The 72,089-nt window shown below is 28.4% G+C and overlaps 8 protein-coding genes and 2 non-coding genes across 10 annotated transcripts in view; 4 read left to right on the top strand and 6 right to left on the bottom strand.

Moving 5' to 3' along the window:
- The window catches only part of LOC124931867, a 7,175-nt gene extending 4,094 nt beyond the window's left edge, over positions 1-3,081 (bottom strand). Inside the window, exons 1-6 of the mRNA XM_047472443.1 lie at positions 2,833-3,081; positions 1,792-1,919; positions 1,633-1,704; positions 1,435-1,548; positions 832-900; positions 564-620 (exon numbers count right to left, since the gene is read on the bottom strand). Of these exons, the coding sequence (XP_047328399.1) occupies positions 564-620; positions 832-900; positions 1,435-1,548; positions 1,633-1,704; positions 1,792-1,919; positions 2,833-3,034 (642 nt within the window). The 5' untranslated portion in view covers positions 3,035-3,081. The remainder of the gene's footprint in view (positions 1-563; positions 621-831; positions 901-1,434; positions 1,549-1,632; positions 1,705-1,791; positions 1,920-2,832) is intronic.
- A 1,746-nt stretch (positions 3,082-4,827) lies between these two features.
- LOC124932281 (acetylglutamate kinase, chloroplastic) lies at positions 4,828-7,259 on the bottom strand. Its single transcript, XM_047472895.1, has 2 exons — positions 7,102-7,259; positions 4,828-6,107 (listed from the first exon to the last, which is right to left on the bottom strand). The coding sequence occupies exon 2, from the start codon at positions 6,027-6,029 to the stop codon at positions 4,992-4,994; it is 1,038 nt and encodes a 345-aa protein (XP_047328851.1). The 5' UTR covers positions 6,030-6,107; positions 7,102-7,259; the 3' UTR covers positions 4,828-4,991.
- Positions 7,260-12,815: 5,556 nt separating this feature from the next.
- LOC124930551 (cucurbitadienol 11-hydroxylase-like) lies at positions 12,816-16,157 on the bottom strand. The gene is made up of 9 exons (XM_047470884.1): positions 15,958-16,157; positions 15,301-15,637; positions 15,061-15,210; positions 14,742-14,990; positions 14,570-14,659; positions 13,956-14,034; positions 13,278-13,384; positions 13,040-13,167; positions 12,816-12,953 (listed from the first exon to the last, which is right to left on the bottom strand). Exons 1-9 carry the CDS (start codon positions 16,155-16,157, stop codon positions 12,863-12,865), a joined length of 1,431 nt encoding a protein of 476 aa, XP_047326840.1. The 3' UTR covers positions 12,816-12,862.
- Positions 16,158-23,713: 7,556 nt separating this feature from the next.
- On the top strand, positions 23,714-24,346 carry LOC124930549 (Werner Syndrome-like exonuclease). The gene has a single exon (XM_047470883.1). It carries the CDS (start codon positions 23,714-23,716, stop codon positions 24,344-24,346), a length of 633 nt encoding a protein of 210 aa, XP_047326839.1.
- Positions 24,347-25,626: 1,280 nt separating this feature from the next.
- On the bottom strand, positions 25,627-26,277 carry LOC124930548 (Werner Syndrome-like exonuclease). The gene has a single exon (XM_047470882.1). It carries the CDS (start codon positions 26,275-26,277, stop codon positions 25,627-25,629), a length of 651 nt encoding a protein of 216 aa, XP_047326838.1.
- A 7,318-nt stretch (positions 26,278-33,595) lies between these two features.
- On the bottom strand, positions 33,596-34,246 carry LOC124930547 (Werner Syndrome-like exonuclease). The gene has a single exon (XM_047470881.1). The coding sequence runs from the start codon at positions 34,244-34,246 to the stop codon at positions 33,596-33,598; it is 651 nt and encodes a 216-aa protein (XP_047326837.1).
- A 10,732-nt stretch (positions 34,247-44,978) lies between these two features.
- TRNAL-CAA lies at positions 44,979-45,062 on the top strand. The gene has a single exon. It is a non-coding gene; the product is annotated as a tRNA-Leu (tRNA).
- Positions 45,063-47,718: 2,656 nt separating this feature from the next.
- On the top strand, positions 47,719-47,802 carry TRNAL-CAA. Its single transcript has one exon. It is a non-coding gene; the product is annotated as a tRNA-Leu (tRNA).
- Positions 47,803-53,920: 6,118 nt separating this feature from the next.
- Positions 53,921-65,460, top strand: LOC124929576 (L-arabinokinase). Its single transcript, XM_047469978.1, has 29 exons — positions 53,921-54,265; positions 54,529-54,636; positions 54,706-54,774; positions 54,936-55,019; positions 55,410-55,486; positions 55,622-55,688; positions 56,387-56,444; positions 56,539-56,606; positions 56,692-56,754; positions 57,611-57,664; positions 57,777-57,879; positions 57,967-58,076; positions 58,176-58,295; positions 58,429-58,485; positions 58,638-58,816; positions 58,916-59,084; positions 59,179-59,262; positions 60,711-60,836; positions 60,984-61,114; positions 61,192-61,273; positions 61,896-61,983; positions 63,124-63,167; positions 63,242-63,337; positions 63,421-63,497; positions 63,982-64,182; positions 64,264-64,429; positions 64,508-64,579; positions 64,872-65,075; positions 65,169-65,460. Exons 1-29 carry the CDS (start codon positions 54,158-54,160, stop codon positions 65,295-65,297), a joined length of 2,994 nt encoding a protein of 997 aa, XP_047325934.1. The 5' UTR covers positions 53,921-54,157; the 3' UTR covers positions 65,298-65,460.
- Positions 65,461-65,715: 255 nt separating this feature from the next.
- LOC124930546 (probable LRR receptor-like serine/threonine-protein kinase At4g31250) lies at positions 65,716-70,150 on the bottom strand. The gene is made up of 3 exons (XM_047470880.1): positions 69,505-70,150; positions 66,867-67,481; positions 65,716-66,413 (listed from the first exon to the last, which is right to left on the bottom strand). The coding sequence occupies exons 1-3, from the start codon at positions 70,148-70,150 to the stop codon at positions 65,716-65,718; spliced, it is 1,959 nt and encodes a 652-aa protein (XP_047326836.1).
- Between the last annotated feature and the right edge of the window lie 1,939 nt (positions 70,151-72,089).

Raw genomic sequence — 72,089 nt, 5'->3', positions numbered from 1 at the left:
ATTTAAAATGTTAAAGAATAAAGTAAGACTAACTTATTATTTTAGTAGTTTTTGAGAAAAAGTGATTTATGATGAGATATTGATTTGTCAAGGCCTGGTGTAAAAAATAAAAAGCTAGTAATTTCAATGGCAATGAAATAACCCACACTCACATACTTCCAAATAAGTGACAGTTGAGTGGAGAAAGGCAGATTTGGTGCCTGGCTACAACCCACATCAACAAGATACGCCAAAAAATGATTGTGTATTCAGTTACTTAGGTCAGGGGAGTTTCTATGATTGTTTAAAAAAATCAAATACTGGAAAATTAGAACAGGGAGGTAATACTTAATGTGAAGCTATGTTAGAAGTGAGTAATATTAATTCACGTCTTCCATTTACATTAAATTCAGCTATGTTTGAAGTGGGTAATATTAAATTTCATATCCATTAGGTAATTAATTCAATTTAATGGAAGATGTGCATTAATTCTTCTTCTTTGACAAGGATCAAGTATTACAACTCATAAACTACAAAGGGAAACATAAAACAATAATGATAATTTGTCAAAATAAAAGGACTACCTCAATAAGCTCTTTGGTCCTTGTTGTAGCTTCAGATTTTGTTTTCATCAATTCTTCCTGATATAAGTATGATTTGAAAAGACATACATGGTCAACATGATGATTTTTCTCAAAGAAAAACAACATAATGGTCAACACAAAGGCTCATTTGGAACACTTGTGATCTTTTGTTTATGTATCCGGACGAGAAAAAAACAATTTTTGAATCAGTCTCTAAATAAATATAGTTTTCAAACATAACTTTTGGGATACAAAGTCTCCACAGTACCTCAGCAAGTTTAAGTGCTCTTTCAGTTTTCTTAAGTTGCACTTTGTGTTTTCCAACAGTTTCTTGAAGCTGCAAATGATGCCGAAACAACAAATAAAAATCATAAATCACATTGAGAAGCAAGTAATAAAGTGAGAAACTAATGCAGGATACAAATTTCATAATCTGTGAGAAGATTTTTATTTATACTTTCTAACTGAAATTCTGCAAAATAAATCTTTAAGCATCTTACATCACTCATTGAAGGATAATAGAGTCATAACATACTCAAAGATGTGTGCAAAATAAAAGTAAATATTAGTAAATCATCTTGACTGGAGCAATGAACCTTTTTAAAGTTGTTATAGTGTGAAAAATAACCAAATAACTCATTATCCATCTCCACGAATCAAATGATAAACCTAAATACCAAATTATCCTTACTTTGTTTTTAATAACAGTTTAAATATTAAAAACGAAGGATATTTTAGTAAATTAACCCAAATAATCCACTTTTTCATCAAACAAGATTTTCTCCAAAACATATCGGAGTATTTTTTTTAAATCCTACATCAAACAAGCTCCAATGGAGCATCTAAAATCTGGAAAAGGATAAGAGCTTACACTCTCCAGTTTTGAGTTTAATTCAATAATGTTGGCCTTATATTCCTCGTTTTGAGAACTAAACACTTCTGTTTCCTTGTCTTTTGCTTCTATTTTCTTCTTGAGACTCTCAACCTGTAAAGTAGGTAAGATTTTAGAATATATACAAGATCTAAAAAACACTTCTCTAATAGAAATTGAATTTCAGCCTAAACTGACCTGTTTCTCTAGTTCATCAACATGGTTATAGGCCTTTCCCAATTTAGCATCAGCATCTAACTTCCCTTTCTCCTGGAAAAGTTCATCTTTCAGTTATCAAACATAGGAAGGAAAGAAAAAAATTCAAATCTGAAAAAGAAACAATTGTGTGCCTCAGACCTTGAGGGATGCAATCTTGCTCTGTAACTGATCAATTTTATCCAAATTTTCATGGATGGTCTTCTCCTTCTCCCCTATCACTTCGTCTTTGCTTCTCAATTCACTAGTTCTTTCATCTGCGAGAGATTCTACAAAAAAAAAAAGTAGGAGAAAAGGTGAATAATTCAAGATTTTTTGCAAAACCAACAAGGACAAAGATCATATTTTTTAAGAAGATTGTGACAAACATAACAAATGTAGATTTTGTGGAAGCATGATTAGGATAGTAAAACGTGATAATGGAAAATGATCAAAGCTCAATGCATAATGAGTGAGACTTTTCCATTGTATGGCCAAACAGATGTATCATTTAGTTCCTTCATGCATAATAGATTTTCATTCATCCATGGATATGCTTAAATCAAATTGAAAGAAAAGTAGTCTTCTCTTTAACAACATTTCTTTCTACTAAATCCATGAATCTCTTTTGGCATTAAAATGAAATATTTGAAATTCATATTGAACAATTTTATTATCACATCTTAATCTGGATCATGATCTGAAAATATCTATATTTATTATGTTTAACAAAAATCACATTGATCTAGAAAATAGTCCAGATCATGGTCCAAAAATTCATCTTTATAACAAATGAAGCCAAAGATCACACCATACTATAGATCATAATCTATAAAACCAAAAAAAAAAAAACTTACAATTTTTCAATGATATTGTGATTGTGAAAGATCGACATTTCCAAATCGACTCATTATCTTAACAATGATATTGTAAGTATCGAACTCTTCAGATGTAGACCATACAATAAATACTCGTTAACACAAATGTGAGTTACTTCAATGTCAACTTTTATCATCAAAATAGTCAATCGAAAAACATTGCTATTGATTCTAAATCAAACGCTCAAGCGAAATCAAGAAGTTCATGTATTGTCAATACTCAATATAACAATGAACAGTAATTCAAATTAGGTTAAACATAACAATGATGATCTTGAGAATAAAGTGAGTAAAGAATAAAGAAATGTGTATGAATTGAGCTAACCAAGTATGCCAATCTTAGAGTGAAGCTTCTCCAATTCGATCCTGAGAGACGCATCTTGAGGATCCGATCTCAATTCCTCCACTTGGATCGGTTGCTCATCATTCACGGTTACATCCGCCACTGCAAATCCAGCGGTGAAAATTAGGGCAAGAACTATAGATAGCGTGATGGTGAACCTCCAGGCCGCCATCGCCATCGCCATCTCTCTCTCTCTCTACCGAAAGCTACTTCTAAGACTAGAGAGAGAAAACAAAATACAAACTTGCATTGTCTAAAATATTTATGATCAAGATTTCCCATATTTTCAAGGGTAAAAGAGTAATTAACCTATTTATATTTTTTTTAATACCTATATATATATTATAATAATTCTAAATAAGCTATCATATTCATATTATTATTTAATTATAACTAAGAAAGTTATTTAACAAATTATTATTTTAGTTAGAAAGTTTGATATCAATCTTGTAAGATCTGATCTCCAAAGTTTGATATCAATCTCTGTTTATAAATATATAATTAAAATTATGAATTTTATTAAGCAATTTAAAATAAAATCATAATTTTATAATATTTTATTACTTATTATTTTAAAATAAAATATTAAATATATATTATTATCTTATAAAATTATTAATTTTTTATAAGATTTTAAAATAAATTATTGACTCGAAATATTTTAATCTTAATTATTAATAATCATGTGGTAGTTTGATTATATATTTATTTAGATAATATTTTAATATATATTATGATTATAATGTATTATATGTATATTTCAATTTTATTTGAAAAAAAATAAAATAAATATTTTTTATAAATATTTCATTTGAAATTATGAATGATTTTAAATTTTATAATTATTATATATTAAAATTATAATTTTTGTTTCAAAAAATAAATTAAATTTCAAAATATTTTATTATTTTAAAATCATTAAATTAAATATAAAAATATATTTTATAACTTTAAACAAATATTTTGTTGTTCAATGGTTGATCTGATGAAATTTTAACTTGGAAGGGAATCTTACATAGTTCTCTTCTACCTTAATTTATAAAATTAAATTATAATATTAATAAAAATTTAGTGGAGACAATACTTATTGGAAGAAAAAACACTTGTCTAAGAGTTAAATTAAAGTAGGTCAGGATTAAATTTCATTGCTATATTCTTAATTTTAAAAATAATATATATATATATATATATATATATATATATAATTTATCCATCCTATTTTTGACAATCTTTCAACATTTTAAATAAAAATTATAATATTAAAAAAATTATATTAAATGCATATATTTTAAACACATAAATATATAGTGGACTTAAAAAAAAATGAGATGCATATTATATTTCAATTTCAGTAAAATGTTATTACATTATTAACATATAATTTATAATACAAAATTTATGTTCAATTGTTTTAAATATATATATATATATAAATAATATTTTTATTATATAATAATAATTCAGATTTTGTTTGAATAATTCTCATATAAATTATTATATTTTCTTATCAAACAAATTAATTTTATTATATTTAAATACTTTTAAATTTATTTTTATTTAAATCTATCTTTTCATATTCAAAGATAAACAGCTATTTAATGAAGAAAACTTAAGTTATAAATCCCCTCCCCCAATTCTTTTATCAGTAAAAAAAAATTATAAAAACAATGAATATGCGTTTTTATTTCAATCATACAATCACTTAATACAATAATTTAAATTCTTTTACTCTATTCTTCTCAAATTTAAATCAAATAGACATTATAATAATTCAATCAATTATTTTTAAAACCAAGATTTTTGCTTAAAAAAAAAACAAAATAACCTAAACATTAAAAGGAAATCTCTCTACCAAATATACATGAATTCATTCATCACATTCCTCTCAAATCAAATTAAACAAAATTAGACACAATTTAACAACTAAAAACTCAAAGAATTAGATATAAAAAAACAAATAATCCAACAGCAAACAGGTTAAGAAATCTCTCTACAAATTCTACATTTCATTCATCATCTTCCTTTCAAATTATATTAAAGTAAAAACTTCCATTACAACAATCAAATCCCATCAACTAAAACAAAATATTCTCAACAAAAAGATCTTGTGTTTATTCTTGGCATTAACCAAACCATAAAATTTAACCAGTAATCATAGTTCCAGCTCCTTTATCAGTCAAAATCTCCAACAACAACGAATGCGGTTGCCTCCCATCAATTATACTCGCGGTATGAACACCTTGTGCAATCGATCTCAAACAACAATTCACCTTCGGAATCATCCCACCCGCAATCTTACCCTCATCGATCATCTTCTTAATACCCTTTATATCAATCTCCTTAACTAAGGTCATGGGATCATTTCGATCCTCAAGGATCCCCGCCACATCCGTCAACAATATCAACTTTTCCGCCCCCAAAGCAGCCGCCAACTCACCCGCCGCGGTGTCGGCGTTGATGTTGTACGATTGCCCTGACTCGTCGGCCGCCACCGAAGCGATCACGGGAATGTGATTGTTCTCGATGAGCGGCCGGATGACTGACGTATCGACACAGGCGACATCACCGACAAACCCTAGCTCGGAGGATTTCGAAGATGGTCGGGCGGTTAGGAGGCGACCGTCGATGCCTGAGAAACCGATGGCGGTCGCGCCCGCTTTGTTGATTAGGGATACAAGTTGTTTGTTTACTTTACCCACGAGAACCATCGTCACGATTTCCATTGTGGCAGCGTCGGTTACGCGGAGACCGTTTAGGAAATTGGGTTGGATTCCGAGGCGGCCTAGCCATTGGTTGATCTCCGGGCCTCCTCCGTGAACGAATACAATTCGAAGGCCAATGTAGGATAGGAGGACGAGATCTTTGATGACCGAGGCCTGAAGGGCCTCGGATTTCATGGCAGCGCCACCGTACTTGACTACGATAGTCTTGCCCCTAAATTTTTGAATGAAAGGGAGAGCTTCAGCGTAAATCTCAACACGTAAATGTGGAGGAACCGAATCGACTAGGACCGGCGATGGGAGTTCTGAAAGAGAGGCATGAAGTCGGAAGTTGGATCGGTGTGGGATGTATTCGGATGGGGAGAGAGCGAGTGGTGGCAAGAGATTTGGCCGAAACTTAGGGCTTTTTAGGGTTTTGTTTATAGGGTATGAAAAGGAGAGGATTTCCGCGGCCAACATGCTATCAATCGGTAGCCTCTGAAATCAGTTCAGACTTAAAGAAGATAACAAGGCCCAACTGAAAACAATAAGAACTGAAAAAAGAGAAAAATAACCTAGTCAAGTTCCATATTCTACAACGAATTTTCAACCAAATTTGAATCACATCTACTCTTGTATTCAAGCCACACTAGGGATCACACTTGATTTAAACAAAACAAAACCTTACAGTCAAATAAGTTTAATCCAAATAAATCCAACCAATCTTATAAAGGGAAACATCTATTTATAAAATTATTTCAGAAGTAAAGAAGATAACAACAAGGCTGAGAAAAGAGAAAAACCCTAGTCAAGTTTCATATTCAACATCGAGTTTTCAACCAAATTTGAATTTGAATCACAACTATTCTTGTATTCAAGTCACACTAGGGAACACACTTGATTTAAACTTTCGAATGAACAAAACAAAACCTCACGGTCAAGTAAGTTTAATCCAAACAAATCCAACCAATCTTATAAAGGGAAACATCTATTTATGAAATTATTTCAGACTTAAAGGAAGATAACAACAAGGCTGAGAAAAGAGAAAAACCCTAGTCAAGTTTCATATTCTACATCGAGTTTTCAACCAAATTTGAATTTGAATCACATACTAGGGATCACACTTGTTTTGTACAAAACAAAACAAAACCTCACATTCAAGTAAGTTTAATCCAAATCAATCCAACCCATCTCATAAACAAAGCATCTATTTATGAAATCAACAACAAGCACGACACAAGATCATCTCAATTTATCAAATCCCTAAACCTTCACCAGTCATTTTAACACATACTAGTTAATTGCTACTATGATTCTAACTTCCAGGAACATAACAATAACGGACCACAATGTTTCGATTTCAGAAAATTTCAGCAACTTTATAATCATCAAATTAGAATCCATACATTGAAATCTACGAATCAAACAAGAATTGCAGAAGAATTATGAACCAATAATGCCTAACTATGAATCAAGGAGATGAACTAATACATTGATCGTCTTAAAAAAGACAGCATGCGCGAATCTTAAGCTGGAGTTACCTTCGAATGGAGTCTGGAGATCGGTCGGCTGGAGCTCGAACGGAGAAATGGAATCGAATCGAGATTATCGGTTCAGGTTCAGTTCATCGGATCGAAAATCTGGTTTGATTCTCCCCGTAGATCTAGGGCTCGATTTATTTGTTCTTTCTTTTTCAAGACCTTACATTCAACAGGCCCAAAGAATTGGATCTGGCCTGTAAAATAAAAAGAAATAAGGCCATTTTGATTATTGTTATTATACATTTTTTATTTATTTATTATATAAAAGTATTTCTTTTTAGAAGTAATTTAAATTTTATTAATAAAAAAAATATTTCCACACTTATATATTTCATTTTGAGTCTATTTTCACAATAACTAACATTGAATATTGAATTTCAATTTAATTCTTATGTTGAAAAAGAATATAATAAAAATAATTTGAATATATATTATCTATATTATTAAATATTAGTTTGATATAATTTATTATGATAATTTAAGTGTCAAATATTTTGTCTAAAATTTTGATTTTTATTAAGAAAAATAAATTACTCAATTAAAAATATATATATCTTATCAACATTTTAACTTTTTAAATTAAAGAAAAACAAATGTTAATTTTATTTTAAAAAATAACAGTTTAAAATTTTAACTTATTATGATTTTAAAAATAAATCAATTTTACCTTTTAAAATTCAAAAAGTAAATTATCAATTTATTATGTTGTAAATGATTATGTAATGAGATATTTTGTTTGAAAAATATATAGAAAAAATTAATATTAGAATTGTTATTCCAGAACAAAAATGACTAAAATTGAGAATTATAAAATTATATTGTTTTGAATTTTTATTAAAATTCTTAATTTTAGATTTGTATCAAATTTAAGAATTGAAATTTAATCCAAATACAGGGTTGCCAAACACCACTCGATCTGGATGATGTTCCAGATTTGGTGCTCCATTCTGCACCACATTCATAATATATGTTCAACTTTTCATTCTCTTTTTTCATTAATTTTAACTTATTATATAAACTAACTAATTTTTCGTTAAAATTTAATTCGAAATTTTGTGTTATTATGGTTAGTTGAGCTAATGGGTTGCTTTATTTGAGTTATATGTTATTTTTAATAATTAATTTAATATTAAATCAATATAATTATCTTCTAATTATAAGAAGGAAGATCCCAAAAATTAGACACCACAAAATAATATAAAAAATAATTGAGAGAATTAAAACAAATATAACATCTAAAATAATGAAAATCTCATTACAATAAACTTTTTTTATAACACCCCCATTCAATAAAAGAAATAGAAAAGTTTTATCAATTATAAAAATTTAAGGTTATAAATATTATAATCAATTTCTATCATTTACTTCCACACATAATTCATACAAACTGTATATTTTTATTTTTTACAAAATATATATATATATGTATAAATAGATATAGATAATATTCTATCTTCTTATTCCTACTCATCTTGAAGATTTTCTTATAAAATCATATCAAACTTTTATTAAAATTATTTTTTTTCAATAAACTAGGGTTCAGCATTTTCAAATCAGGAGCAGTAAAAAACAAAATGAAACGGAAATTTTAATCTCAGATGATAACCAAGAAGAATGGTGTGACATATATATACATATATAATATATATTATAATTAAGAGATATTCTCAAAAAAAAATTTAAAAAATTGATAATATCTTCTTAGAATGAAATTATTTAAATTTAATAATTTTAAATAAATTAATATTTTTTTAAAATTATTTACATCGGTAATTAGTTTAATTACCGTTGTCAATATTGTGTATCGAGATTATAAATATTTGATTTTATAAAATAATAAAATTATAGTGTTAATAATAAATATATGATAAATAAAATATATTACAATTTGGTAAATATAATTTCCTTTTGAAAAAGATATTAATATATATATATTTTTAAATGAAATATTTTTTTTTATAAAAATATATAATACTATAAGACCACGATACATACAAGAAAAATTAAATGAAAAATAAAATTATTTAAATTTTAAATAAATCAAAAAGTTGAAAGAGCGATATTATTTAGGTATACAAAATTAATGACCTATCAGAAGAAAGAGCGATAACGTTATTATTTAGGTAGGTTTATTGTAACGTTGCTATAAGATTTTTGTGAATTGGTTACTGTGGGCGGCATGAGCGGTTAAAGAACTAATAAATAAAAACTCAAATAAATAAAAACTCAACTAAAAAAAAAAATGTTTACTCCAATTGATAATGACTATGATCGTAAAACCCATAATCCAATGTATATAAACCACTGAAAATTATCTTATAAATTACACATTTCAAAACCTAGATCATCAAGTTTTCTGATATTTTAGAGCTCAATGAAGACTTAGGCTATTTATATATATATAGGGAAAGTGACCATTAATTCTCATATTCATGAGGCATTTAACATTAGTTTAACATAAGTTAAAATTTACCCCTCAAGATTAATTATTCAAAGATATTAATTAATATCAATAGCTGGGTTATTTGCACAACTAGATATTGTTTGGATCTGGCATGTAAAATAAAAAAAAAAAAGGCCGTGTTTGAAGCTGCCTATTTTGATTATTGTTACTATACATATATGTATCTTCTTATTTCCTTTTTTTAGTTATTTATTTTATATAAAATTATTTTTTAGAAATAATTTAAGATTTATTTAATTATTTTATATCCCTGCACCTATATTTTTCATTTAAGGTGTTATAAATTGAAATCGAATTTAAATCTTTAATTATTTATGGTCTTCTAAGTTACTTTATTTTAATATTATTTTAAATAATTAATTTAATATTTAAATTTTTATAATCATAATTAGAAAGAGATAAAAAATATATATATAAAAAAATAGATACCACACAACAATATAGAAAAAAAAAATTATCTTATTGAAAACTCAAATCACTAAAACTGAGAAAAAGTGTTTTTTATTGATCATGATTTAAATGTTTTTTTGAATATTGATCTAGAATATTATAATATAATTTGTTTTGGAATCACATGCCTGATTATTTTCTAAATCATTAAGATTTATATTTAAATATAAAAAATAATTTATTAAGAGAATGTTTATATATATATATAAAAACTCAATATTGTTTTCAACTATATCATTCATTTCTTGTGTGGCTTTTCTGAATGTTTTATTTACAACCTGAGAAAAATATCACCAACAAAATAAATAATTAATTGAATATATTGAATGATTCATTAATTTAGAACAAAATTAAGGCTTATATACAAATAGTTTTGAGAGGGAAGGAATATTTCTATATAATTAAGTTATGTATTCGAAATTTTGATTTTATTTTAGAAGGGTAACATAAATTTTCCCGTCGTTAGAACTCATAGAAATCTTTATGTATGTTTCAAAATATCTATATATTATTTAAACTAACTTTAAAATAAAATTGATATTTTATTTCTTAAATCACTCTTCAAAATATTTTCCAAAATTGACTAATAATTTAGGATGATTAATTAATGAGCCAAAATAACGATAAATGACGGTCCCTCACCTGCATGGTAAAGGTCATGCTTTTGTATTAATTCATTCCATGTTATTCCATTCTCTCCAATGTCTCTTTTCTTCAAAATTTCTTCATTCTCTTTCTGATCAATAATGACCATATAACATATCATAGAGTAACAATTAAAAAAAAAAAAACAGGAAATTGAAAGACTTACCGAGAGTTGGTCAAGAACAAGAAGATTCTCATAATTTCTAAAGTTAAAATGATAGATACTGTCTTAAAAATGACAATCAAAGGAATAGACATAGGATCGGTCTTAGATAAGTAACTTATTTCTTATTATAGAACCATTATTTAATATTTCATAGTATTATTAATTATATATTATATTATTAGTTTTAATTTTTTTCTTTCATATTATATATATATATATATAACTTTTGCATCTCTTTTAATCTTTCATTCGTATTATAATATATTAACTATTTATATCTTATTTTATATTATTATAATTTTAAAAATTATAAAAAATTATTTATTATTTTTTGGAAAAAAAAATTAAATTTACATTAGGCACAGTGTTCTAAATGGCGGTCGAGGCGGCCGCCTAGGCAGCGCCTAGGCGGTAGGCGGTCCAACACCGCTCCGCCTATACATGAGACGGTCAGATTATTTAATTATTTATTATTTTTAATTAATTAATTACTAATATTAATATATGTATATATATATATATATAATAAAAAAACTCTTTATCACTCAATATTTATTTAAATTTTGAAATGACTCTTTACATTCCAATTCATTTATCTTTTTCTTTTCTGTTTCTTATCTCATTCATCTCACCTCCCTGATCATCTACATCTTCTTAGATCATCTAATCATGTATCTCTTCTGTAGTTCGTCTACATACTTATTTTTGTTAAATTTTACTATAGTCTATATTAGAGAATATTAATTTGATTTTTTAGTAAAATGATAATTATAAAAATCTTTATTATATTTATATTCGCACAGCCTAAGCACCCGAGGCAGTAGGCAGTCACTTACCGCTCCGCCACCGCCTACCGCCGTTTAGAACACTGATTGAGCCCTAAATAGACATTAACCCTTCAATTATATCACAAAGATTTTCTCCAAAGTTTCTTCCTGTTTTTTTTAGGGTAGTAACTGATTAAGACATTGCATATGAAGTTAAATAATATTTGACAAAACAAAAAAACAAATAAACGAAATATAAAAACAAGATGCAATTAGCTAGTTATTTGATGTATGAAATTATTACAAGGAAGATTCTATACACAAGGTACCTGGATAATAATGAAGGGAAAATACCGTCGTTATTGATAGATTTTCCGTCATTAAAGAAAAATACCGACAGTTTATTGGCTTTTTTTCTTTGTTTAACTTGATATTATTCTCATTCTAGCCCGGGTGAATTTTGTGAAAATTTTTTAGCTCAGTATATTTCAAATCCTAGCTACGGCCTTAAAAATTAGATCAAGTTTTTGAGAGCATCACTTCTGAGAGGAAAAACGCTTTACTTCCATTGAGTTGTGCTTAGACCAAGTTTTGAGTGTTTGAGGTTCCCATCTAAAAATTAATATCTTGCCGAATTTCTCGTTCCCAAGGTGACTTAAAAAATGTCCCCTTAAGTATTTAAGGGTGATACCATTGAGAGCACCCCATCCTTCGTCATTTTTAATGTCAAATATCTTGTTGAACAAGTCCATATACCAAAAATCGACTAGCTTTCCTTTTTGTTGCCTCCCCACCAAACTAGTTTTGACCACATTACCCTTCTGAGTTAGGAGATAAGGAGACTAGAGTTTGGTGGGAAGAGAGAAGATGAATATAAAGAGGCGCTGTTTTTGTAAAAAAAAAATTGATTTTTTTTTGTTTCCAAACGTGGCATCCTCATGGGAAGTCGCTCCCTATATCATTATTCATAAGGAGTGATTATCATTATTCATAATTTTTATGACATTAACTAGTTCTAGACAAAAACATGAAGATAGAAACAAAACCTTTAACATTTTCATTGCAACAATGAGAAACAATTTGGTTTCTAGTATTTAGAAAATATAAATTTTATAGTACAAAATTATACATGAATATTTTAAATATTACAATCAACTTCCACACATAATTTAAACATGGATATTTTTCTTCCTTACAACATTGAGAATATTATTCATTCATCTTATTCCTCGAACTTATTGTTGAGACTTACAAGTAGCCGATATCAAACTTCCACAATATTAATTCTTTTCTGTAACTTTGACGTAGTAACCTTTTCCGAACCCTAATATTGGTTTTCGAACAATTTCTCCTCCTTTGATCTTTGTGAATCTACAAGATACATAAATTATTTTTATATAAACTCGAAAAACATTAGTTTTATATTATCATTTATCAACTATTAATTATTTACTTACCTGTACTTTGTGACCATCACATGAATGAAAATGGCCATCACCATTTTGCTAAACTCTGATCCTGCACAAGGCCTCATTCCTCCTCCAAAGGGTATAAAATTTTTCATTGTTACCCCGGCAGACAAATCCTAAATAATTTTAAAATATTAAATCAACAACAAAATTAAAATTATTATTGTATAAACTTCTACTTTGGAGAATAAAAAAAAATCATATTTTAATGGTTTTTGGATGTCACCTCCCATCTCCATGGATTGAAGGAGAGTGGATCAACAAATGTCTTTGGATTGAGTTGAACAGCAGAAGGAACCACCATGATCGACCATCCTTTGGGGATTATGTATTCTGCAGTTATGAATCGAAAATTTAATATTTGTTTTTGAAATAATTCATGTATAATGAAAATTTATCGAGATCGTTTAGCCACAACAACACAATTAATTCAACATCAAACTTCAACAACTTGTGTTCCAAAGCTAATCTTATAATAGGAATGATGATTTCTTAGGAATTGTTTGATTTTGACCCAAATGAAGTGTAAAGGCTTTTATTTGTAAAAAAATATATCTTTTGGATTTTGTTTTCTTATTTGTATGTCTTTTTCTCTAAGTAATTGATTTCTTAAAATAATTGACATGTTTTTAATCTACAAATTCATTAGAAATTAAGCTTATTTGAAAGATATTATTTCTCAATCATTAAGATCATCTCATTGAAAAATCAAATCACTAAAAACTAAGTATTTTTTAATTGATTAAGTTTTAAATATTTTTGAATCATGATCTAGATCATAGTTTTTTTGAATTATAAGTATGACTATTTTCTAGATTATTAAGATTTATGCTTAAGCAAATAACTGATTTAAAAAATTGTTTATAAAAAAAAACAGCTCAATATTATTTTCAACTATATATACCATTCATTTGAATGTCTTTTGTGGCTTTTCTGAGGATACCAGGAGCAACACTTGCCATTCTTAGTGTTTCATTTACAACCTGAGAAAAATATCAACAAAATAAATAAATAATTAAATTGAGTATTTTGGATGATTCATTTCATTTATATAAACAAAATTAGGGATCATATACATATAGTTTTGGGATATATATTATAATTAAGTTATGTATTAAAGGTTTTTTTTAATTTTATACCACTTTTGTATCAATTCGGTCGATCCGAAATGTATCGGTTAAACATTCTATTAGGGAGTTTGACCCGAATACGTTTATCTGCTAATATGATGGCCGGTAAAAAAAATTTTAAGTGAGTTCGCCACGAACTTATAACAGGTCGTGATTTTCATTTTATTTAAAGTATTTCTGACCAGAATTGAGCTGAAAATTTGATGTATATTTCATAACAATATATCATTTAAATTAACTTCCAAATAAGACTTTGTATAATTTAAAAAATATATATTATTGACAAAACCCAACTGCAAAATATTTTTCAAAATTTTTTATTAGTCAAATTTTGATGATTAAATAATTAATGGGCCAAAATAATGATAAATAAATGATGGCCCCTCACCTGCATGGTAAAGGTCATGCTTTTGTATTCATTCCATGTTATTCCATTCTCTCCCATGTCTCTCTTCTTCAAAATTTCTTCATTCTCTTTCTGATCATCAATATCCATATAAATAACATATCATACAAAATCAATTTTTTTTTAAAAAAAAACAGGAAATTGAAAAACTTACCAAGAGTTGGTCAAGAACAAGAGGATTCTCAATGATGAACTTAATTGCTAAGGTTAAAGTGACAGATATTGTCTCAAAACTAGCAATCAAAATGCTTGTTATTATAGTAGGAATACTTGATACTTTTATTAACCCTTGTTTCTCCATATCTTCTGTTAACTGATCAAGAAGATCCCCAGTTTGTTTTTCAGGGTTTTCTTTTCTTTCTTTCATAATGTCACTTATCAATTTCACAACCTTCCCATGGGCCTGAATGATCATAAAATTCCAAACATAAATTTATTGAATTTATTTTCAAATTAATTAATCAATTAATTACCTTGATACATCTATGGAAGGTGGTGCCTGGAATTTTCAATGGAATAGACATTAACCCTTCCAATATATCACAAAGACTTTCCCCAAAGTTTTCTCCTGATTTGTGAGGGTCGTAACTGAATAAGACGTTGGCCGTGAAGTTAAACAATATCTGTCAAAACAAATAAACCAATATATATAAAAACAAGGTGTAGTTTGTTATTTGATGTATGAAATTATATCGAGTTTTCGAGAGCATTACCTCCGAGGATGAACGCTTTACTTCCACTGAGTTGTGCTCGGACCAAGTTTTGAGTGTTTGATTGACAATGGGTTCCCATCTAGAAATCAATATCTCCCTTAGTTTCTCATTCCCAAAGTAACTTAGAAAAAGTCCCCTTAAGTATTTATGGATTATACCCATTGAGAGCACCCCATTCTTAGACATTTCATTCATGCCAATTATCTTGTTGAACGAGTCCATATACCAAAGCTCGACTAACTTTCCTTCTTGTTGAAGTATGAAGTGATTGAATTCCGAGTCAGCCGATATTACCATTGGCCTCCCCACCAAATTAGTCTTGAACACATTACCATACCTATAATAAAGGGAAAACGTTTGTTATGTCATTATCCTTCGTCGCGATATATTCAAAAACATTAATGTTTTTGCTTAAAATTATGGCAATTGGGATGGTAGACTTCTCTAATATATAGCCTAAGTTGATATCCAAATTTGTATGAATAAAGGTAAAATGAAAAACTAGAATATCATGTACAAAAAATTTTAAAACACAAAACTTTCATTGATAGTAAAAGTGTGATGAAAACAACCAAAAAAACAAGATATGACAAAAAAAAAATGATAAATTTTGAGTAAAAAAAAGAAAAGGTAAAAAGTTAAAGCAATAATGCATACTTTTGAATCCTCTTCTTAATGAAAGAAGGAGTGTCAAGAGATTTGCTAGGAATAAGGAATTGGATGGTCTCTCCAATGAAGGGTAAACCCATTGAACCAGGAGGCAACCTCCTTCTTCCTGGTTTACTCCAATGGAAAATGGCTATGGTCACAAAACCTAAAACCCATAATCCAATGTAGATAAACCACTGAAAATTCATAGTTATTTCAATCTTATAAATTACACAATTCAAAACCTAGATGATCACCAAGTTTTCTGATATTTAGAGCTCAATTATGAAGAAGAGGCTAGCCATCTCTATATATATATAGGGGAAGTGACCATTAATGCCCATGGCCTATGTGTGAATGGAGACATTTTGCTATAGAATTTTCAATATTAAAAAGAGACAATGAGATAAAATATGGCCCATAAGATTTTTTGAAAAGACTTAATTATTATTAATTCAAATAAGAAGTTAAATATATAAAATTAAATTATCTAATAATGTCAACAAAAATAACTATAGAAATTAAATAATATGATAAATTTACAATAATTAAAATTTGAATTGAAAAAATCTAACAATCTTGTAATTTCTTGACGATGACTCAAAATTTGTGACGAAGATTAATGAATGAGAGGAGGATGAACAAATCAATCAAACAGTGTCGAAAGAATCTTTACCAAATATTTTAAGCGAATGTAAAAATTGTCATTGACCAGGATGTGTAAGCAACGACAATTTTTTTTTTGTCAAGTATGTATATTAAAAAAAAAGTGAGAATCTCACATAAATAGTGGAAGATTATACGTAAGAGCACCTCCAGTTGAAAGATATATTCAGTGACTCTTTATTGAAAAAATAAAAAAATAATTTTAAATAGGTAATTTTATCTCTTTTATTTTTAAGAAAAGAACGGACACAGACTCGAAAAATGATCACAAGACAATCGGAGTGTATGGGCAGCAAACGACTCACCAACACCTCAGAATATTATTCGGATTATAAAAATCCGGGATTAAAAATCTGATCCAACTAAACAATATGTCGAAAAAAATACAGCACCAACTCAAATTTAAGTGATGAAAATAAAAACGAGACAACCACCCCTATTAGAAAAACGATAAGAGTAGCAAAAATAAAATAATTTTTAAATTTATTTTTTTAAAATTAATCATATATACACCATCTCACTATTTAATATTTTAACGTTAAAATCTCCATAAATAACTTAATTTATATATATATATATATATATGCTAAAATATATAGCAGAGTTATTTTTTAAATGGTAGGTTTTGGGAAAAAATAATATTTTTAAAACTCATTTTGAAGTGTAAAAGTAATTTTCTCTCCCACCTTTATTATTATTTTTTTTTATTTTCTTTTTAGTCACCTGTGGCTAAAATTCTTCCTTCACTTGAGAATCCACTTATTATAAAATCTTTTCTTATGTTTTATTTTATAGGTAGCAGTGGTTCAGAGATGCCTTTGGATTAATTAACTTTCATTTTATTTTTTCTTTAATAAAAAACTAACATTAAAGTTAATTGACCATAAAAAAATGGACTACAATCTCGGGTAAACCATAAGGCATCATAGTTCAAGCTCAGAAGGTATTAAATTATTTATAGTCTATTAACATTACTTTTATAAAATGTTTATATTAATATAACTAGCATTTAGCCCGTGCATTTGCACGAGTAATAATATATAAAAACGTGAAAAAAATTATGGATAACATTTTTAATTTTATTTTTAACCGTTTTAAATTTATGGGTGGGTCAACCCACAATCCGACCCAAATATCTATTTATTCAACATCATTATATATTAGTTAGTTAAAAAGTTAAACTTATATTAATATTAAAACGTCCCGCGTTTATCAAATTTGGTGTTAAATTTAAAATATAAAGTTAAAGAGTTGTACTTGTTTTTGTTAGGTTGCAAGTTCGAAACATACTTCTAGCATTTTTAATTTTATTTTTAACCGTTTTAAATTTAAAAACGGGTCAACCCACAATCCGACCCAAGTATCCAAATTAACCACAGCTCTCGACCCGGCAATCCGGACACTTTAAAAATTAAGCATCATTATATATATATAGATTAGTTAGTTAAAAAGTTGAACTTATATTAATATTAAAACGTCCCGCGTTTATCAAATTTGGTGTTGAATTTAAAATATAAAATCTTTGTAGCCTAGTTGGTTAAAGAGTTGTACTTGTTTTGATAGGTTGCAAGTTCGAAACATACCTCTAGCATTTTTAATTTTATTTTTAACCGTTTTAAATTTAAAAACGGGTCAACCCACAATCCGACCCAAGTATCCAAATTAACCACAGCTCTCGACCCGGCAATCCGGACACTTTAAAAATTAAGCATCATTATATATATATAGATTTCTCAATGTGAGACATCATAGTCTCTAACTTTATCATGGGAGGCGCATTTTCAATTCATAGTCTCAATCTCAGTATATATCAAATTGTAAGAGTACAAGTTTTACAAATCAATCGAAATAAAATTACAATAATCTTGTTGTAATGTTTAATGATCGAAGCGGTATAACGATGTATTTTATCAAAAATGTTTTATAGTATAAGGGTTAATTTCAAAATTAGTTCATGGTTGAAGGATTAATTTATATGTTACCTCAAATTTAAGAAGAAAAAAAATGTGAAATCAAAATTCAGTTGAATAGTAAACTTATAAAATGTCAATATTAATGCAACCCAAATTTGAAATTCGGGTGGTTGAGTCCCCATACTTCCATTTAATCATCTTATAAATTGACATTATTAATTATGTAAAGCGACTTTATTTTTTTTTGGTAATTAATATCCCAGTGGAATTTTAGTAAAACACGTTATAATCCGATAAAAAAAATTAAAATATTTTATTTATATACTAATGATTTGTTTGTTTGACTTGTTTTACTTATTATCTATTTAAATACGAGTTCATATTTAAAGTTATTTTCAATAAAATTCAATATAGTTTAATTTTTTATATTAAAATTTTAATTTAGATAAATTTATCATATTTTTTAACATTTATATTCTTATTTAATTATTTTAATTTTATAAAAGATTTCGTATCATTTATAAACTAATTTTTAATATATAATTCTTTATTTTAATTAATAAAAAATTAATACAAGTTAAATCATTTACTGTATTTTCTTGAGACGACTATTTAAAAAAATAATTAATATATATATATATATATATATATATATATATATATATATATATATATATATATATATATATATATATATATATATATATATATATATATATATATATATATATATATATATATATATGATGATGATGAGTTGTAAATGTTGAAAATATTAATTTGAGGCTATGTTTCAAAATTATACACATCTAATATGTTAAAAACTATCACCGTCAAGAATTGAAGACTTATTTTCTTAAAAGTTTTATAAAAATAATTATTATTTAAATATTAACCTTTTCAACATCAATTTTTAATTCATTTTTAATTTATTTAGTTTAAAATTATTATTTAGCTCTCAGGAAAACAAATATATTATCACTCGATGGAAAAAAAAAAATGATATCGAAGTTCACTATGCTAAATATTAAATTTAGTAATAATCGATAATAGTATAGATGATATTACAATATTCAGATTCGGTACAAAAACAAACAAATATTATCTTTTACTTCTTACAAATTTCAAAAGATGAGATTGTCATCTAGAAAAATAAAAAAGATCATAAAAAAAACATAGGCATATGGTAAGGCCAAATAAGCGTTTCACCCAGACCCCTACACACGGACATTCAAAACCAGAATAATCAAAATTCAAAAAAAAAATATCCTAAGTTATTATAAATGTTAAATAAATAATACAAATTTATTATATTTATTTTATACGACATAAAATAAAAGTACTAATTAAAAAATATAAATAATTTTTTTTTCACTTTGTGTACCAATTCTTAAAACCGCTATTTAGCCCCCGATGAAATAAGAAATTGGGTGAAGAAAGATCAAATAACTAGGAATATAGTGAAGATATATCATAATATTACAACTATGCTTGACTTTGATAAAAGATAATATAAATTGATAAATTTAGAAATACTTGGTATGGTTGATTTTTAATGTTATCCAAAAGAAAATTATCTAGACATTTATTACTTATTAGTCCTAGACAATTATTTCAAAAGTCGTTATATATGCTTTTGTGATATTTTTATTTATTACTGTCATTATTGAACTATGTTAGTCAATATATATTACACATATTTTCTTATAATGGAGTTAAAACTGTTATTTTTTATAATCATATATATGTTGATTTATGTACACATAGTCAAACACAGTTGTTAAAATTACTATCAACCACTCAAAGAAGTCAAACATTCTTATTTCACGTTCACTCGTAAAAATGCAATTATATGTAAAAATAAAATAAAAATCATCTCATCTTTCAATTTATTTGATTAATTTGAATATCTCTAACTATTCTTAACCTAAAATCAATTCAAATTTATATATATATAATGATGCTTAATTTTTAAAGTGTCCGGATTGCCGGGTAAAGAACTGTGGTTAATTTAGATACTTGGGTCGGATTGTGGGTTGACCCGCCTTTAAATTTAAAACGGTTAAAAATAAAAATAAAAATGCTATAGGTATGTTTCGAACTTACAACCTAACAAAACAAGTACAACTCTTTAACCAACTAAGCTACCAAGACTTTATATTTTAAATTCAACACCAAATTTGATAAACGCGGGACACCCATAAACTTAAAACGATTAAAAATAAAATTAAAAATGTTATCCGTAATTTTTTTTCACGTTTTTTATATTATTACTCGTGCATCTGCACAGGCTAAATGCTAGTTAAAATATTTTATCTAAATAGTCAAATTTTAATTTAAGTTGGGTTAAGTTGATTTTAGTTGGGATTTTAACTCATCAATTTTTTGCCACAGTTCACTCTTGTAAAAATGTGAATAACTATACTTCATTAAATACCAATCAATTTCAGTTTCAATATCCGGAGTAGTCGAAAAGATGAAGGTCGGTTATTTTAAATGGACGAAGTTGCTTGAATGGAAGAAGTCGTAAATGTTGTTTGAAAATTGTAAAAAAATAATACTACTTTTTTTATTGTTTGCGAGTAAAAATATATGGCTCTAATTAGTTGAGTGGTGGCCGAAAAATAAAGTCAGCCCTAAAAATGTTAAATTATTATTAATCTAAGATGGCACATTTCAAAGTCCAATCTTTCGCCAATGTTAGAATTTTTCTATTAATTATTATAATAAATCCAACAAATTGATTGAATTGAGTGATTTATTTTTTCAACAAGTTGACTTCATTATTTGAAAACAAACATTTCAGAGCATTTGAAATTTGGTATTTATATTGGACGGCAGTACATTTTTGTCAAGAATAATTGGTTGGTATAGATTTGGGGCCATTAACATAGCTGTTTTAAGCACCTAAATTGATTGAAATTAGATTTTGTCTAAATTATTATACCATTTAACAAACTAAATTATTTATATTTAAAATAATACAAGTCAAATAAAAATAAAACAAAATTTATTTTATATGTATAGACGGCATAGAAGTTTTCATATTATAATTTGATCGATGTAGATCTGCAAAATTAATAAAAAAGCAAATGAAGTTTAAAGATTGTTTTGTTGGTATATAAACTGATAAATTATCTTGTACTAATAAAATTAAATATATCTAAATGTTAACGAATAAACTGAAAAAGAATAATGAAGTTTAAACTTGTATTAAATACACTAAGATTCAAATAAGTTAAATAATATCATACATATTTGAGTATTTAAAAAATATGCTTAAGTGAAACTAGATCCACATAAATAAATAGAACGCTTCCATAATTTAATTAGGTTTACATACATTTGGATTTGAATAGGAAATTTTAATTGACATTAAATTATAATTTAAATATTTAATTTATTATAAAATAATTTAATATATATAATTTAATTATTAAGATATTAGTTTTGAGACAACTAATTAAAATAAATAAAGTAAATATACGTTTTAGTCATCTTAACTTTCTAAATTCACAAAATAAAATATCAGTTCCACATTTAACTTCCTAAATTAAAAGAAAATGTTTGAAATGTTTACCAACTAAATTATAATATAAATAAATACTAGTTCAACGCGTTATTAACCGTATTATTAATAATAAAATATTTTTTTTTAGAAAAAAATAATATTATAATTAAAATTTCGAGTTAAAAATAATAAAATTAAGAATTATAAAATCACATTTGTTTGAATTTTTTTAATATGAATTTTAATTCAAATTTCAATTCTAAATCTTAAAAGTTGAACCTAAATCTAAAAATTTGAATTACCCAATAATTCCAATTTCAATTCTAATTTTTTAGATACAAACAAACCCTAAAAGAAATATAATGTTTTTTTAAACTACTCAAATTCATGAAAAGAGGACAAAACTATAATTATGTGTAACAAAAAGTTGATCAATGTCAAGGAATGGATACTTATTAAAATAAAAGAGAAAAACTTTTCTTTCAATTTTGTAATTACAAAATTGGATTAAACATTATTTGAATAATTCAATTTTATGTATTTTTTTATTTTTATTAATTATTATTTAATATATTTAATTCACCCACTCTTCATTTTATAAATAACATAAACTACTAACTCAACAATAAAAAATAAATGTTAAATTTAAAAAAATTCAATAATATTTATTTATTTTATAATTATTTTTTTTATCAATAATAATTATAAGATAATGTAGTGAGTAAATATATTTAATATTTCTAAATTTATTCATACTAAAAATAACATCATTACTTATGTTTTTAATTTAACTCTGTAATTAATTAAGCTTTAAAATGTTTCAAATATTAAATTTGATTGTGGCATAATTGATACCAATTCAGAAGAACAGTCAGTAATAATAATTATTATTTTTTCATTAAAATAATTAAGTCACTATAGCTTTCCTAAAATATCAAAATTTAGTTGTTAAATGTACATGCTTGTTTGCTACATTAAAAAAATAAGTAAAAAAATAATAATTTCTTTGTTTGGTTAATAATTCAATACAATTCGAAATAATATAATTCAAATTCGTTTTTAGTTAAAATCATTCTAATGTATTTAATCCAAAATTAAAGATTACTTTTCCGCATAACAAGAACCTTCACATAATATTATGTTGTAATCATGAAATTTAAAATAATTCATTGGCGATAATATTTTTAATAAATATTTAGTTTGTTTATACAAATATTTCAATCAAATTTTTAATTTAGATAAAATAATATTTTAGAACAAATTTTAAAAATTATTTTCGTCATTTTCTCCTCCTCCTAAGTCTTAAGTCAGTTTGTTTATACAAATATTTCAATCAAATTTTAAGGTAGATAAAATAATATTTTAGAACAAATTTTCAAAATTATTTTTGTCATTTTCTCCTCTTCCTCTTAATCATTGAAACGAACAAATGTTATTAAATTTATTAATTAAAAAAATATCCAAACCCGCTCTCCGATGTTTGTTAAAACAAACAGGGTTATTATTTATTTATTTATTTTATGTTTACAAGAAAGCAGATTAACCATAATTCAAAAATAAAGATAATTTTCCCGCCCTTTCCATCTTCTTCTTCATTACTTAATTCATCTTCTTCATTCATTCTTCATTTCTTACCCTTAATCCAAGAATCCTTCAAATTTCAAATTCTCCAACAATGGCGGTAAACAACAACATCTACAATCACCGAGTTCCCTTCACTACTCACAGCATCTACACCGTCAATTTCTCCGGCAACTCGATCTTAACATTCGTAACTCACACTCCATCACTCGTCACCGATTGGATCACCGAAATCAACATCAGCTGTCATCTCCGCAAAACCACCGTCGGTTTCGATATCGAATGGCGTCCAATGTTAACCAGCGTAGAATATTACCCAGTTGCCACTCTTCAAATCTGTGTAGGTCATCGATGTTTAATTTTCCAAATCCTTCACTCTGCTTCAATCCCCGAATCGCTTGTCGAATTTCTCTATAACCCTAGTTATACATTCGTTGGTGTTGGAATTAAGAGGGATATCGAGAAAATTGAAGATGATTATGGGTTTGGAATTGGTGGTGAGATTGTTGATTTGGCGCAATTGGCTGCGGATCGTTTGGGTGATGAACAACTTAGAAGTGCGGGGTTGAAGACGTTGACGAATAGGGTTTTGGGATGGGAACTTGTGAAGCCGAGGGAGATTACTTTGAGTAGATGGGATAATGAGGTTCTTGATGAATTTCAGGTTCAGTATGCTTGCATTGATGCTTTTCTTTCGTTTGAAATTGGTAGGGTTTTGAATGCTTAAATGTTCTTGATTTGTGTTTTTGAATTTCTGACTTTGATCGATTGTTAATAGTTCTTGAACAGATTTGTAATAATGGTTTGAGTATGAATTTGATTTTGATTTGAATAGAAATGGTTTCTTGGTTTTACTTCTTGATCGTTCTTAATGTTTTGATTATTGTCAACTTTTTTGATATGCGTTTTGATTTTAGTAGCATGCATCAAAGCATAAACCCTAAAAATCAAGCCCTACGAAACAAATAAACTTTCTTCATTAACAACTTAATCAATTTTTAACAATTATACGAGATTATTTTATGAATTGTTATTTACCTACTCATTAGATTTTGTTGGGATATTGGTAATGGAAGTTGGAAAAATTACTTGAAAAATCATCGTTAAAATTTGCAAAGAATTCATTGGGGAAAAGTTTGATGAAAAAATAATTTCTCCAAATCGCTCTAATTTATTTGAAAAGTTGGGTCCATTGCATCATTCTTCAAGAACCGAAGCACAAAATATTATTTTTTTATTAGCATTTGGTTGTATCGTCAATCCTCAAATTGGGTTATTTGAATAATTCTCAAGTAATTCACTTTTTTTTTTCATTCATTTTATTGTAAGAATACACATTATTCAAATAAAAAACTATATTAATCATGTTTATATTAATGTCATAATCTAAAAAGAAAAATTAGATCAGAAGCATTTTTTCACTCTTACAAAACTAAATACAAATACTAAAAGCTTAAATAAATATAGATTTAAACCAACCCTCTTCGATACTCTTTAGACCATCATAATTTAAACGATTATATAAACTGTGTGTTCGTCGTACATCCTTTTTAGCGCTAAATCATATCATTTAAATATGAAAATAAAAGAGTTTAGAACCTATGATCAACCATGAAACAAATTAGAGTCAAAGATGAACAATTTGTTTCCAACAACATATACCAAGCACTTTTTCACTTTTACCATCCTCGAACCAAATATTGATCTAAACGTCATTCTTCGATATTCTTTAGACCATCCTAATTTAAACGACTAAACAAATTTGTGTGTTCTACTTCTTCATCACACATTTTTAGCGTCTATTAAGTGTTTTTTGGCCTATTTATTCGAAATCATATAAATTTAAATTCAACCATGTTTGAAAATACGAAAATAAAGAGTTTAGAAACCATACACTATCATCAAACCAAGAAACAATTTCTACTAATTTCCAATTAGAATCAAAGATCTACAATCCCTTTCCAACAACATATACCGACCAAGAATGATTCCAATGAATCATATGAATCAAAAGTCATAAGCCTTCAAAACCCTACCAATTTCAAAGGAAAGAAAAGCATCAATACAAGCATATTGAACCTGTTTATCAGAAAGATACAAATCATCCCATCTACTCAATGTAATCCTCCTCGGCTTCACAACATCCAAATCTAAAACCATACTCGTCAGCTTCTTCAACCCTGCATATAGAAACTCATCATCATCACAACGATCCGCAGCCAATTCCGCTAGATCTACAATCGACGGTTCAATTCCTAACTGATAATCATTTTCAAGTTTCTTCACATCATTCTCAATCCCAACGCCTACGAATGTATAGTTAGGGTTATTCAAAAACTCGATGAGCGAATCAGGAATGTAAGAAGCGTAAATGAGTTGGAAAATGAGACAACGATGACCGATACAGAGTTGAATGGTTGCGACAGGTGAATAAGGACTATGACGACCGAACATTGGACGCCATTCGACGTCGAGACCGATTATTAGACGGTTGAGACGCCGTCGGTGAAAGAATTCCATTTCGGAGATCCAGTTTTCGACGATTGATGGAGTATGAGTAACGGTAGTTAAGATCGAATCGTCGTAGAAGTTAACAGTGTAGAGATCGTGAGTATGAACAGGTAATCTGTGATCGAAGATGCTGGATTCCATCGCCATTGTAGCGGTTACAATTTTAGGGTTTATATTTGGAGAAGATGAAACAGGAAGTTTCTTTCAATCGGCTACTTCCTTTATTTATAATCATACTTTAAATTAAATTCATATATAGGTCTCGTTTGATTCTGCTTAGCCGCGTATAAGCGGCTGACCAAAAAAATTATAATCAAACATTGAGTTGAAACTCATTTTTCTTTATAGGTCATTACTAGTGTTTTAGATTATAATATAAGCGTTTATATCATTTTTAAATAATTTTTTATTCATTCTCTCTAATCTATTTCATCAATTTCTAATTATTTTATTATTCTCTCTCATCTATTTTTATACATATTTTGAAATGATTTTTATTTATAAAGATTTTTATTTTATACTTAAATATTATTTTTTAAGTAACGATTGGAGTTTACAATGGTGTAACGATTTTACATAAACTCTCTATTTTAATAATTTTAATCTTATCGTAAATAAAAATTCAATAATCGTGTTCATATCATTTATATATAATGTCATTATGACATTTTTAATTTATTATGGGAAAGAAATAAATATATATCAGATTGAATTTTTAATTTTCTTTTAAATCTCTTAAAAAAAAAAGTAAAAACTATTTCTCTTGTTTTTTATGGGTAAGAAACAGAACAATTCATATAAAACAAATTTCAAAAGTTAATATATACTTTTTATAGAATTAATTGTTAATAAATAATACAAATAATATTTACAAAACTAGATAAAAAATGATAATTTAAATATATATGAATAATTTAAAAAAAAATAAACTTCTCAATTAAAGATAGACAACTATCATATGTTAAGGAATTTTAGTTTTTTTATTAAGGAATGAGAAAATGTAGTCATATACTATCACATTTTCTTGATTAGCATGTTATGACTATCACATTTTCTTGATTAAATGTGACCTCTCATACTTGATTAAATGAAACTTGTTTGTATTTGCTTCATTTAAATGTTAGTCTCTCAATTTTATATATTGATGTTTCTAGGAAATTGAAGAAGAGCAAATACTACAAGATTAGCAATATTCATTGCATTTTAGGCTATCTTTTGTCCCAAGCATCATCTTCCTCCAAGTAAGATATTCTTATTTCATGGATATAAGTTTTTGATAGATATGAATTTTTTATATATTTGAATTTAGGTTTTGACATGATTTAGTGTTAAATCTAGTTAAATTGATTAAAATAATCTTAGGAAATAAGTTTATACATTGTTTTGATGATGCACGAATCATTAAATAAAATTTAGTTATGCACATCAAAGATGAAGAGCTTGTTTTAATGATATAAATGAATAAAACTAAGTTGTGAAATTGTCTATGTGCAAGTACACCTCAATAAAGAGTGAGCAGACGTCTTAGTGCAAACAGACACCCTGAGTTGAGAAAACATGTACATACGTCTAAGGCAGATGTAGCACAAGCAGACGTCTTTGTGTGAACAGACAAAACGTGAGCAAACGTTTCAAGTCAAGCAGATGCCTCAAAATGAAGACGCGCGAGCAGAAGCTGCAAGTCAAGCAGATGCCTCAAGATGATGAAGAAGCGCGAGCAGACATTTTGCTTCATCAAATTGGTAGTCTGAAGAAGCGCGAGCTGACTTCTTGCTTCATCAGATAGGTGGTCTAATGAAGTGCGAGCAGACGTTTTACTTCATCAGACGGGTGGTCTGAAGAAGCGCAAGTAGACGTCTTGCTTCAGTAGTAGTTTGAAGAAGCGCGAGGAGACGTCTTGCTTCAACAGTCGTATGAAGAAGAACTCTTCCCATCTACAAAGCTTATCAGCAACAACCTTGCTTCAACATCCGTATGAAGAAGAACTCTACTTATCAGCTCAATGAACATCAACATTCGTTATAAGAAAACACCCCAGTCATCTTATTACAACTACCAACAAGTGCTCAACCAACAGAAATTCGACATGTAATATATAAAACAAATTCGACCGTTTCTATGAAAAGACAGCAAAGCACAACGTTGACTTTCTTGGTTAGCTAACCCCTGAATTACTCGAGCATTAATTGTCGAGCATTAATTCTCGAAATCTTTAAGTCAATCCAAGATCAGACTGCCACATTAGATCAAAGTTGACAAGAAGGGTAACCAATAGAAATATGACACGTGTTCAAAGAATAGAGTCTACTATTGCACAACGGCGATTCCCTTGTTTACCCAATCCCCATAATTACAAAAGCATAAAATGGGAGCTTTTAATGTTGAATCATCATCATTCATTTCAAGATCTCTAGATTACTGACCATATTCGACGGTTGCCATGCATCCTATTTAAAGAGCTTCAAAGCACAACGGCGAAAGCAGTCACACAAAAATAAAAACAACGAATACGAGATCAATCGAGTATTCAAGCGATTCAACAATCTACGAATACTCAATCTACTTACTCTCTTTCTAGCTCATACTTCATAAGTGTATTCTGTAAGCTGAGAGATATCATACTGTAACATCTGAGAGCATATTAAGTATTGTAAGTTGAACAGAAGTTGAGAGAGACATTTATACATCCTGATGCCCTTCAATCTTTTGGCCAGTCGTTTTCTATATCTTTATGTATTTAGTATTGTTTGATACTTACATTTAAATAGGTCAAATGGTCAATTATTCAAAGGATGCAACCATCTATATCATTTTGTTAAATATAAGTATGCAATTACCCTTGATTGCTAACTCACATGTGCTACTACCACCAGGTGCACTTTGTGTTTTTGGAGAATTATTGAAACGAGCTGGCAAGGACAGTATTGAGAAGTTGTCTGTTCAACAGAGAGTGATAAACTAGAAGTTCAGAACAGACAATTGTTAAGTCATGGGTTTCTAATTGTGTTTGTGTAGGATCTATACAAATCAAAGTCTTCTAGTGGAATCTTTCTTGAAACAAAAGAAGGGGTGACGTATGCGTTTTATTTCCGAACATCCATAAAACTCTCGTGTTATTTATTTTCCGCATTTTAACGTCTTGCATATATAGTTTCAAATTAGCAAACATTCCGCACTTGAAACCGTTCAAGAGCTTGCGACAATTTGTGTAGAATAGAAATATGTTTTAAGTCCCTAACAGGATTAAAACCGAATTGAAAGTCAAGATTAACACAACAACATTCAACCCCCCTTCTGTTGTTTTATCCGATCCTAACATTTAGATTTTGATAGATATTAATTTAGGTTATGATATGACTTTTTTTTGAGAAAATATGATATGACTTTTTGATAGATATTGAATTTGGTTATGATATGGCTTTTTGATATATATGACTTTTTAATATTGATTGAGGTTTAAATATGGATATCCCTGATAAAAAATGGATGATGTATACGGAAAAGGAGTCGAGATCTTTTTGATAATGTAAGACTTGGTCTCGCAAGTGATGGATTTCAACCGTTTGCAAATGGAAAGACATCGTATAGCATTTGGCCAGTGATCCACATTCCTTATAACGTTCATCCGACAGTTTGTATAAATTCTTCCAATTTTATACTATCCATGTTAATTCCGGGTCTAAAGAGTTCAGACGATGCAATTTATGTATTTTATAGCCGTTAATTAACGAATTAAATGAGTTGTGGAGTACCGACGTAGAAACTTATGATGTCTCAACTTCTCAGAACTTTAAATTACATGCTAGTTTAATGTGGACAATAAACTTGTAGAGCCCACACGACCATCCACTGATGAGCGTCCATCCACTAATGATGATGTGTAAAATCTAGATGAACCCACATAATTAACGGATGAAAGCACAAATATAGAGTCTTCAATCTCCCAAAGAAGGCGAGGTAGCAACAAAAACTTTGAATTGGCCAAATTGATGGCTAATGGAGAAAAGGTGCAGGTCACATTTAACCTAATTGAAAGAAAGTCGTGCTGCAAAAATAGGGCATGTGGAGTCGACATTTGGGGGTCATTGTTCGGGAGAATAATATTATTCCACATTGCACTGTCCATTGGCGCCACCTCACCCCCACCACCTTAAATACTCTATAGCAATCTATTATCGTAAGTTAATTGTTTTTAATACATTTCTATTTGAAAATAATCATATTTTTCCATATAAAACGTTTTATTTCAGGATAAATTTGATTCAGATGATATTGAGAGTTATCGAGACGACGCCTTAAGACACATGAAGATGAGGTGGGAGGATTGGAGGTACGACATAAATCTCACTATGATAAGGAAACACGAAGGAATGTGGAAGCAATCAAGGAGGATAAGCCTGATAAAATGACCGAACAAGATTGGGAGTGACTTCTTAAAAACCATTACTTTACCGATAAATTTTAGGTTCTGCTTTCATATTTTGTACTTAATATAACATTTTGAATCTAACATTATATATTAATTGTAGAAACGAAGTGTTACCAGTATAGAAAACAAAAAAAATCAAAATATACACATCGTTCTAATAACAAATCTTTTACACAATCTGTAGCGAGAAATGGTAAGAATTATTTTTAACTTTGTTTTCAAATGAATTAAAATTTAACTTAAATTCTTAGGAAGTTCAGAAAGGAGCAGTTCTAACCTATAGAGATTACTTTTTAGCGACTAGGATCAAAAATGATAAAACTGTTGATCCGCACATACTGGAGAAAGTGGTAAGTATATAAAATATGTTTTACTTTACATTTAATCTATTATTGGTATTAACATATTTTATCGTTGGATGAATTAAGACATTTGCGAGTTGAACGTCCCGACATTTCTGATGTCGTTTTGGATGAAGGAGTTTTTGGTCCTCAAGACAAGGGAAAAATTATATGAATGAGATTTGTTTTATCTTCCCAAGTTAGAGGACCTGCAATGTCTAAAAAAGAATTACGTCGAGAGTCTGTGACAATGCAAATAAAACTCGATGATATGAAAAACAGGGTTAATACTCAAATGGAAGATAAAATGAAAGAGAGGTTGAGGATGGAGAAGGCTCAAATGGAAGCTAAAATGGAGAGATTCGAGATGATGCGTTTTATATCATTGTTTATGCTCGGTGGAGCATTGATAGAGCCTACATTATTTGTCAAATTTACTAATATTGGCGGTCAATCATCGAGTTAAGGATCATCAACAGTAATTCCACCCGTGCAGCCCCAACAACAAGACGACGAAAATTTTGGGGAAGACGCGGATTAAGTAAGAACTTTTGTTATAATTTTGGTTAGATTTCAGATATTGGTGTAATACTACTTTGATTTCAAATATTGGTGTTTGTGTTAAGAACTTTTTTTTGTTATGATCTTGGTAATATTTTAGTTGTGTGTTTGTTTAATAACATTCGTTATGATGATTTTGATTTAATTGAGTATTTGGTGTTTTATGGTTTAATTATGGTTGTAGTTAAATTTTCAATTTTTCGATTGTTTAATAACATTCGTTATGATGATTTTGATTTAATTGAGTATTTGGTGTTTATGGTTTAATTATGGTTGTAGTTAAATTTTCGATTTTATAGGTATTGTAATATATTTAAATTAATATTTTTATTTTAGCAAGTAGCGATTGGTTGTTGGACCAATCGCAGATTCCTAATGGGTCTATTGCGATTGGCTATCAAACCAATCGTAGTTTCCTAATGAGTCTATGGTGATTGATATAACAACCAATCGATATAGACTAATTAGGAAACTGCGATTGGTTTGATAACCAATCGCAATAGACCCATTAGAAAACTGCGATTGGTCTAATAATCAGTCGCTAAATGATTTGGGTAATTGTGATTGGAATAATAACTAATCGCTATAAGACTATAGCGATTGGTCATCTATCAATCGTCGTTGCCAATGAAGGCAACAACGAGGAGACTTCTTCCGATTAAAGGCGATTAGTTTATGACCAATGGTTATAGGCCGATAACGATTGGTTTGGAGGTTAATATCGATTGGTAAGTTTTTTTTACTAGTGTTGTGATTTTTAATAGAGAAATGTTCATCTAATGAATATGAGAAAATAAAACTTTTATTGATTTTATCTAAACTAATTGTTATAACTTTCTTATGTTAGGATGGATCACAAGTAAGGTTGATGTTTTAATGATATCTTATGTCTGAGTCCAATTATCATTTCATGTCATAAATTTTTTAAGTTGATAGTCTTTATAACAAAAAAAAAAGGTTTATGTTTGGTTAAAAATTGAATCTATACTAGTTAATTGTATAATAAATCACTCGTAAATTATAAGCTATAATTTATTTTGGTAAATATAATAAAAGAATACTTTTAGTCTTAATTATATTTATGTCTCTCATCAATTAAAAATTAGATTTATATGAAATAAATATTAAATTGATAATATTTCCTATAAATTCAATTAATTGGAAGAGATGTTTTTTAAATGAGAAAAATATATCAAGCAAAAATAAATGGGTGTTTTTTTATAACTTATCTCTTAATATAGAATACTTTTTAGCACTAAATCTTATAATTTAAATAATATCATGTCAGAAAATATGAAAATAAAAGTTTAGAAACCATATGATTAACTATGAAACAATATCTCCGCATTGCCAACTAGAATAAAAGATGAATAATTTGTTTTCGGTTCCAATGAATCATTCAAAAAGCCTAAAATCACAAACCATTTTCACAATTCTTCCTTATCATAAGGATCCAAAACCCTTTATAGTTAGTTAGAAGGGTCATTGACTGAAAAAATTGACATGAGACTAAGGTCAATAGTGACCCAAGTTTGAAGGACAATTTATTTTAAATATTAATTTGAAAGTTAAAAATTAATTAAATAACCCATTTCATTTGCATTTCATTTCATCATATAATCATGCACATCATTCAAATGAAAAACTATGTTTATATTCAATGTCATAATCTAAAAAAAAAAAAGATCACAATCAATTTTTCACTTAAACTAATAAAAAGATGATCGTCATTCTTCGATACTCTTTGGACCATCATAATTTAAGCAACTAAAATTTTTTTTGGGCGTTATTCGGCATAACATTTTATCGTTTTTTCGCCAATTTATTTGAAATTATATAAATTTAAACACGACCCATGTCTGAAAATACGAAAATAATCGAGTTTAGAAACTATACTATGATCAAACCATTAAACAATTTCTACTAATTTCCCATTAGAATCAAAGATCTACAATTCCATTTCAACATGTACCAACAATGATTCCAATGAATCATTTCAAAAGTATTGGAATCATGAATCAAAAGTCAAAAGCATTCAAAACCCTACCAATTTCAATGATTCCAATGAATCATGAATCAAAAGTCATAATCATTCAAAACCCTACCAATTTCAATGATTCCAATGAATCATGAATCAAAAGTCAAAAGCATTCAAAACCCTACCAATTTCAAAGGAAAGAAAAGCATCAATACAAGCATATTGAACCTGTTCATCAGAAAGATACAAATCATCCCATCTACTCAATGTAATCCTCTTCGGCTTCTCAACATCCAAATCTAAAACCATACTCGCCAGCTTCTTCAACCCTGCATGTAGAAAATCACAATCACAATCATAACGATCCGCAGCCAATCTCGCTAGATCTACAATCGTCGGTTCAATATCTAACTGATAATCATTTCCAAGTTTCTTCACATCATTCTTAATCCCAACCCCTACGAACGTATAGTAAGGGTTATCCAAAAACTCGACTAGCGAATCAGGGATGTAAGAAGCGTGAATGAGTTGGAAAATGAGACAATGATGACCGATACAGAGTTGAATAGTTGCGACAGGTGAATAAGGACGACGACCGAACGTTGGACGCCATTCGATGTCGAGACCGATTATTAGACGGTTGAGACGCCGTCGATGAATGGATTCAACTTTGGAGATCCAGTTTTCGACGATTGATGGAGTTTGAGTAACGCAAGTTAAGATCGAATCGTTGTAGAAGTTAACAGTGTAGAGATCGTGAGTAAGAACAGGTAATCCGTGATCGTAGATGCTGGATTCCATTGCCATTGTAGCAGTTACAAGTTTAGGGTTTATATTTGGAGAAGATGAAACAGGAAGCTTTTTTCAAATGCACATTTTTTATTCCAATCGGCTACCTCCTTTATTTATAGGGAAATTATTCTAAAAATAGTCTTAAATGAGCAAGTCAAATTGCACATGTGACCCATACGGACAAACGCAGGATTGTCATGCGAAAGAAATCGTGAAAAATAAAATATTTTTTCAGGATTATCACGCGAAGCGCAGAATCATCACGCAAAGGAAAATCATGTGAAAAATTCAAAATATTTTTGCCGATCATCACGCGAAGGGCGGGATCGTCACGCGAATGGCAGAATCGTCCCGTAAATGGAACGACCGTCACGCGAAGGGAACGATCATTCTAGACTTTTCATAGATTTTTTCTTCACGAAACGATTTGACGAGAATAATTTCGTCAGAAAATTTTAACGTGGTCATTTTCGCAAATTAACCATTGCATTTAAACACTTTATTTATAATCATGCTTCAAATTCATATATAATTTTTATTTTGTATTAACCGAGTATATATATAAAATAATATAAATTTTTAATATATATACTATATAACAAGATAATTTTATTATAAAAGAATTATTTGTGGTTGAAAATGATATATAATATAGAAATAAAATGTTTTAATAATAATTATTATTAATTTTAACTCACATTTATTTTTGTTGAAAATATTTCACTCCATATGATATATATATATATAGTTTAAATAATTTATTTGATTTTGAATTGTTAATATATATTTATACAATTTCTTTTTAAAATATTGATTATAAATTTTGATATAAGATAAACTACTTATAAAAAGTATTATATATATATTTCCTACAACTATGTAAATATTTAAATTATTTGATTAAATTAGATGATTATTTTTTAAAGTTGTAATATAATTTAATAAATAAATTATATCATTATCTTTTTCTTATATCTTTTCTTTTTATATAAGATAATAATAATGAGTAATTATTTTATACTATTTATTTGTATTTTTAGAAATTTAAAATGATATAATTTATAATTAAAATTATAAAAATAAAATTTAAGATTCAACATAAAATATTTACAAAATTAATAAAAAAAATGTTAATAATAAAATTAAAATAAAAAACAAAAACAAAAATCGAAATGACCATTCCAACGGACAAATTTTGGTTTATTACTGTTTGGCACGCCTATCTGATTACGTACAACGTACGCCGCCTCTGCAGATCGTATGGGCCCCATTAGATATCCAACAGACAATATTTAAAATGAATTCTTTCAAAGATATAATTTGATTATATAATTGTTAGTATATTGATTTAATTATAATTTATAATTAATAATATATTTCAGTTATAATTAATATTAATTTGGTTTAAATTAAATTATTTATTTATATTTTATATATGAATTGAAATATTAAATAAATTATAAATATGTTTAGAATGTTTATTACATATTTTGAAATAATTTTTATTTGTAAAGATTTTTATTTTATAGTTAAATATTATTTTTAGGTAAACTCTCACCATTAGATTTTAAAATGGTGTAACGATTTTACATAAATTCTCGATTTTAACCGCCTTAATCATATCTTAAATAAACATTTAATTATCGTATTAATATCGTTTATATATAATGTTATTATTATAACATTATCCCCTCTTCTAGCTTAGTGGCAAAAAGAGGTGGATACCAATCCTAAATTCTTGGGTTTGAGCCCGTCAGGCGGGCGCCATTAAGTGTGTTTGCGGGCTACATACTTAATCATTTGCCCCATTTTTTTTATTATTATTCTAACATTTTAATTTTATTATGAGAATCATTTTAAAAGAAATAAATATATATCAAATTAAATTTCTAATTTTCTTTTAAATCTTTAAAAAAAAAAAGTAAAAACTATTTCTCTTGTTTATTGATAAGGAACAAAAATAATTTATACTAAAAAAAATCTAGAAGTTAATATATATATATATATATGTTAATTAATTAATTGTTAATAAATAATACAAATAACATCTACAAAATAAAATAAGAAAATAATATATATGAATAATTTACAAAAAAAAAAAAAAATAAACTTCTCAATTAAAAATAGACAACTATCATTTGTTAAATTTCATATTTAAATACATGGTGGATGGTGGCCGAAATATTGATAAACTTATGATATATGAAGGTGTTCAAAATATACATGCATCAGTTTATGAAATTTCGGATTCGGGTAAAATGAATCATGTTTGTCTATTAAAAAATCTCTTTATAGACTTAAAACAGGCTTCATGGATATGGTACAAGATATTTGCTGATTATATTCATACTATTGGGTTCTCCCATAATATTTGATTATCTTCTATTGTACGTGGATGACATCATATTTATTGTGTCTTCAGATGAAATTCAAAAAACTATTATTATCCTTTTTAGTTCGGAATTTGCTATGAAAGACTTGGGCACACTAAGCTATTTAGGGGTATCATTGTTATCCATCATGCCGATATGGTTTATTTTTGTCACAAAAAAGGTATGCAGTAGAGATTATTGATCGTGTTATGATGTGTTCTTGTAAATCGTCACTAACTCTTGCTAATACTAAACTGGAACTCGGTGCTACATCTAACACTCCATTTGCAGATTTGTCTCTCTATAGAAACATTGTAGGGAACTTTGGTAACTTACTTTTAGGAAACCTGACATCACTTATGTTGTGCAACAAGTGTGTTTATTAATGCATGACCCAAAAGATGCGCACATGCATCCAAAGAAGTGCATAGTGCGCTATATTTAGGGTCCTATTGACTATGGTCTCTACCTTTATCCATCATCTATGTTCACTCTAGTTTTGTATATCAATGTTGATTGGGGTGGATGTCCTGATATTAGACGATTCACTTCGAGTTATAGAGTATTTTTGGTGGATAATTTAATCTATTGGTTTGCTAAACGACAGACAAATTTTCTCGTTATTGGGAAGAGGCTGAGTATATAGAGGGGTCGGGTGACCAATGTGGTTTCTGAATCTTATTGGTTAAGGAACCTCATATTGGAATATCATTACCTAATCGAGAAAACAATTATAGTTTGTTGTGATAATGTTAGTGGGGTGTATGTTGTTAGATATCCGATTAAGCGTCAACGTACTAAACATATTGAGATAGATTTTATTTTGTTCCCAAAAATGTGGCTCGTGAACAAGTTTGAGTGTTACATGTCCCATCACGCTATCAAGTTGTCGACATCTTTAAGAAAAATCTTATGTTTGTATTATTTGAAGATTTTAAGGATAGTCTTAGTTAGAGCGGTCAGACGGGCCAACCCATGACGGGGAGGGCCTACCCATCAAAACCCATCGTTTAGCGGGTCGATGGCGGGCTAAAAATTCCTAACCAACCCAAGGTGGGTAGTCGGTTAGGCGGGCCAGCCCGCGGGTTGTTTCATTACAAATAAAAATTATTAATATTTCTAGAAAATAATAGTTCAAAAACATGATCAAATAGTCAATATACACCAAACAAGAGTTTTGTCTATCGCTACATATTAATTGACCAAATAGTTCAACAAAGTAACTAAAATTTGAAATTTTCATAAAATAGAAATTTTAGTAAAGTTAACATTCTTCAAATATCATCAATCGAGATATAATCCATGTCAAATCATTATCCTTCGTCGCCTTTCTCTTCAATGTCTGCATCAGCATCTTCTAGAACATTTGATCCTTGTTTGGACAATATTGAATTAACTATTAGGTTGCCTTCTTAGTTTTTATCTACATGTGAAATACACAAAAATGAAGGTTATAAATTAGATTATAATTTTTTTGTCAACCCGCGGGCCAACCCAAGCACTACCTGCCTAGGCCCGCGACCCAATTGGGCTGGCTCATTGGCCCACTTCTAAATGGGTTGATAATATTTAACCCAACCCATGTAAATTGTTTGGCGGGGTGGGCCAACACAAAAGGCAAAACCCAAATTGACGGCTCTAGACTTAGTGTTCGAGGACCTCCCGTTTTGACTCTAGGGATGTGTTATTATATATTGATATAATATAATATATTATAATATATTTCATGGATATATTTGTTATTATATATTTACTAGCATTTTCTAATTAAACAATATTGTATATATAACTAGTAATAGATTATTGAGTTAGGTGAGAAAAAAACCTCTTTCAATATCTATCTTTCTCTATTTTCCAGATGATCTAGGTCTCCAATTCGCCACACAATTCTTTTTTGTTGTTCATAGTTGTAGGGTTTATGCTTCGAGGAAGATCAATGGTTGGTGGTGCGATACTAGTCGGAAACACTTTTACAAGTGGGTTGTTTTTAATTTCTTTTGATGTATTTGTTTTAATATGTTTTTTTTTTTTCGCAAACGATTTAAGGAATAAAAATAGTCTTAGGTTCAAGTTCTTTCTTTCCATTAATTCCTCCCTTAGAGTAAATGGTGATAATATGATAAAGTATCAAGAAATATTTATATTGATTTATTGATCTGAAAATGTGCTTTGATTTAAAAATTATTTTTTCTTATAATCTAATCGAACGGTTAATTTGATTCAACAAATATAAAATTGTCATCAATTTAAGGCTCAATATATATGTTTAGGGCGTTGCAACATAGCCAAAATATGTTCAATTTATTTACGTCTCGTTTGATTTTGGTGGTAAAAAAAGCCCTATAACTAACAAACATAGTGATTGGTCTGAAGGCCAATCACCATTATCAAAGTAATAGCGATTGGATTGAACTCCAATCGCTACTACCTTCTTAATAGCGATTGGTCTAAAGGTCAATCACTACTAACTTGACATAACGGCGATTGGTTACAAAACTAATCGCTATAAACCTAATTAAAAATTGCGAAATTAAGGCGCCATGTTTTGCCACCTTTTTAACGAGTTAATAGCGATTGGAAAAGAAACCAATCGTTATTATTTTCTTAGTAGCGATTGGATAAGTGACCAATCGCTATACCTTTAGCATATTAGCGATTGAAACATAGACCAATCGATAAAACCTTGATATAATAATTATGCCCTATAGAGAACAAGTAATTGCCTAAAAAAAGATTGAAATGAATAAGGAATTGCCTTAAAAGAGTTTCAATTGACATTGGTATACTTATAAAATACTAATAATACTAAATAAATTTGATATTTACTTGGTAAAAAATAGATTATTTCCCATATTCATTGATTGAGAAGTTATTAGATATCATTTATATAATAATAGCATATAGACCCATTAATTTGTGTTAATCATTGTAGTTTGGTTTTATCACTGATAATAACATTTAAACCCATCAATTTGAGTTAATTATAGTGGTTTGGTTTTAGGCTTGTCTTATTTTTATTGTATTTTTATCATTTTTTAAATAATTCACATTTAAAATTATTATTTAAAAACTAAATTCTCTTAAATTTGTTATTTGAGTTATCCAAATTATTACTTATTATTATAATGAGATTTTTTTTCAATACTATTTATTTTCCAAAGATTTACCCAAAAGTCTATTCCATAGAAAATTGTTATTAAATTTTTTAAAGTTTTATTGGAAATGGTAAAAATAACATTTAAACTAACGCCTACCATGGGGCTCGAACCCATGACCACAAGGTTATAAGAATATAACTCAAACATAATAGAGATTGGTACATTGACCAATTACAATTACCTTTATATTAGCGATTGGTACATTGACCAATTACAATTACCTTTATATTAGCAATTGGTACATTGACCAATCGTTATTTATTTAAGTCATACTAGCGATTGGCACCCACACCAATCGTTATTTCCTATTAAAACTAATTTTAGTCGAGAGTCCGCTCTCCTTCGCCGAATTTTTTTCTCCTCTCCGTCGTTTGTTAAAGATCTGTTCTTACTGCGTTCGTTCAAGATCCGCTCGTTCAAGATCCATTCTTCTCCTTTCTGTCGTTTGACAAATCCGTTGATTATTCAAGGCTCCCAATCCAAGCTCTTGTTATCAGCTCAGTGAACATCAACATTCGTTATAAGCAAACACTCTAGTTAGCTTATTACAACTACCACCAAGTGCTCAACCAACAGAAACTCGACATGTAATATATAAAACAAATTCGATTGTTGCTACGAAAACACAGCAAAGCACAATGGTGACTTTCTTGGTTAGCTAACCCCTGAATTACTCAAGCATTAATTGTCGAGACCTTTAAGTCAATCCAAGATCAGACTGCCACATCATATCAAAGTTGACAAGAAGGGTAACCAATAGAAAGATGACACATGTTTAAAGAATGAGTCTACTATTGCACAACGGCGGTTCCCTTGGTTACCCAATCCCTTGAATTACAAGAGCATTTAATGTAGAATCATCATCAGTCATTTCAAGATCTATGGATTACTGGCCATATTCGATCGTTGCCATGCATCATATTTAAAGAGCTTCAAAGCACAAAGGCAAAATCAGTCATACAAAAATAAAAACAATGAATATGAGATCAACCGAGTATTCAAGTGATTCAACAATATACGAATACTCAATCTACTTACTCTCTTTCTATCTCATACTTCATAAGTGTATTCTGTAAGCTCAGAGATATCATACTGTAATATTCGAGAGCATATTAAGTATTGTAAGTTGAATAGAAGTTGTCTGTTCAACAGACAGTGATAAACTAGAAGTTTAGAACAGACAGTTGTTAAGTCCTAGCTTTCTAATTGGGTTTGTGTAGGAGCTATACAAATCAAAGCCTTCTAGTGAAATCCTTCTGGAAACAGAAGAAGGGGTGACGTAAGAGTTTTATTTCCGAACATTCATAAAACTCTCGTGCTATTTACTTTCCGCATCTTAAAGTCTTGCATCTATAGTTTCAAATTAGTAAGCATTCCGCACTTGAAACCGTCCAAAACTTGCGATAATTTGTGTAGAATAGAAACAGGTTTTAAGAAGTGTGAATGAGTTGGAAAATGAGACAACGACGACCGATACAGAGTTGAATAGTTGCGACAGGTGAATAAGGACGACGACCGAACGTTGGACGCCATTCGACGTCGAGACCGATTATTAGACAGTTGAGACGCCGTCGATGAATGGATTCAACTTTGGAGATCCAGTTTTCGACGATTGATGGAGTTTGAGTAACGCAAGTTAAGATCGAATCGTTGTAGAAGTTAACAGTGTAGAGATCGTGAGTAAGAACAGGCAATCTGTGATCGTAGATGCTGGATTCCATCGCCATTATAACAGTTACAAGTTTAGGGTTTATATTTGGAGAAGATGAAACGTGTTTTTCAAATGCACTTTTTTTATTCCAATCGGCTACTTCCTTTATTTATAAGGAAATTATCCTAAAAATAGTCTTAAATGCGCGAGTTAAATTGCACAAATTATCACTTTAAAATATTCGGACGAAATTATTCCCGTCGCGTAACGCGAAGGACATGATCGTCACGCGAAGAAAATTCTGTGAAAAATTCAAAATACTTTTGCAAGATTATCACACGAAGCGCAGAATCATCACGCGAATGGAAATCATGTGAAAAAATCAAAATATTTTTGCGGATCGTCACGTGAAGGGAACGATCGTCACACGAAAGGAACGATCATTCTAGACTTTTTATAGACTTTTTCTGCACGAGACGATTCTGCCTTTCATTTTACGCGATGAGGGTAATTTCGTCCGAATATTTTAACGTGGTCATTTTTGCAAATTAACCATCGCATTTAAACACCTTCTAGGGTCATTTCGTCAAATTTCCTTCTATAATCATGCTTTAAATTCATATATAATTTTTATTTTGGATTAACCGACTTATATATATATAAAATAATATAAATTTTTAATGTATTAAATTATATATATACTATATAACAACATAATTTTATCATACAAGAATTATTTGATGTTGAAAATGATATATAATATAGCAAAAAAATGTTTTAATAATTATTACTATTAATTTTATGTCACATTTATTTTTGTTGAAAAAATTCCACTCCATATGATATATATGAAGGTATTGAACCTGATAGTTTAAATAATTTATTTGATTTTGAATTGTTAATATATATTTATATAATTTCTTTTTAAAATATTGATTATAAATTTTGATATGAGAAACTACTTATAAAAAAGTATTATATATATTTCCTACAACTATGTAAATATTTAAATTATTTGATTAAATTAGATAATTATTTTTTAAAGTTATGTAATATCATTTCTTTTTATATAAGATAATAATAATGAGTAATTATTTTATACTATTTATTTATATATTTAGAAATTTAAAATGATATCATTTATAATTAAAATTATAAAAATAAAATTTAAGATTCAACATAAAATATTTACAAAATTAATAAAAAAAAATGTTAATAATAAAATGAAAATTAAAAAAAAAAAAAAAAATGAGTGACAAAAATCTTTTGGTTTATTCGGCACGCCTATCTGATTGCGTACAACGTACAATGCCTCTGCATATCGTACGGTCCGGGCCCCACTAGATATCCAACGGATATAATTTATTTAACTTATTATCTATTTAAGATCGTACGGTCCGGACTCCACTAGATACCCAACGGATATAATTTATTTAACTTATTATCTATTTAAGATGAATTATTTCAAATATATAATTATTAGTATATTGGATTTAATTATAATTTATAATTAATAATATATTATACAGTTATAATTAATATTAATTTATAATTAATATTAATTTAGTTTAAATTAAATTATTTATTTATATTTTATATATGAATTGAAATATTAAATAAATTATAAATATCTATCTTCCTCTATTTACTAGATAATCTAGGTCTTCAATTCACCACACAATTTTTATTTTTATTTTTTTCACGTTTATGCTTCGAAGAAGATGTTCAACTTCTTTCTTTCCATTATTTCCTCTTTGGAGTAAATGGTCAAATTTATTAATGTGAAAATGCGCTTTAATTTTTATTTTTATTATAATCCAATGGAACTATTAATTTGATTCAACAAATATAAATTTGTCATCAATTTAATTGTTTCTATTGATTTTTAATTGATTGGGTAGCAATTAGGCTCAATATATATGTTTAGGGCGTTGATTTAAGAATTTGAGTTAAGGTGAACTTAAATTTAAATAATAAATTATATATCATATATATATATATATATTTAATATAATGATATATATCATTAAAAGAAATTATATTAATTTTTTTAAAATTTATCTTATATTAAGTATTAAAAATTAATTACTTTCTACAAGATTTTAAAGTATAAAACTCATTTAAAATATAATTTATATTTATAGTCATAACTAAATCTCGTTGAATATAGAGCTTCAAATAATCGACAATAAAGTCATCCTTCATTTTATTGCGGTAAAAAAAATAATGTTAAAAAAGTTGAATCAATCTAGTTAACATAAACATAAACTTTTGATTGTTCATTCTAATCAATTGTTGACCGAACTAAAAAAAGTTTAGAAACTTTCAAATTTTATATTATATCAAGTTTATAACATCAAAACAATTTTGTTGTTTCTTTAGTATGAGTTGGTTGTTAAAGGTGAAAATTTGAAGATTTTCACTAAATTTTGAATTTTGGAGCAGAAAGACATAAGATTTTAACTAATTTGACGATATCTTAAAAATTGAAAATATTAATGTATTTCTTTTTTTTAACAAATTGATGCTCCATTTTTATATACTTATATATAATTTATTATGAAATATAATTTAAATAAATAATTGACTGTTAAATTCTCAAATTATGTTTATATTAAAGTTTAAGATAATACTATTCAAATTAAGTAATATTTTATTGAACAATTAGAATTAAGAATTACAAAACTAAAGAAAACAAACTAAGTAAACATTTTCATCAAACAATAAGATGATAAAAAAAAAAAAAAAAATCAATTGATGCTAACTCATAAATTATCAAGGTTGTGAAATAAAATAAATATATATATTTGTTTGGTTAGGAATCAATGTTATCCGACATATATAAAAGAATCCAGAGAAATTTAAACTATAGAAAATTATGAATTAATTAGAGGAAATAAGATTTCTGAATTTATTTAATTATATATAAGCCCACCTTAGATTTTCCTGGCAACATAGCCAAAAATATGTTCAATTTATTTATGTCTCATTTGATGTCGGTAGTGATTTTTAATAGAGAAATGTTCATCTAATGAAAATGAAAAAATAAAATTTTTATTGATTTTGTCTAAACTAATATTGTTATAACTTTCTTATGTTATGATGGATCACAAGTAAAGTTGATATTCTATTGATATCTTATGTTTTGAGTTCAATTATCCTTTGATATCTTAAATTTGAAAAATATATATACAAATTATTTTTTGAGTCGACAGTCTTTATAACAAATTTATTTTTTATGTTAGGTTAAAAGTTGAATCTATACTAGTAAATTGTATATGATTGTTTTGGATTAAATCACTTGTAAATTATAAGCTATAATTTATTTTGGTAAATATAATAAAAGAATACTTTTAGTCTTAATTATATTTATGTCTCTCATCAGTTAAAAATTTAGATTTATATGAAATAAATATTAAATTGATATTATTTCCGAGTTCAATTAATTGGAAGAGATGTTTTTTAAATGAGAAAAATATATCAAGCAAAAATAAATGGGTGTTTTTTTTTATATCTTATCCTTTAATATTTATAATTCAAACATATAAAATACAAAATAAACAAAAGTCAGGATGGCCGAGTGGTCTAAGGCGCCAGACTCAAGTTCTGGTCCACTAACGTGGGCGTGGGTTCAAACCCCACTTCTGACAAATCTTTTTTTTTTCAAAAAATTAAAAATATTTCTTACTTAATAAAATTTGAAACAAAGTAGGTAATACAAACACAAAATGCATTACTTTTTATTGAAACATGAATAAATACTACAAAAAATAATGATTGACTAGTTAATCTTAGAGTGAAATTCAAAGTCTAAAATATTTGTTTGATTTCTTTGAAAATAGAACAAGTAATAATTTCAGTTTTATAAGCTCATAACATTTGTTTATTATCTTTTCATTTATTCAAAAAATAATATTTCGACTAGTTATAATCAGCTCACTTATGAGTTAATAGCTAGTCTGAAAAACAAAGAAAGTAAATATTGAATATTTGTGCTTCAATAAACCTTTTATTTAGAATGGATAATCTGCCTTTGCATGGGCTTATTCATGTCTCTTTCCAAATATTAATGATTCGAATTATTAAGCTTGTCTTTGATTTGCTGGTATAGTATAGTGATTCTGAGATTTATCTTTGATTCAAATTCGATCAGTTCGGTTTCGAATTGGTTACAAAAATCGAAGAAATTGAATTGAGAATTTGAATCATTCGAAAACCGAATTGATGAACACTCCTAAATGAAACGGTGTCAAAATAATTTATACTAAATATTTTGAACGATAATTAAATTATCTTTGACCAAGGTTGATAGACAATGACAAAAAAAATGTCCCACAAAGTGAACCGAACAATTTACATATGACCAAAATAGTTACAAATTTATACAAATCATTATTGAATGTCAAGATCTTTTATATGAAAGATCAATAACTTTTTATTAAAAAAATGAAAAAACTTTTAATCTAATTATTTAAGATATGTAAATCAATAGATTCTGAATTTTTCTTCTTTTAGTTTTTGTACCATTAAAAAAATCAATATAGTAAACTGACAAACCCAAAGCCATACAAAATGTAATAGAGAAAAAAAAACATAAAAAAATATATTTATAGCATGTTTCAATAATGTTATAGTTTAGTTTTATATAAATAGATAATTATGTGATGGTGTAGTCTATTATACATATAATAAATTTTGGTTGATTTTTTTTTATGTTAACTGAATTTATAATTAAATTATTTGAATTTCTTAATTGTATAATACAAATTTAATGTTTATCTACTAAACTAAAATTAAAACTCCTTAAATTATTAATTAGGTAATATACATTTTACTAATAAATAATTATTGATTACATATCTTTAATCTATCGTTATCTTATTCTTATCTGTTGAGATGATATTTCTTATAAGGAAAAGTTTGGTTGGAATTTGTATTATTTTATTGAGAAAAGTATAATAAATTATTTAGATTGAATCAATATTTTATAAATAATAATTTTTTTATCACAAAAGTAACTCAAATATATTTAGTTTATTTATTTTAAAAAACATTTTACCTAAATAATCAAAACAATTCACTTATTACACATAAGGAAATATTTTATTAAAAAACTGAAATCAAACAAGTTTCAGGTAGTCCACATCAAACAAGTGAGAAAACTTTGGAGATCTCTATTGATATTAAAATGAGAAATCTTTAATAAATAAATTTATGTGATTATCTTTTCAGGATAGCTGAACTGAAATTATTACGTAACTTCATATATATATATATATTTTAATTTTTTTATATTTTTTAAAATATCAATTCAATATAATATAAATATACAGGAGTAAAGTCTTAAAGTGGTTTTGAAAAAGAAGAAGGAGAAATATGTTAAGACTTAAGAGTTAAAAGTGGACAATTGGAGTGAGATATTAGGGATAGCTAGTGGCTTACATAATTTAATATATAATAAAAATATAAATATTTAATTATATATATAATTAAATAATAAAAATAATTATGTTTTCGAGTTCAAACCCTAACTCGAAAATCAAATAAAAAACAATTTGAATTCAAAATAATTTAAAATTTGATTTGAAAACAAAATAGTAAATTCAACTCTAAGTTAGAGTGGTCCGGTGGGTTAATTACTTACTCGACGTAACAAAAAAAACAACATTCTCCCCCACTTATTTCATTTTAAGTTTGGGGCTCTACCTTACATTAAATTATCATTCTACCATTTAATTGCATTAGCGAGGCAAATGTCAGATGACAATATCTATCTTCCTCCATTTTCTAGATGAACTAGGCCTCTAATTTGCCACACATTTCATTTTTGATGTTCAAGATTGTAGGGTTTATGCTTTGAGGGAGATTGCAGTTGGGAAGCACTTTAACAAGTGTGTTGTACTTATATGTTAAGATTTGGAGTATATGCCTTACATAGACTAATATGTATAAGATAATTTCCTACAAGTTATTGCCAATTAATGTTGATAATAGTTTGTTTAGAACTAGTTTTCTATTATTCTTTTTTTTATATAATACTAGGTATATACAAATTATTCTTAAAGAGTTGAGAGTCTTTAACAAAAATTATGAAGTTTTAAAGTAGGAGATTAAAAAATGAATCTATACTAGGTAATTTGATACATATATTGGTCTCGATTATATTTATGTTTCTCACTATATAAAAATTTAGATTTATATGAAATAAATATTAAATAGATAACATTTCCAATGTTCAATTAAGTAGAAGAGATGTTATCCTTTAATGCTGCTACTTGTTATATATAAAATACAAAATTAACAAAAGTCAGGATGGCCGAGTGGTCCAAGGCGCCAGACTCAAGTTCTGGTCCACTAACGTGGGCGTGGGTTCAAACCCCACTTCTGACAATTATTTTTTTAAAAAATATGTTGGAAAAAAATATGTTTTCCAATATGAGAGTATCATATTTGTTTTGAGATAGCAGTGGCCATTAACATAATCTTCTTAAACCATAAAAGTTATACTTATTTCTGAATTGAAATATAATTAATTTAAATAATCGTTATAGATAATATCATCTTTAAAAAGAAATAGTAATGCACATTGTAAACTTGAAAAAGAAAAGAAAGAGTTTTGTCCTCTAGAACTTTTTTTTTCTAACATTAAAACAAGTTTTTTTAGTTACCATAACCTACCAAGTTTATGATTGTTGATTCTTATTGAATGACTATTTAGATATTCTTTGACCAATGTATAATATTTTCAAATTAAAATATGTCTACCAAAAGTGGGTTAATTTCAAAATTAGAGATAACAAAGGTCCTTTATGTAGGCAAAGATTCTTAATTGTCAAACCCCATTTCTGACAAAAATATTATTTTTATTTTTAAAATCTTTCTGATAGTGGTGACCATTAACATAATCTTCTTAAACCATAAAATTGTTTGACTAATGTAAAATATGTCTACTAAAAATGGGTTAATTTAAAATGAGAGATAACAAAGATACTTTATCTAGGCAAAGATTCTTAATTACACAATACAAATTTAATATTGCATAACCTTCTCTTTTCTTTTGTTGAAAAAAAGTTTTCAAGTTAGAAAAAAGAAAATAATTCTTTTTTAGTTTTAATAAAAAAAAAATATGTTAGCACAAGGGTGTCTCGTTTGTGTTTTTATTTGATGCGCTATTTTATTTAGCTGGATCGAAGTTTTATACAAAAAAAAAATTGTGATTTGAATAAACACTAAATCTTCGGTGGATTGTTTGTTGCTCATGTCCTCAAATCATGTTGCTGATGTTTTCTCGAGTCAGTGTTCGTCTCATTTTTAGTAATAAATGATAATATATTATCGGATCTTGTTATCTTGAGTTGTTTTTCATATTTACAATAATGAGATATTTGATTTGGTCTTTTATTTGGAGATCCTTTTACGTAAAATTTCTTATGGGTTGTACGAGCTTTTATTATTTAGGATCTCTCATAATATTTGGTAAAAACTCTTTCAATATTGTTTCATTGGTTAGTTCGTCTTATTCTACTTCTCGTTTAAGAACTCAATGAGTTCATTCTTTGAGTGACAATCAACAAATTGCTTCATTAGATCTTTTATATTGACAATTTTAATTTTATAATTTTTTCTTACAATTTATTAGTTTAATATCTTGATTATTATATTGATTTTATAGACTTTTATTTTGTATTATATGCTAACTAATTTCTTATAGCTAACTTCAACTAAAATTAATTTTTAAATTTAATGTTTATCTACCAACTAAATTGAAACTCCTTAAATTATTAATTTGGTAATATATATTTTTTAATAAATAAATATTGATTATATTTCTTTAATTGATCGTTATCGGTTGAGATGATATTTCTGGCTAGGTTTGGTTTGTATTTGTATTATTTTATTGAGAAAATTATAATAAATTATTTAGATTGAATCATTATTCCGTAAACTTTATAATATCTTTAGTTTATTCTTTATACTATTTTAAAAATATTTTACCTAAATAATCAAAACAAATCACTAATAAATATTTAAAGGAATTTTGTTTTTTAACTCAAATTAAACAAGTAAACAAGTTTTAGGTAATCCACATCATAGTGAGAAAATTTTGGAGATCTCTATTGAAAGAGAAATCTTTAATATCTCTATTGAAACTAGCATTTATCCCCTGCATTTGCACGAGTAATAATATAAAAAATAGTGAAAAAAATTACAGATAACATTTTTAATTTTATTTTTAACCGTTTTAAGTTTATGGGTGGGTCAACCCACAATCCGAACCAAGTATCTATTTACTCAACATCATTATATATTAGTTAGTTAAAAAGTTGAACTTATATTAATATTAAAATGTCCCGCGTTTATCAAATTTGGTGTTAAATTTAAAATATAAAGTCTTTGTAGCTTAGTTGGTTAAAAAGTTGTACTTGTTTTGTTAGGTTGGAAGTTCGAAACATACCTCTAGCATTTTTAATTTTATTTTTAACCGTTTTAAATTTAAAAACGGGTCAACCCACAATCCGACCCAAATATCCAAATTAACCACAGCTCTCGACCCGGCAATCCGGACACTTTAAATATAAAGTCTTTGTAGCCTAGTTGGTTAAAGAGTTGTACTTGTTTTGTTAGGTTGCAAGTTCGAAACATACCTCTAACATTTTTAATTTTATTTTTAACCGTTTTAAATTTAAAAACGGGTCAACCCACAATCCGACCCAAGTATCCAAATTAACCACAGCTCTCGACCCGGCAATCCGGACACTTTAAAAATTAAGCATCATTATATATATATAGATTAGTTAGTTAAAAAGTTGAACTTATATTAATATTAAAACGTCCCGCGTTTATCAAATTTGGTGTTGAATTTAAAATATAAAGTCTTTGTAGCCTAGTTGGTTAAAGAGTTATACTTGTTTTGTTAGGTTGCAAGTTCGAAACATACCTCTAGCATTTTTAATTTTATTTTTAACCGTTTTAAATTTAAAAACGGGTCAACCCACAATCCGACCCAAGTATCCAAATTAACCACAGCTCTCGACCCGGAAATCCGGACACTTTAAAAATTAAGCATCATTATATATATATATAGATTAGTTAGTTAAAAAGTTGAACTTATATTAATATTAAAACGTCCCGCGTTTATCAAATTTGGTGTTGAATTTAAAATATAAAGTCTTTGTAGCCTAGTCGGTTAAAGAGTTGTACTTGTTTTGTTAGGTTGCAAGTTCGAAACATACCTCTAGCATTTTTAATTTTATTTTTAACCGTTTTAAATTTAAAAACGGGTCAACCCACAATCCGACCCAAGTATCCAAATTAACCACAGCTCTCGACCCGGCAATCCGGACACTTTAAAAATTAAGCATCATTATATATATATAGATTAGTTAGTTAAAAAGTTGAACTTATATTAATATTAAAACGTCCCGCGTTTATCAAATTTGGTGTTGAATTTAAAATATAAAGTCTTTGTAGCCTAGTCGGTTAAAGAGTTGTACTTGTTTTGTTAGGTTGCAAGTTCGAAACATACCTCTAACATTTTTAATTTTATTTTTAACCGTTTTAAATTTAAAAACGGGTCAACCCACAATCCGACCCAACTATCCAAATTAACCACAGCTCTCGACCCGGCAATCCGGACACTTTAAAAATTAAGCATCATTATATATATATAGATTAGTTAGTTAAAAAGTTGAACTTATATTAATATTAAAACGTCCCGCGTTTATCAAATTTGGTGTTGAATTTAAAATATAAAGTCTTTGTAGCCTAGTCGGTTAAAGAGTTGTACTTGTTTTGTTAGGTTGCAAGTTCGAAACATACCTCTAACATTTTTAATTTTATTTTTAACCGTTTTAAATTTAAAAACGGGTCAACCCACAATCCGACCCAAGTATCCAAATTAACCACAGCTCTCGACCCGGCAATCCGGACACTTTAAAAATTAAGCATCATTATATATATATAGATTAGTTAGTTAAAAAGTTGAACTTATATTAATATAAAAACGTCCCGCGTTTATCAAATTTGGTGTTGAATTTAAAATATAAAGTCTTTGTAGCCTAATTGGTTAAAGAGTTGTACTTGTTTTGTTAGGTTGCAAGTTCGAAACATACCTCTAACATTTTTAATTTTATTTTTAACCGTTTTAAATTTAAAAATGGGTCAACCCACAATCCGACCCAAGTATCCAAATTAACCACAGCTCTCGACCCGGCAATCCGGACACTTTAAAAATTAAGCATCATTATATATATATAGATTAGTTAGTTAAAAAGTTGAACTTATATTAATATTAAAACGTCCCGCGTTTATCAAATTTGGTGTTGAATTTAAAATATAAAGTCTTTCTAGCCTAGTTGGTTAAAGAGTTGTATTTGTTTTGTTAGGTTGCAAGTTCGAAACATACCTCTAGCATTTTTAATTTTATTTTTAACCGTTTTAAATTTAAAAATGGGTCAACCCACAATCCGACCCAAGTATCCAAATTAACCACAACTCTCGACCCGGCAATCCGGACACTTTAAAAATTAAGCATCATTATATATATATAGATGAGAAATCTTTAATAATTTTCTGTGATTATCTTTTTTTAGAGCTTGTTTGATAGTTTTTTTAGAAATTACTTCTCTATCACATATATTATTAAATTGTTCATATATATTAAAGATGATAAAATCGTTTTTATATAAAAAAGTCACAAAAACATAAAAATAATAAAAAACTATAACTTACTTCGTCTACTTTCTAAAACAAAACTTCGAAAATATTATAATAATAACATTATAATGATACTCATCAGACAATTACGATAATTGAAAGTTTAACTATTCATCACAATTTCCATACCCCACTAGAAAATAATCAAGATGTTAATCATCACATTATTATCATTATAACACTATCAAATCACTAATTTCATTAATTAAAATACTAAAATACTCCTACTTTATTTTTATTAAATTTAATTTTTAAATAAAAAATATTTTAATAATTAAATTATTTAAAAATTAAAACAATTTAATTATTTATAATACAATATTTTTTGACAAAATTCAAACAAAAATTAAAATAATCAAAATCAAACAAACAAGCTCTTAGCTAATTTGATCTTGCTTATTTTGTTTTAAAAAATTGGATTAAAAAAAACATTTTAATAAAAAAATAGTTTTTTTTATGTATATATTACTAAAATAATAAAATATTTAAATATAAAATAATTTAGTATTTTATTTAATGAATTAAATAATTTAGTATTTTATTTATTGAATTAAAAAAATTTAATGAACTAAAAATATAAGATTTAATAGTTAATTTTTGGATAAAATTATTTAGGGATAGTTTGATTCAGCTTATTGACGCCAGCTTATCTGACGCCAACTTATCCAGATATGTTTGATATGATCTTAGCTTATTTAATTGTTAAGCTTGGGTAGGTTGGGTAGGTTTGATTCAGCTTATACGTCCAACTTATTTATTTTTTTTATATTTATAATATATTATTTAATAATTAATATTATATATTAATAAATTATTTCAATTAAAAAATATTATATATTTGAAAATAAATTATATTAATATATTATTTTTATAAATTTTTGTTAATATATTATTTTAAATATTAATAAATAACTTAAATTAAAAAATAATATATTTTTAAATAAATGATATGAATATATATTATTTTTATAAATATATAATTTCAAATATATTTAATATAAATATGATATAAAAAATATATAAATAAAAATAATAAATAAAAATATATTTAAATGTATGTTTTTTTATTATAATAATTTTATATAAATATATAAAAATATATGGAATAAATGAAAGAGAATGAATAAAATGATTAGATGGAGATTAAATTGATGAAAGAAATGAATAAAATAATTAGAAGTGAATGAAATAGATGAGAGAGAATGATTAAAAAAATATTTAAATTTGATGAGAGAGAAAAACACAGAGATTATAAATTTATAATCTTAAACGCTAAGAAGAGAGATAGAGAGAAATTTGAGTTTAAACATAAACGTGTGTTTAATTATAATTTTTTGTGTGAGTTAATTACGCAAAGTTACTGTAACAACAGCTTATTACGTAAACGAACCCTTAATAACTCGTAAGACACCAATTATATGGTTGTTTAAATTATTATGGAATATTTAAAATATTTGATATTTTATCCAAATTAAAATAATTTATATCATTTTTTTTTTCAAATATTTAAGTTAGTTGAGTTATTTTCTCTTTAAATAATATTTGTTAAAATGTTAAAAATTAAGTTACTTTAAAAGATAGAGTATTGATAATAGAGGAGAAATATATTTTTTTTCTTTTAACCAATGAGATTATATTGACACGTCATCCCTCCCAAATTCGAAAAAAAAAAAAAAGTTATTTAAAGTTAATATTTGTTATATTTTAGTATAAATTTAAAATTTATTAATTTGTTCTTGTTAGGAAAGATTCTATTGATTACCTGCTTATTTAGATAAAGAAGAGAGAGAAAGAAACAGATTATCCCATCAAGTTGACGTGAAGAATCAGACCTTGAACGAACTGTGAAACGTCAAAATTCCGGCGAGAAAACCGTTTCCCCCCATACTTTTCCGGTAAGATTCACATTATATATATATAAATGTATATAATCAGGAAGTGAAGAAAACAGAGTTGAATTGAAGGACGTGATTTTCACTGCTGCCGGCGATAAACTGATAGTAGAGAGAAGATTTGAACTCAGAGAGTGATGATGATTGAAGACGAAGGCAATCAGGTCTCATCTTCAAACAAGCATCTCGTCTTTGCTTATTATGTTACCGGTCATGGATTCGGCCATGCCACGCGTGTTGTTGAGGTTTATCTCTCTCTCTTTCTCTCTATCTCTCTATCTATCTGTGTCTGCATTCCGTGGAAATAGGAAATTCATCTCTTCTAAGTGAAGTTGACTCTTGATTAATTGACGATGATATAATATTGTAGATTCTGATGATTAGGACTGATTATAATTATATTTTGTATTCTAACTAGGTTATATTTGAATCTGATACTCGGAAAATTTTGCTGTATCATAATTAAACGGACTTAGGGTTGAAAATTTGAAATGTTATTCTGTTTTAGGTGGTTCGTCATCTCATTGATGGCGGACATGATGTGCATGTGGTAACTGGCGCACCTGATTTCGTCTTCACTACAGAAATTCAGTCTTCTCAACTATTTCTTCGCAAGGTCTGTTAATTTGTTTATATTAACCGTGTATCTGATCATTATATAAGAGTTATGTTTAATGGAATACAGCTAGTTCTGGATTGTGGAGCTGTTCAGGCGGATGCTTTGACAGTGGATCGTCTTGCCTCTTTGGAGAAGGTATTGTTAAAGCTGAAACTATATGAATTGTTATATGCAGGATATATACGGATCTTTTGATTGATTTAAGTCGGCCTTTAACTCAGTTTTCTGGAGTGATATTCTCTTTTTTGTTCTTTGTTTGGCATTCTTTTTTCATTAGTTCTCTTTTGGTGAACCAGTACTCAGAAACAGCTGTGGTACCTCGCGATTCTATTTTGGCGACTGAAGTAGAGTGGTTGAACTCCATCAAGGCTGACTTGGTGGTAATGTCTTGTTGTCCTCTTTCCTAGATGTCTGGTTATCATTTTTCTTTTCATTCCCAGTTACTAGTTATTCATGTTCCATTAATATTTACAGTCTCAATTGATAATTTTCCAGTTATGGGTTCTTTATGCTATTTTATTTTTCTTCAATTTGAGATATACTCAATACTCATGTTTCTGTTATTTTATTCATGTTCCATTAATATTTACAGTCTCAATTGATTATCATTTTTCTTTTCATTCCCAGTTACTAGTTATTCATGTTCCATTAATATTTACAGTCTCAATTGATAATTTTCCAGTTATGGGTTCTTTATGCTATTTTATTTTTCTTCAATTTGAGATATACTCAATACTCATATTTCTGTTATTTAATTCTCCTTGGAGTAGGTCTCAGATGTTGTGCCAGTTGCATGCCGTGCAGCAGCTGATGCTGGAATTCGTGCTGTTTGTGTCACCAATTTTAGGTCATATGTCCTTCTAAATCTCATGTTTGCTTGATCTCATATTCTAATTTTAGGTTATTTTTCCTTTTCTTTTTGTTAAATTAATCTGGTCTTGGCCTATTTTATTCATGTTCTTATTTCCTCTTCTTTCTACAGTTGGGACTTCATATATGCAGAGTACGTAATGGCCGCCGGTTATCATCATAGATCGATTGTTTGGCAGGTGAACATATCTATTTCTTTTAATACTATTGTCATGTGGCCTTACTTTGTATTTGTGCTGAGGATTTCCTTTTTCATTTGACTTTGACCTTTTTCAGTTTCATGTGTTATTCTGGTGTTCTATTGCTTCATGTTGACCCAAATTTAATTCATTGTACAGTAATATTCATTGTACAGTATTTTTTTAAAATCAAATTTAGATTTGTCATTTCATTTGAAACCCAAATGCACATGTGAAGTAAGTTTTTCTAACAACTACTCCAATTGGCTCTTGTGTGTTTGGGATGAAAATCCTCTTGAAGATGATGAGTTTGGTGGAATGCTTGTTTTGTATTGCAATTGAATTGTTGGAAGTATTTCCTTTTCAGTTCTTTTGATTTGGGGCACTTTTCAGTTTACCAGTAGTAATATGTATAGTTTTCTTTTTTTGTTTTGTTGTTTCTGGGTTTCATCATAACCTTTGATGTTGGGTGCCTTGTTTTTGCTCGGTTATTCTTGAGTTTTAACATGGGAACATTGTGGTTTTAAAAAGGAAATGCACATGTAAAATATTGATTATCTGACATGGTGTGTATGTGAAACTCTTACAATTTTATTTTTAGTTATATCTTAATAATTAATCTTACACTCGTATATTACTAACATATAATTATGGGAATACTTGATTTGTATCAACATCTGATCTGATGGCTTGTACAGATCGCAGAGGATTATTCTCACTGTCAATTCCTCATCCGCCTTCCTGGATACTGCCCAAGTATGTTGACACAGCATGTCCTTTTTTAAATAGCTTCTTTGTAGGTATCAGATTGTTTCTCATGGTCAATATAAATTTCCATCTTGAATTGCAGTGCCTGCTTTTCGTGATGCAATAGATGTGCCTTTAGTTGTAAGGAGGTTGCACAAATCACGCAAAGAGGTCAACCTTGTTTACTCTTTCTTTTATAAACTTTACAATGAATATGGATGTTCAGTCTTCTTATGCAGTAACATCTACTTTTCAGGTGAGGGCAGAGCTAGGGATAAGTGAGGACGTGAAGCTACTTATTCTGAATTTTGGTGGACAGGTAAGCATAATTGTTATTTTGAGCTTACCATCTAATTTGTTGGTGAACGCTTATGACAGAAGGTGAATTATTTATAATGGGAATTGGGTGTTAATTTGTTTGATCAGGGGTTATTTCGAAATAATCTGTTTTAATTTTTTTGAAAATATATTTTTTGATAAAACAAAGGGTTATTTGGGTCAAATGACTAAATTATTTTTATTATTTAATATTTAAATGTTGTAAAAGAAACAATGATATTTTGGTATTTTAGTTGATGATTTGATGGAAGAAAGGATTGGTGATGGGATGTTGGATTATCAAACAAAATAATCCACACCTAACAAGGCCTAAATTGCTAACAATTGCTTCCAAACTTTTTCCCCAAGGCCTACATGCAAACTGATTAGGGTTTCTTGTTCTTTGTAATGTTTTGAAAATAAATTCATGACCTAACATCAACTTATTAGTTTATGCAATAAGCTGTTGCTGATTCAAATGAATCCATTCTTACCAGGTCTTTCAATCTATATGCTCCAATTATAATTTTTTTTACTTTCTTTTCTTTTTACATCAGTTTGTAGTTTTCCAATTTATTTCATGTGCATATGCCATCTCTAATTTCACAATTATTTGAAATTAGTAGAAAAATACATTTTGGCCATTTAATTTCTTAAAGTAGAGGCCCGGACATGTTTGTGATACATTTGAAAGGGGAATTCAGCTTCAAGTTGACCTTAGTTCACTTGAGAACCTTGGTTTGGAGATTGATCTTTTTGTGTTTTTCCTTTATTTTGAGGTTTTCTATTGTTTGTGTACCTCATGTTGATTTAGTCGTTACAACCTACATCATAACACCATCTAATATATTTTGCAGCCTGCTGGTTGGAAGTTGAAGGAGGATTACTTACCTTCTGGATGGCTTTGCTTGGTAAGTTATTGGACATATCTTCTGGATTCTGGATTTTCTTGGAAGGCAATTGCTCTATGTAGTCATTTTTCTTTTGGTTCTTAAGTTAATATACATGATATGAACCATTCAGGTGTGTGGTGCTCCTGACAATCATGATCTTCCCTCTAATTTCAGAGGTCTGGCAAAAGATTCCTACACTCCTGATCTTATTGCTGCATCTGACTGCATGCTTGGTAAGCCAATTTGTGATTAGATTGAGGGAAAAAGATAAAACACACAATTAAAGATCAACCTTCATTTATTTGTTTTTCTATCTTCAGGAAAAATTGGATATGGCACTGTAAGTGAAGCATTGGCGTTTAAGTTACCCTTTGTCTTTGTACGTAGAGATTATTTCAACGAGGAGCCGTTTTTGCGAAACATGCTGGAGGTACAATTTTATGGATACAATCCTATTGTTACTATTTGTAAGATTATCAATGTTATATTGTTCTATTATCATGAAGCTGCATACTTTCTGTCAAATCAGTCTTATCAGAGTGGAGTTGAGATGATTAGAAGAGACTTGCTAACTGGTCAGTGGAAAGCTTATCTTGAACGTGCACTTTGTCTGAAACCGTGTTATAAAGGAGGCATTAATGGTGGCGAGGTATCATATTCCTTTTCAACTTTCATGTTGTTTGCCAAACTCATCATTTATAAACTTATTAGCCTAACCTTGATAATAATTTTCTCCATATCTATCTTGCTTACTGGTTTTGTTCTACAACTTACATTATCAGATAGTTGCTCACATTTTACAAGATACAGCTGTTGGGAAGAAGTATTCTACAAACAAGGTTTGCCATGTTACTTGGTTTTGGTATTCCATTTTATTGTTGCTTGTATGTCCAATGTTCACTGGATCAACACTCTCAGTATCAACACTCAACACTTATTTTTCAGTTTTATCAAATCGGCCCTCAATTTGATTCTAATAGTTCTCTTGCAGCTTAGTGGGGCACGGAGATTGCGGGATGCTATAGTTCTCGGGTTTCAATTGCAGAGAGTCCCCGGGCGAGATCTTAGCATACCTGACTGGTACTCAAATGCTGAAAGTGAATTTGGTCTTCGAACTGGATCCCCAAATTCTGAGAGTGAGAATAAAAATAACAGCTTTCTTCCGGGCTCGTGAGTTTCTCTCTTTTCATACGTAGGTTTAATCTTATAATTGCCTTGTTTTAGTTAATTGATAACAAATTCATGTGCCTTTTGTTTACCATTTCATAGTTACACTGAAGATTTCGAAATTCTTCATGGAGATTTTCAAGGGCTTCCAGATACAGTTACTTTTTTGAAGAACTTGGCAGAACTTGATGTTGTCCATGATGCTGAAAAGAACTCTGAGAAGCTATGGATAAGGGAACGCATGGCTGCTGCTGGCATCTTCAATTGGGAGGTCTTTCTCGTTTGAACTTAATAAGAACTAGGGTTTTGAGATTTCTCAACAAGAACCGTTTATTAATTGATATTGTGAATGTTAATCGATTTAGGATGACATCATTGTGGCACGAGCACCTGGAAGACTTGATGTCATGGGAGGAATTGCAGACTATTCTGGAAGCCTTGTCTTGCAAGTAAGACTTCTCTACTTGTCTTTTTGTTAGATTTTTTTGAGATCCTTCTCTCTTTCTCTTTATTCTTACTCTAAGGAAGGTTTCAATTTTATCTTTCTCCCTCTTTTCCCTTGTGGAAACTAAGGCTCCACTTGAAAACACTTTTTATTTATGTTTTTTGTAAATATGATCCTCTTCTATCTTTTGGTGCCCATTAAGTGCAGTTATTTTCTTCATCAACTTGCATGTAACATGATTTTTCTATCTTTAGTTTTTACATGGTACGAGAGTTTTTGTTTACATAGTAAAGGGTGTCTTTTGCTGCCTTATCAATGACCTCTATAGCCAACGGTGGAGAGCTTCAATGCTGTAATTAGTTTTTGTTTTTCTTAGTGTTGTTTTTCACTTGGTCTTATTTCTTTAGTTGATTTTCAAATTTAGTTCTACATAATATAGAATCTCTTGACAAATTTTATTTGGAGGGCTACAAAATCCCATCTCTACCCTAGAATTCAAAGAGCTGATGCGAAATTGAAACTCAACAACTATTGATGAAGTGAGCAAGAGAGAAATTGTTGGAGAAGAAACCATTTGAGACATAAGTATAATTAGAGATGAAGCCTTAATGAATTTGAGACAAACACTACAGAGTAGAAAAATAGATCATTGTTACTGTTGAAGCATATAATAATTTATGTTATGCTGCAAACCGAATTCAGTCATAAAATTTGTTAACTTGTGTTTGAGGGGTGTTGGAATATGAGACGTGGTAAATTTTAGGATTATAATTTTTCTTTAGTTTTCTACAAAGTTCTTATATGATCATCTTTGTAGTTATAATTCTAGCTTTTTGCTAATATATTCGTTTTATTATAAATCTCTCAGATGCTTAGGATTATAATTTTTCTTTAATTTTCTACAAAGTTCTTATGTGCTCATCTTTCTAGTTATAATTCTGGTTTCTTGCTAATATTTTTTGTAGTTTTCTACAAAGTTCAGAAAAAACATAACAATAAATAAGAAAACAACGTAAGAATTTTAAATGCCAATAAGATAAAAAAATTCTCATCCCGTACAAGCCCCTCTTTTTCGGATTGAGGCGAACACGTGTAACCTAAATCCTTTGAGACGCTTGTATCCATAACTTTTTCCTTCGAAAACTCTTCTATTTATTTCTTTCCAGATTGTCCACCACATGACGAGGAGAATTGGTTTCCAGTCGTCCGCGATTTTCTTATATGCTCATCTTTCTAGTTATAATTCTAGCTTTTTGCTAATATGTTATGTTGCAAACCGAATTTGATCATAAAATTTGCTTACTTATGTTTGTGGGGGTGTGGGAGTATGAGACTTGAAAATTCTTAGGATTATAACTTTTCTTTAGTTTTCTACAAAGTTCTTATGTGCTCATCTTTGTAGTTATATTCTAGTTTTTTGCTAATATATTCGTCTTATTATAAATCTCTCAGATGCCAATTAGAGAGGCATGCCATGTGGCTCTCCAAAGGAACCATCCAAGTAAACATAGGCTCTGGAAGCATGCCCAGGCTCGGCAGGATGCCAAGGAACTAGGTCCAACCCCTGTGCTGCAAATTGTATGTGTCTTTACAATTTTTGATGTCTTATTGATCTCTTAAGTTTTCTATCTAAGTATAAATATAATAGAAGAGAAAGAATGGGTTGAGTTGAGTTGAGAAAGAAGGGCTTGCATTGACATATTTATCTGGTTTTATGTATGGCAGGTATCATATGGATCAGAATTGAGCAATCGCAGTCCCACATTCGACATGGACTTATCTGACTTTCTGGAGGATGGGAAGCCAATCTCCTATAAGAAGGCAAGGCAATATTTTGCTCAAGATTCATCGCAGAAGTGGGTTTACTCCCCCTCCTCTTCTTTCTCTAACTTTCAGTTTCGTGATTTTATGTACTGATAAATTGCTTCTTAAGATGGGCTGCATACGTTGCTGGGACGATTCTTGTTTTAATGACAGAGCTTGGGGTTCGGTTTGAGGACAGTCTCAGCTTACTGGTACATATGTTATTTTGTTGATTTTTTTTTTCAGAGAAAACTTACTGGTACATTCACTTTCCTATCTGTTCAATGTTTTTGATAAAGGTATATCCAAAGACCAACCACTTTATTGGGCTGTTTTGGTACACCATTTTTTCTTGTTGATCATGATGTGGAAAATTATACACTGGTTATGTTTTCCAAACACTATGATTTAAGAAATAATTTGTAGCATGATCTGAGTAAGATCCAGAAAAAAAATACGAAATAAAGCAAAAGATATACTATAATTTGGATCATCGTGGAAAAAGTATTTTTATACCAAATGAAGCAACAAAAATACATTATAATCTATCATGATCCACACAAAAATATATACCAAACGAAAAGAAAATCACTTTCAGTATAACTTTGGTGATTTTCCTATAGGATTGAGATTTTGATAGATATTATCTGATTCCAATCCGTTTGCAATATTTTTTTAGATGGTCTTTTGTTATTGTCAAATTACTTACAATTTCCATTAGCCTGATACCAGGAGTTATATAGTTACATTCAATTCTATAATATTGAGATTGTTCTTAATTGAATCTCTTTTCAACTAGTTTTAAAGGCTCATTTATCTTCATGAAACATATAGGTTTCTTCAGCTGTTCCAGAAGGAAAAGGAGTGTCATCTTCTGCCTCTGTGGAGGTTGCAAGCATGTCTGCCATTGCTGCTGCCCATGGTAATTCCAATATTTACTTCTACAGTTCCTCACTTGGGAACGCATGGCGTGTAGGCATTTGTTTTCAAAGTTTTTCATGTTGATCATCCTTTGATCATAATGATCTAGAAAATAATATGATCATGATCCAAAAATATAATCTGATCATGATCCAAAATATAATCTGTTCATGATCGGGAAAGAATCTCTATACCAAATAAAATAGAAAAATTACACTATGTTTTGGATCATCATCAAGCAAATAATTTATGTACCAAATCAAGCAAAAGAAATTTCACTATAATATAGATCATGATTAAAACAAATCTTGTATCAAATGGAAAAATAAAACTCACTTTCAATTTTAAATTTGACGATTCTCCAATGAGACCGTGATTGTGACAAAGAAAATGATAGTTTCCAAATAGGCTGAATATGAAACAAATATTTTTTCTTTCTTGCACTATTGCCACTCAATGATAGTTTCCAAATAGGTTGTGACAAAGAAAATGATAGTTTCCAAATAGGCTTAATCTAGCAGTTGATGTCTGAGGAACCTTATGAACTCCATATTTTGGCAAGGGTAAAAATTGAGAGCGCAGATAGGCCACTCAATGCCACTAATACAAAGGCAACATCAGGAAAAGAAACTTCCACAACATTGTTAAACATCGTTACATATCATTCCTTTAAAAAGATGATAAAGAAGCAACAAATATACTTTTGATTCTATCCTTGTTGAGGGCATTCCTTCGATTTCTTTTAACCCAGGTGGTCCACCAAAAAGCTATCATAATCATTCTCTAGTCCTTTTGAGTTTGACAGTCCTCATCCAATAAAACTCCCTAGTTGATCTAGGCATAACCCATCTTGCCTAAAACATCTTCCAGATTCAGTCCAAAAGTTGTCTATTTCTTCTAGAACATCTCAAGAACTCCATTGCTTCTAGCATATTCAGTCTAATAGTTCGTCTCAGGATAAGGTCACTAAATTGTCCCTTTTTTTCCTTAATTTTTTTGTGAAAAGAAATTTAAACCTTGTATTAATAATGAAATAGATTTACAGAATTCTTAACGAGATGCTGAACATGCTCAGTTCTCATTTGAAAACGCAAAATATACATCATAAGTTTTATCCACTAAATTGTCCTATATTGTGCAGGACTGGAGATTTGTCCAAGAGATATAGCCTTGCTCTGCCAAAAGGTCTTAACCTCACTTGTAGTTTTTGTGACATATCATTTACATTCTTCATTAGTGGCTCAAAATGATTTTGACAGGTTGAGAATCATATTGTTGGGGCTCCTTGTGGCATAATGGATCAAATGACTTCAGCTTGTGGCGAGGCCAATAAGCTTATGGCTATGATATGCCAGGTATATTTTTTTGGGATGGACACGACAATCTTTGTTTGGTTTTCCATTTATATCTCAAATTATGCTTGTGATATAAATTGCAGCCTGCTGAGATTGTAGGGCTAGTGGATATTCCCAATCACGTTCGAGTCTGGGGCATTGATTCCGGAATAAGGCACAGGTAATTGAGTACTTGTAACAGATCTAGGGTTTATAAGAGAAATGAGATGAGTAAGAGAATAATATGGATGAAAATGGAATAGTCTAAGTTAGAGAGAAGAAACAGTTTGTCTTTCAACATATAACATCTGATGCATTTACCCTAGCAACTTCCTATACTTATAATAAAACTAACAATGTGTAATTAACTATAATTCTTCTACTAATTGCTATGTCCGGTCCATGAGATCAGGCCCATTACAGTACTCTTCTGTTACGGTTTGTAAATAGTAGGGTATAGTTGGGGTATGACTGTGAATATAGTAAATGGCATGATTGCAAATAGCATTTGAAAACACTTATCATTAATTTAGAGACAAATTCAAAAATCTATTTTGTTTTTGTATCTGGAAAACTGATCTAGATTCAAAAACAAAAATAAGCATTTCCAAATGGGGCATCGCTGTTAATACTGATCTTGGACTTGATTGGCGTTTCTTTAACAGTGTTGGTGGTGCAGACTATGGTTCAGTAAGAATAGGAACCTTTATGGGCCGAAAGATGATAAAATCTTTTGCGACTAAGGTGATATCACAGTTAACATCAAGTGAAAATGCAAACAACGATGAATTGGAAGAGGGGGGTTGTATTAAACTGCTTGAAACCGATGCATCATTAGATTACTTGTGTAACTTGTCTCCTCACAGGTATAAAGGCTGTTGGACATTATTTTAATTAACTACTTTATTTCCATCAACCATGAATTGACCTAACGTATCATTTTGTAGATATGAAAATATTTACTCAAAGGTTCTACCAGATTCAGTCACGGGTGAGATGTTTATGGAGAAATACGATGATCACAATGATCCAGTAACTGTCATCGACGGTAAACGTACATATGGACTTAAAGCAGCCACTAAACATCCAATTTACGAGAACTTTAGAGTCAAGGTTTGAACAATTATTTCACATTTTTTTTGTAGCCTCTATTCCAAGAGAACCGAATTTTGAAACTCTTTTGATGTATAGGCCTTCAAAGCTCTCTTAACGTCGGCTGCTTCAGAGGAACAACTCACTACACTTGGAGAATTATTGTATCAGGTTGGCATTTCTCAACATTCATACGAAATATATATATATACTTTTTCTCATGGTATTAAATTAGAAGTAGATGAATATGAAAACTAAACAATGACAATGATTGATAATGGAAATGAGAACTAAACTAAAAATAGGCTCACTACTCCGATTCTATGTTTTCAGATCAATTTTCTTCTCATATTTCTCATTTCTTTCCTTTTTTAGCCTTTGTATTGAATGTGCGTTACAACATTATTCATACAAACTTTAATAATTATAAGAAAATATGAATTTTGTGTTGCTTGTTTGGCAGTGTCACTACAGTTATGGTGATTGTGGGCTAGGATCAGATGGAACAGACCGCCTTGTCCAGCTGGTTCAGGAATTGCAGCACCAAACAAGACCTATTGGCGACGATGGAACTTTATATGGAGCAAAAATAACCGGAGGAGGATCAGGGGGAACAGTATGTGTGATTGGCCGGAATTGTCTGAAGAGCAGCGAAGATATTATCGAGGTAAAATTTTAACTTATCTGTTTTCAGTAAAAAGCAAAAACAGTTTCTGGTAATAACATATGTTTTATTATTATGCAAATATACAAATTGTAGATACAACAAAGATACAAAGCTGCGACGGGGTACTTGCCGTTCATATTCGAGGGCTCGTCACCGGGTTCTGGTAAATTCGGATACCTTAGAATTCGTCGGAACTCCATACCAAACAATCGTCTAAGCTGAAAGATTACAGATTTATTATTTATCTAGCAGTATTATTATTATTATTACTACTACTTATTTTAAACTTATTGCAACAAATGACCAAAGAATTACTGGTAATTTTGTGTTGACATTTTGCCGAATTCTCATTCATATGAAATTAATAAATAGTCACACTTTCATATTAGACAAACTCATAAATAAGCTCTTATGTAAACTCTTTATAAAATTGACTTATTTATTAGTTTACTCAAAGGAAAACATAGAAACCGAATTGAAATTTTGATTTGTTGGATCAAATAACCGACAAATTAATAAATGAAAAATTGAATAAAGAGTAAACAACTTAAGTTCAAAATCACAATATGTTTGAAAAGCAATATCAATTGCCACATCAAAATGGGTAACAAAATAAAATGAGTATCCCCTGAAATGTCATCTAATAATTGAAAACCATCACTTTTGTAGATTCATCTTCCTTATGAGTCATATTATTGTAAATATAACTAGAAGAGTAAGAATCACCTTCACTTCCATAATTAGAAGAATCAAACTCATGATCACTTGTATCTTTTTCCTTAACCTCTTCAATCTTCTCCAAAGCAAACCCTAATTCCCATCTCTTCTCCACATCCCATTCACAACAACACATCCCAATCTTCAATAGCCTCAACATCTCAACCTCTCCATCTTTCGTTCCCTTCATACCCGACTCGAACACTTCCCCGGTCCACTCTTCCTTAACCACTTCGTCCACCCACGCTGCCAGGTCAGCGTGGACACCTCGTCCCTGTTTGAGGTAGTTGGCGGGGAATCTCCCCGTTAACACCTCCAGGATGAGAATCCCTAGGCTCCATACATCTGTCTTGCGACTAGGGCCATGGCTAGCCGACTCTGGGGATTTGTAGGCAACCGTGAATTGTTGGGCGTGATCCTTGTTGATCACCGGATCGAGGGCGTAGTCGGATAGGATGGGCTCGAACTTGAAGTTGAGAAGGACGTTTGATGACTTGAGGTGGCCGTGAGGGAGTGTTTGGTTTGGAAACTCTTTGTGGAGGTGGAAAAGACCTCTTGCTACTCCTTTTATGATTTTCAAACGGGTTGGCCAATCAAGTCCTGCTTGCCTATCTCTATAACCTTCATGTTTTTTCATGCATGCATAAAGTTTAGTTTTTTTTATCATACTAACAAAAGTAAAATAATAAATATACCCATATGCTAATAGAAGATCTAAAAATAAAATAAAAGAGATGAGTACAATCGTCTCAAAGAATTTACGTTACACGCGCTCGTTTCAATATGAAAAAAGGGCTAGTACGGGGTAATAATTTTTCGATCTTATTTAAAACTCTTAGATTGTTTCCTTATTTATTGTTTTGTTTTTTTTCTTCTCCTTTGTAATGTTTAAATGCATCTTACTCTAAACCCAAAAAAAAGATTCTAAAATATAACGGACAAAGGATAGTAAATGCAATCCCCGTTCGAATCAGCCCCATCATCATGTTTAAAAGCAACCAATTATCTAAACCAAATTTATTATGATTTATGATGCATCACATAAAAAATGAAAGATGGGAGAAGGAAACTTACCATGGAGATGGCTAGCCAAGCTTCCATTCTCAGCAAACATAGAAATGAGGAGTTTCTCTTCTTTCCTATAGTAAAAAGCTATGAGAGGAAGCAAATTAGGATGTGAGAGCCTCCCCAACTTCTTCATGTATTGATGAAACTCTTCCTTCCTACAATTTCCCATTTGCTTAAATCTCTTCACCACCACGGTTCGCCCATTGAACAATGTCGCTTTGTATGATGACCCGAAGCTCCCACTTCCAAGAATCTCGGCTGAGGCCGACAACAACTCCCCTAAATCAAACACATCTTCCTCTCGAGTCTCGTTCCTCACAAAGTAGAGCTTACCATGATGATCACCTTTCTCATATGTCTCTTGGCTATGGTCATGATGAACCAATCCACGACGACGACTAATCCACTTGTTACAACCTTTCACTTCTACACTATTCTCTTCGTTTCCCACTTCGCCCTCGGCCACCTTAGATCTTCGCTTGCGAAAGATAAGGAAGGCCGCGATTAAGGCGATTGTAATGATTACGGCTACTATGATGAGAATGACTATTAGGAGTAATTTGGAAATTGGTTTCTTCTTGCATTGGTTTTGTAGAGGTTTACCACATAGATTCGGGTTTCCTGTTTAGAAACAATATTATAAGAAATAGTTAATGTTAATACAAAAGGTTTTTTAAGATGTATTCAAAATAACCACATCACTAATCACATAATCATATTAATGTTTCTCAAAATAGTCATTACTCATTCCAACATATACACCAAAAAGAATATATTTGAGTTGACATTAGAAATTATAATTTCAATTCAAATAGATAATTATAATATGCAGTAATTACAAAAAATAAAAGGTGTGATGCTATTTTAAGTGATAAGAGTCTTGAATTAATTTAACACTAAGAAAATCATGACAATAATAAGATGTTTAATCAAAATAACCATGGTAACGAAGAAAAAAAAAATCGATAATCCAATTTGATACATCTTATATATATGGTTTGTTTTTATCAATATTTTTGAATAATTGACTATATACAAAGTTATATATTATATGTTTTTAACTAAAATCATATTAATTAATTCAATCAAATAAAATAAAATTAAGAGTAAACATTTATTGATTATATAATAACGGGCCAATTAGTGAAGTCTATTATATATACTAGCAAATAATAATAAATGACTTAAAAATAAACTTTTTTAATATGCCAAAGGGTAAACAATAATTAAAGACAAAGATTCTCAACTCAAAAAAGATAGTTAGGTTGCTAAACAAATATAGTAGTATATAATTCATGAACAACATTACTTTCATATTTAAAACAAAAATGTAATAAAATATTAGTTAAAACATAACTAAACAAATGTTATTCGCCTTAATAGTTTTGATTATATTTATCAAAATAATTATCCCCCACATCTCAACATTAGTATATTTTAAACTTAATCAATTTTAAATATAAAATAGTGGTTAACACTTGTTTTATTCTTAAAACCCTAATTCAACATTAAAACAAAATTTAATTATAAATGAGGAATGTTGGAATTTAATAATAAATAAAATATATATATGACAACGTGCGTTCTACTACTAAGAAATCTTTGTTAATGTTAAGTTTAAAGAAAGAATATTTATATTATAAAGATAGTAAGTGAGCTGTAAAGAAAACAAAATAATATTGTATATATTTTCATTTATTAAATATATCAATAATAATTATAAAAGTTATCTAGAATATTTCTTTTTGATCGGTTAAGATTATTAATGAAATCCTTGTATCCTCTTAAAAAAGAAATAAATAATAAAAATGCGTTATAATTTATTAAATTCTTCAAAATATAATTTTAAAAAAATACTTCAAAATAAATTATATGTTAAAATGCTTGAAGCTTTTAATTGGTTAAATTTATCTAGGAATAAGTAAACTACTATTCTATTATCAATAACTTTATTTTTTTTTTATCAAAAATATATTTTATTATAATTAATAAAAGACTCTTATTTTATTTATATCATATTTTAAAATATTAAATATTAGGAATATTTTATTCATTTTATAACAAAAAAAAATAAAATTTTCGATTAAAATCATTCTTGGTATTGTACTCTAAATAGTATTATTAACAAATTTAAAATATAATTTTTAAAAGCAATTTTTTTTATCAATAAAAAACAATTATTGTTTAATTAATCTATTCTCATCGTAGTAACTGTTTTTATCATTTAAAAAAATATATTAACTAAATAATTTATAATCTAATAAATTAAATATTAATATAATTCTGATTTTATATAAACATGAACTATAAATATTAGTATCATCATAAATTGATAAACTTGTCTTAAAAGACTAGTTTAATTCTCAAAATACAAATAACAATATTCTTAAGATAAAATTGTAATTTTTTAAAAGTATTTTTAAGACTAAAAGAAATTTACCGTCATCGAATACATTTCAGCTTAAATTTAAAGTGTTTTAGTTAAGTGAAATTCGAAAAATATCTTTGTTATTTTAGAAACCATTCTTACACATAAGTTATCTATTCCTATTAAAAACTTCATATTTTTTTCTAGTGAACACTATAAATCATTTGAAAAAAATCGGAAAAACATAAATCTTTTGAGAATGTTTAGTAGACTTACCCGAAAAAAAGTTTGGATCCATATCTTTCATACTCTTAGGAATCGAACCTTCAAATCTATTATTTTGAAATCTCAATGAAATTTCCTTAGCCATAAAATCCGGAATTTTCCCATCAAATTGATTATCATCAACTCTAATCTCCACCACTTTCTTTAACTCCACTAATGAATTCGGTATCTTCCCCCAAAACCGATTATGATCCAAATAAACTCTCCTTAAAGAATTCATCCCATAAAAAGTCTCATCGGAAATCTCGCCGGAAAATTCATTATAAGACAAGAAAACACCACGAATGCCTTCAATTCTAGCCACCGGAGGAATTGACCCATTGAAATTGTTATTGATAAAACTCAAAGTTTTCAATCCTTTTAGCTTTGATAGCGAGTCCATGTCGATTTTACCCTCGAGATTCATGTTCTCGAGTTTTAAACCGACAAGAGCTCCGTTTACGCAACGGATGCCTTTCCAATTTGAGATGTTACCGTTGCAAAGATTGATGGTGTTTTTGTTCCAAGTGGTTAAGGCGGCGGCGGCGGCGTTTGATAGAGAGGATTTGAAGTTGAGAAGGGCGTTTATTTGGTCGGAATTTGAATCGGAGATGATTGTGGGGGATAGAATTAGGAAATGGAGGATGATTATGATCATTTTCATGATGAGGATTTTTTTTTATGAATCAATGAAAGATTGGATTTTTTGAAAATGGGTAATTGATGTTGAATGAGGAATCACAAGCTACATACATAAGAAGGGAATGGGGGATGCTTGTTTATTAGGAAATAATCAATTTATTAGAAAATAATATTGTTTGATGAGATTGGATTATTTAATTTGAATCAAATTGCATATTTCATATTTTAAGAACAATTTTTTATTTTTATTTTTTATTCTAGTCTTTTTATTTTTATGTTTTTTTATTTTTTATAATAGACCCTAATAACACAATATTTTATCACTTATAATAATTAGATTAAATTAAAGTTAAATAATATATATTTATGAGTACAAATATAACCATTTTTTTTAAGAGAAATTATATAAAACACTTTTATACCGTACCTACATAATTTGACAATAAAGAGAAAATATATATTGAAAAAAATACAAGAGAAAAAATATTTTTTCTTTTTTTCAAATAAAGTAGGTACGATATAAAAATGTTGTATATATCATTTCTATTTTTTTAAATAATACAAATGTTCATTTCAAGCTCATGTTCTTGTCGTGTCCAAAAAAAAATGTATTTTGTATCAAAATGAGATACTACAAAGAGATTTGTACGAAAATTAGAAAATTTAATCTTAAAGATAAATAATCCATAAGGTCGTTATTTCACTTTTAAAATTTGAAAATGTATTAGCATGAATATAGTTGTTTATTTATAATTTGTTATTTCTAATGAAATGAATTATGAATACTTTTAAAAATGATGATTCTTAAGCTTAGATGCATGAAAACTGTTTCCAACTTTTGTTTATTCCATTTTTTTTTTTATATTATATGTTACATTCATTTTTTTCTTTATCTACTAAAGTATTAAAAAAATTCAAAAAGAAAAACATTCATTTCAAAATTCTTAATGAGAATCGAATTTGATAATATATTTTTAATTGGTATTTTAAATAATTTATGGAAGAATTTGTAAGCTTAGTGAGATGTTAAATTACCCATATCAAACTAAGCCCATGGCCGGTTCTTTTGCTTTGTTTTTTCATTTGCTAAGCTGTCTCTTCTTCTTCTTTGGTATTGGGGTATCCTCAATATTATTTGTCCTATATCTTATCTTAAGCTTATATGTCATTAAAATTTTAATTTAATTATGGTTATCAAAAGTTCATTCTTTCTAAATAGGAAAGTATATATATATATATATATATATATATATATATATATATATATATATATATATATATATATATATATATATATATATATATAGGTGTGTTTGATATATATTCCTATACATACATGTATTATCTCCTTAAATTAAGAATGTGATAATCTTAATAATTATAGATATTCCTACTAATTCTCATCAATTAGGGATAAGATTACATTTCCAAATTAAGGTAGTTATTGGTTAGAATATCAAAACTTGTTATGATGGAAAGTTGGTAGCCTAAGATGATTGGATTTTGCTTGTTTTCAATTTTTTACAAACGAAAAGAAGTGACTATGACCTGTCCTATTTAGTTTTTTTTTGGATTAATTTGATTTTTTATCGCTCCTCCTCTCCATTATTTTAATCTTTTCAAATACTTTATTTCTCTATTTAAAATACTATTTTACTCTTACAAAAAATTTTAAATTATTAAACTCTATTACCCAGTGGCACGTTCCGTAATTTTTGACAACAGTGAAGACTTAAATGTCCCAAAACTCATTCTACCCAAATAAATTTATCTATATTTCATATAGTTTTTTTTTATTCAATTTAGCCGCAAAAAAAAACCTAATTTAAGACGGGGCCTATATTTCAATCTCAACAACAAGTTATTCGATCTCAAAAATTTACTAGCTAGTTAGTTTGATTATACTTATTAATAATAGTTTATTTGTTATATATATATATATATATATATATATA

The sequence above is a fragment of the Impatiens glandulifera genome, chromosome 3 (genome assembly GCF_907164915.1).
Source record: "Impatiens glandulifera chromosome 3, dImpGla2.1, whole genome shotgun sequence".
NCBI lineage: Eukaryota > Viridiplantae > Streptophyta > Magnoliopsida > Ericales > Balsaminaceae > Impatiens > Impatiens glandulifera.
The sequence above is the reverse complement of the archived record's forward strand: the minus strand, read 5'-3'. Positions and strand labels throughout refer to the sequence as shown.

What these genes read in the sequence shown, in the direction of transcription:
- LOC124932281 (XM_047472895.1), bottom strand. Translation starts at nt 6,029, where the DNA reads ATGTTGGCCGCGGAAATCCTCTCCTTTTCATACCCTATAAACAAAACC.
- LOC124930547 (XM_047470881.1), bottom strand. Translation starts at nt 34,246, where the DNA reads ATGGCAATGGAATCCAGCATCTACGATCACGGATTACCTGTTCTTACT.
- LOC124930546 (XM_047470880.1), bottom strand. Translation starts at nt 70,150, where the DNA reads ATGATCATAATCATCCTCCATTTCCTAATTCTATCCCCCACAATCATC. An exon ending in GGATCCAAACTTTTTTTCGG is followed by an intron (nt 67,482 to 69,504) that starts GTAAGTCTACTA and finishes GTTTCTAAACAG; the next exon opens with GAAACCCGAATCTATGTGGT. An exon ending in CTTGGCTAGCCATCTCCATG is followed by an intron (nt 66,414 to 66,866) that starts GTAAGTTTCCTT and finishes AAAAACATGAAG; the next exon opens with GTTATAGAGATAGGCAAGCA.
- LOC124930549 (XM_047470883.1), top strand. Translation starts at nt 23,714, where the DNA reads ATGGCGGTAAACAACAACATCTACAATCACCGAGTTCCCTTCACTACT.
- LOC124929576 (XM_047469978.1), top strand. Translation starts at nt 54,158, where the DNA reads ATGATGATTGAAGACGAAGGCAATCAGGTCTCATCTTCAAACAAGCAT. An exon ending in CTTCTGGATGGCTTTGCTTG is followed by an intron (nt 57,665 to 57,776) that starts GTAAGTTATTGG and finishes TGAACCATTCAG; the next exon opens with GTGTGTGGTGCTCCTGACAA. An exon ending in TGCATCTGACTGCATGCTTG is followed by an intron (nt 57,880 to 57,966) that starts GTAAGCCAATTT and finishes TTCTATCTTCAG; the next exon opens with GAAAAATTGGATATGGCACT.
- LOC124930551 (XM_047470884.1), bottom strand. Translation starts at nt 16,157, where the DNA reads ATGAATTTTCAGTGGTTTATCTACATTGGATTATGGGTTTTAGGTTTT. An exon ending in GCATGACCTTTACCATGCAG is followed by an intron (nt 14,035 to 14,569) that starts GTGAGGGGCCAT and finishes TATTTTTCTCAG; the next exon opens with GTTGTAAATGAAACACTAAG. An exon ending in AAAAGACATTCAAATGAATG is followed by an intron (nt 13,385 to 13,955) that starts GTATATATAGTT and finishes TCATAACTGCAG; the next exon opens with AATACATAATCCCCAAAGGA.
- LOC124930548 (XM_047470882.1), bottom strand. Translation starts at nt 26,277, where the DNA reads ATGGCGATGGAATCCAGCATCTTCGATCACAGATTACCTGTTCATACT.